We start from the raw sequence: 72,089 nt of genomic DNA, 5'->3' as shown, positions 1-72,089 counted from the left end.
TGAAACAGGGCCCCGGGCACTGCAGGGAGCCCCTCCTTCCCAATGCCCAGCTCATCCTCTTCCTGTCCTGCCTTGTCTGCCCGCAGCTGTGCCCTCTAACAGATTCCAGGTTCTCGGAGAGCTGCCGCCCAAACTGATTTTTAATCCTAAATAAACCCCCTTTGTCTTCAGTCACTAGAGCTGGAGGGGCTCCCAGCTGCAGGGTTCCCCTTCGGAAAGGTGCCCACCGGCACCTGGAGGTCGGGCAGGAACATCCTTGGGGTGCAAGTCCTTGACAAGGGGGGGATACATCTAATACCATTTATGACAAAGCAAAGAAATGCATGGGGGGTGGGGGGAGGGACTTCTGAGTAGAGCTCACTTGCAAGCTGGCTGCCATAAACTCAGGGGTCCTTTCTTCCTCCTCCTCCTCCTCTTCCTCCTCCTCCTTTTCAAGGACCCCCTTGTCCCGGGGACAGTGCGGGCTCAGGGACCCCGGGCGGTTCGAGGAGGATTTTTACCTCTCTTGGGCTGCTGCAGGTCCAATGGCCGAAGGGTCAGCAGCTCCCACGCGCAGAGCGCCTTCCTCCCGGACACGTGGTCAGATCTGTGAGACCACAGGATAGGGAGGGGGTCTCTGAGGGCACAAGGCTTTTCTTAGGCCTGGGGTCCTTCAACTCCCTTGAGGCCCGCCTGTCAACTGGCGAATGACTAAACAAATTGTAGTTTAGAATTATGCTGGAATACTACTGTAGTATAAGAAACACAGAGCTTGTATGTTTTTTATAAATATTTATAAATCTGCTCCATCTGTTCTCCAGATCAGTGGGCTTTTAGAGAGGTATGTAGATTGAAATTGGGACAGTGGGTGAAGTGGGAACTTGAAGAGTGGGGAAAGAAGATAAGTTAGCAGAAATAGGGCAAAAAGAGAGGTTGAGGATGAAAATAATGAGTAAAAATAAGATGGATAGAAATTAACAAATAGTCATAACTGTCAGTGTGATTGGGATGTTGATAACTATTCTGTGGTACAAAAAAGCTAGAAACTGCAGGAACCCCCATCATTTGGGGTATATAGTTACTATGCTATATGAAATGATGAGCTCAATGATCTTCAAAAGGCATGGAAAGACTTGCATGAAGTAGTGAAAAGCAAAGTAAGCAGAACCAAGAGAATATTTTATACAGTAACAGCAATATTGTTTTGAGAAAGACTAAGCAACTAAATAATTTCATAAATATGCAAATTAAAAGCAAGACATATAAAAGGTACTATCAGCATATGAAGAACAGATGAATAGAATGTATAGAATAATTTTACACACACATATTTAATAGTCATCTTTGGGAGGAGGAGAGATAAAAGAAAAAAAAGAAAAAAATTTACATGACAATTTTGATTTGTATCTGGAGGAAATAGTAAGTTGTATATAATAGATTTATTGTGCTTTTATGGAAATGCCTGTTTTGTTTTGTGAATTAAAAAAATTAAAAAAAAATCTTTGTCAAATGTTGGTCAAATGAAAGAAAACAGCTTAGAATTTAAAATGTGACAAAAATAAATTAAACTTAAAAAGAAATATTGTCTAAGAAACTTTGAAATTAACAATTTCAAAGTACCTGGGGGGACATTTCTATGTATGGATATGGAGGGCATCTAGTTATAGAGCATAATTAGAAAATAATTTGTATTATTAATATATTAATCATTACAGTTACATTCAATTATTCATTTAGAAGAAATACAACTTTAATTATAATTAACAACATTGTTGAGAAAATTAGTTGACTTTAGAAATCTGTTCAATATAATGATAAGAAATATAATGGCAAAGAACTGAGGATAAGGTATTCTACTCACCTGCTTCCCTAGAGATGATGAACTCAAAATGCAGTAAGAGACATACATTTTTAGATGTGCCAATTAAGAATAAATTTTGATGATCTATACAAACACGTATGTAATGAGGGCATTATTTTTCCAGCATTTTAAAAATTGCTTGTTGGTTTCTGATGTAGTAGGAGTGACAAATAAAGGAAAAATATATGTAAAAGTATGGGAAGGGGAACCAAACTGAGAAAATTAGGAATGTAAATATAAAATATATCCATTTATTTTTAAGAAAAAAAATGTTGATAAATTATCTAGTTCATTTATACTGAACAAGTGACATATAATACATTCTTAACAAGTTATTATCCACACTGATATAGTTAGCTTTTTAATTGAGAAAACCTACTTTCTGCCAAAGGAAAAAGTTTGAAAGAGTAGAAAATGTTTGTTATTTAGCCACCAGATGGCAGCCTTAGCTATCATTCTCAGCCCATTCAACTGGAACTATGTGGATTTGGGAATCCCAGACCCCGCTCTGGGAGTTATGCAGTCTATGCTCCCAAACAGAAATGCTAAAAATAGGGGAGGGAAGGGTCAAGTTCTCCAGTGGTTTACAGAAATTGAGTAATATTCTGTCTCAACTTCACCTCTCTAGGTGACTGAATGGTCTCATTAGTCAAAGTGTTGTAATTGAAATATATTTAACAAGTCCAAATTAACTCTCAAATTCATATCTACTGGCCATTGATTCTCCTCCCTGAATTTATTGTATTTCCTTGAACCAGGGATATCCTAAAATCAGCTTGTACCATCTTTCAAGAAATGATTGCTCAATGTTTGATATGAGCATTTATACATCAGAAATTAGAACATGCTACAAATCAGAGTGTAATTGATTGTCTAGACTTAAAAGTGACATGGAGACATATTTACAATCCAGATTAAACATTTTTCCTTTTTTCTTCTTTTCAATTTATTATTTATCTATATTAAACATTCTTTTCTTTTAAAAATTTGAGTTCTTAATTCTCTCCATTCAACATCTTCCTCCATGAAGAAATTAAGTGAGATCAAGTAACAGTCATATAAAAATGCTCTAAAACATTGAAATGATACATGTAAATCACATATGTGAAATCAATTATACATGTGAAATCATGCAAATACATTTGCCTTTTAAACATTTTACAAAAAAATAAAGACAACAATACTCCTATTTTTTTTTTCATTTTTATAATCTGTTTTGTTACTTCTTTATCTCTCATAGTTTCACTGTGAATAAAACAGGAAACTGAAGACTTATTCTGAATAATAACCTTGGGTAGTATAAACTCAGCATTAAGGATCTGTTTAATTATTAAGACTTTGGGAGAAGAGCAAAGCTTTACTCTTCCAGTAGAAAATATCTGAGGTGTAATCCCTTTTGACTCTTGTTGAACTGCCTAGAGGAAAAAAAAAAATCTCACCAATTGTTTAATGGCCTAGAGATATCCCAGAAGTTTCCAAAATGGGCTATCCCTATGTGATTGACTGAGAAAAGCCTGAAACAGAATAAATCCCCTTAGTCACTTAACTCAGTAATTTAGAAACCTTTAACCACTCTTGCTTAATTGATTATTAACCTTTAAAATAAAACAAACCCCTTTTTTAAAATAACATTTTGAAACATTTATTCCTTAACCAAAACCCTAGTACCACAAAAAGCCTAGTTGTATTTCAAAGACAAATAAGGAATAAAGATTGAGTTGGACAATAATTTTAAAAGGATTAACAGGAGATGGATGGGTGAATGGGATTTCTGTAAATCTTAACTATATAACTATGCTCCTTCTGTAAAATTGGCTTTTCCTGCTCGACTTTCTGGTGGACTGCCCTGCTTCTCCCGAGAATCAAAATGAAGAAATGTTTCTGTTTGTACTTAGAGTGACCTCTGAGTAGTCATTTTTAAGTTAGGATTTTTGCATCCCACACAACTGGCTTCCCCTTACCTAATTCTAATTTTCAGGTTATTTTCGTCTTTGAAAATTCTATATCTTCTTTTCTAGTTAGTTAACTTTTCCCTATAATCTTGTTTTTCTTGGATGGTTTTTATTTTATTTATTTTATTTTTTTACTCAGTGTTTCTCATTTGATTTTTGAATTATTTTTGAGTTATTTTATAAATTCTCTCTGGGTTGGGAGGCATTTCATATTACTCTTTGAGATAGGTAAAGCTCTTTTTACTTCAATGTCCTCTGAAGATGAATCCAAGTCTTCCTTAATCCCATAGTAAATTTCTATGGTGGGGTTCTTTCTTCTTTGTTGGTTCATTTTTTTTTTAAATAAGAGGTATTTGTATAAGCACCTCTAATCTTGGAGTGGGAAGGATGGTGCCTGGAGCTTCACTTGAGCTCCCCAAGAGCTTCACCCTCCAGCAGGTGCCCATAGCCAGTGTACCTGCTCCACTGCTTATATGGTTCTGGATACTGGTTCCTTCTCACTCAGGTCGTTCCCAATCAGCAGAGTTTTCCTCAGTCTTCCCAGATTCAGATCCCTATTGTCCACAAACAGTCCAGGAGGTCAAAGTCTCTGTGATTCCTGCTGAAGCTTGAGGTACCCCCGGGCTCCCCACCTGGTGTTTGCATTAATCTCCATTCTGGAGTCTTTCTTCAGATCTTCTCAGTTTGTGCCAGGAAGACCCCTATTCTGCCCCAAGTCTTCTTGATTTTTCACTAGTCTCTGTTTGCCCTGAGGTGCAAATTGGTTCTATTTGAGGAGAAATCAGGAGAGCTTGGAATTTACCAACCTTTTGCAATCTTCTTAGAATTCTTCCCCCAAACATTTTTATATTGCTTCACTACCTTTTGGCAAACTATATTTTCTCTGATGGAGGAGCTAAGTGGTGCAGTGGCTAGAGTTCCAGAGTTGTAGTCTCATCTTCCTGAGTTAAAATCTGATCTCAGCTACTAGGTGTATGACCTGGGAAAATAATTTAATCCTTTTGTGTTACACCCCTATGGACTACTCTAACCTGGTAGCTCCCTTTAGAGCTACTCTTAATGACTATCTGTTGATGGCAAGGCTAGGCCACACTTACCTGTCTTTGGGCACCAACCCAGATCCTACAGAGCCAGACCACCAGGAGGTAGGGGGTAAAGTGAAAGAGAACTTTATTCTTAGATAGCACATATTTATAAACACCCCTCCCCACCAGGATCTGGCCTAAGAAGTAGGAGGGAGGTGTGCTAGGTTTTGAGAGCACTAAGGAGGGAGGCGTGGTACCTGGAATCAGACACCGACTCATGGGGCTATGCCCCACCTCCACATAGGCCTCACCTGCGCCTCGATACCTCTTATGCCTCAGGTCCTCCCACATGCCTGGAACTACATTCCTTGCTTCTAGAGGCTTTTTTTAACCCTTACATCTCCCCCTCTTTTATTATTAAGACTGAATGTTCTCATGTTAACAAATGAGAAGCTCTTCCATAAGCACACCTCTAAAGAATTTTTTTTTAAGAATACATATAAAACATCCTAGCAAAGTAGGCAAAAGCAAAAGAAGCAATAATACAAAAGCTACATAGAGCCCACGGGATACAATAGAAGGGGATGGGAAAGGAAGTATGTTAGATCTAATCACTAAGCCGGTCCGGCAAGGGTAATCATCTCTCTGTTATGGTGCTGTTTCAGGTGTTTCTTGGGTCATCTCCTCTTCTTCTTCAGCCCCTGTTTTAATAGGGGTGATTCTCCTTGTTCTTTTTTTTCTGGAATCCAGCGGCCTTCCCCATCAGGATCTGCAAGATATAAATATCCCACCCCTCTCCCAAGTACTAAGGATGGATCTTACCAACATCCTTCCTCAACCTTCCAAAGGACATTTTGAATGTTCTCTAGCGCTTTAAGTACAGTTTTCATGGAGCTCAGTTTTCTGTCCTGTCTATGAGATTGTGTCAAATGTATCATTCCAGGACAGAGGCTGATATCCCTATCCAGGCACAAAAAATTGTAAGTTTATAAGATTTTATCCACATTTGTCATGTGGGCCATTGGGGATTCTGTCTACTTCCTCTCCTTTTCTGTTTAACAAGGGTAGCCTTCAGAGTATGATGGGCCTGTTCCACCAGAGCCTGACGCCGTGGATTATAGGGAATTCCCATAACATGTCTTATGGAAAATCTGGTGAGGAAGGTGGACATCTGCTTAGAGGTATAAGCTGGTCCATTGTTGATCTTTATGGTATTAGGAACTCTGTGAGAGGAGAAGCAAATATACAAATGTTTAATGACTAAAGGAATATTCTCACGGGAGGCCACAGTGGCCCAAAGGAATCTAGAAAAGATGTCAATACAGATGTGGATGGCCACATGGCTCCCATGTGTCATATCCATTTGCCACAAATCATTGGGGAATAAATTCCTGGGATTAACTCCTTTACTAGGTGGAGGAGGGAGAAACTGAACACATTGCTTCCCTATCTGTTGGGCTTGTTCCCAGGTGAGGCCATAAAGGCTATGTAGCGAAGTAGCGGGTAAGTGGAGAAATTCATGGGCACATTCAGAGGTTGTGGTGACCGTGCGAAGGGAGCATTGTAAAGCATGGTCCACCACCTCATTGCCAGTAAATATGTCTCCTGCAACAGCATTGGTGAGAGTATGCATGCAGGATGAAAATTGGATGTTTCCTAGTCTGTAAAATCAGCTGCAATTCAGCAAGGAGGTCAGCAATTAAAGGATTCTGAGGCTATAAGACAGCATCCTCAATTCCTCTGAGCACTTGGACAGTATATAAGCTATCTGATAGGATGTTAATGGGCTCTGGGTATCTCTTAAATACATCCTTTTAAAATGTCATATAAAGGCTGCATCAAAGAAATAGGAATAGGGGCATGAACCCTTAACCATTGAATTTGTCTAATTAGTTTCTGAAATAGATTCAGAGTATTCATCTTGTCTAAGTGTAAGTTAGGTATCTGATTAGTAACTGCAGAAGTCCCCATGAGGAGTCCCAGGTAAATGATGGGATAGTTATGTAGGATCTTTTCTGGGGCTACCACCAGTCCATGTTGAGCAAGAACACTTATGGTGTCTTTAAGCAGGGCAGAGAGATCTTTCCCGCTGCTTATTGATAACAGTATATCATACATATAAGGCAGTATCATGGCATGAAGCCATGCCTTCCTAATTGGTTCTAGCACTTGCACTATGTACACCTGACACAAGGTGGGACTACAACACATCCCTTGGGAGAGAACTTTTCATTGGTAGCACAAATCAGGTCCTTCATTGTTTATAGAGGGAATGGTAAAAACAAATCTTTTATTAACCTCTGGGGCCAGAGGGATGGAGAAGAAACAATCTTATGTGTCTATTACTGTAACTGGACAGCTAGTGAGTACAGAGAGGGGAAGCAAGTAGAGTGTGTGTGTCTCTCTGTGTTTGTTTGTATTTGTGTTTGTTCATTCCACAACTTGGGACTTCACCAGCCAGCTAAGGGGAATCTCTGAAAACCTCTAACAGGTAAGAGGCTCCACGATACAGATGATGCTGGGGATGGACATAGCCAAATACATGTAGGAAGAGGAATGAGGGAGTTTGTATTTTTGGGGGATGTAACATGCCCTCCTGGCAGTTACAATTACTAGTCTGTCCTAGGCCCAATAGAGTACCTAATAATGCCCTGACTTGATGTCCTGACTTGTTTGTTCCCTAGTGAACACCTGGTCAGAAGACCCACATGTTCACTACCAAAATCCTTACCTCTCTGGGCTATCCATCCACTTGGCTCAGGGAGCCAAGTTAAAGAGAGCAACTGCTCTCTGCAGTGGGCTTATAAAGGGCCTGTGAGGTCTCACACACACAGCCAATCATCGAGAGAGTCACCCATTACGAAGCTATCTCAATGTGGCCAAGATCCCACCCACAGGGCAGTCCTATATCCACAGAGATTACTTCTGAGCCACTGGAATCTCCTGTTGCACTGTGGCGCCGCCCATTTAAAGAGCCCTTACAGTTCCCTTCTCTTGTTTTGCGGGAACCGCACATCTCACCAAGCTAAACTTTTAGCACCAGCTATAGTTCACTTGATCCATGAGATGACAGAGTGTTATGCCCAAGGAGGTACAAAGAAGCAGATCAGTAAACAGAAATATGACAATGAGAACCAGGCTCAACAGTGGCCCAAGTGTTCAACCCATTCATCAAAGTCAAACTGGAGATAATAAGCCAAAGAGGTTGGATGCCAATGAGGTAGGATGTCAACAATGAGGTGGGAAATCAACAAGGTAAAACATCACAATTCTAGTTAACAATTAAATATCAGTGAGGTAAGTTGTCACAATTCTAGTTACATTTATCACAATTCTAGACCAATTCTAGTTTCTCACAATTCTCTATTGCACTTTTCACAATTCTAGAGCAATTCTAACTTATCACAATTCTCTATTGCACTTTTCACAATCCTAGAGCAATTCTAGTTTCACAGGTGCACATAAGCAAAGTCATGTCCAGTAACATTGTCTCAATAACAATGGCAGGTGGGTGTGTTGGTTTTTCTCCCACTAATTTAAAAGCATAGTCCTTCAATAGAAAGCATAGGGCAAAGCCTCTCCCCAGGCCACCATATGGCAAGTAGTCACGGGAGGAGCAAGCAGGCCCACCGTCCATTCACAGTCTTTATATTGTACATCACCCAAAACAGTCCATTTCAGCTGCAACACTGGAACTGTGTCTGATGTCTCTGGTGGCACGGTCAGGAGGGACATTGCTGCCATCAGCATCTGGAGGGCTACTGACATCTGGCTGGGCCCTCTGGGCTGTTGTCTGGTCCTTCTCTTGGATCCCCAGGTTACAAATGTCTCTGGTGGGGATCAATTCTGCTGCTGGATCTGCACCTAGGAAAGAATGTACCCGGGGCCCAACTTGGTCCTTTCCAAATGCCATCCAGGCCTTTCCACATCACAGTGGAAACAAAGTTGTTGTCAAAAAGATTAACAAAAGTCAGACAAAAGTTAGTCAGTCTGTCACTTAGCTGCACTTTCTGTGTATGCCCGAAGTGCATTGCTAAGGTAAAATGCAAAGAATTTTAAAATGTAAAACCAAAATAACTTAAAAATATAAAATCAAAATAGTAATGTAAAATCAAAATACTTTAAAGATGTAAAATCAAAAGTATTTAAAAATGTAAAATCAAAATTTAAAAATTGCAAGCAATCACATATATGTATTGCTATATCTTGTGCATATCCCAAAATTCCCTTCTCTTGTTTAGAAGAGAAGATCTTGGGGATATAGTCTGTGTAGTAATGACTTTACTAATAGGATTATAAGAAATGCCCATGGAATGGGCAAAGTCAAATTCAATGCAAAATCACCTAAAGGCAAAATATTTGTAAGCCAATCCATAAACTGTCTTAAATGCATGTGAAATTTCTACAATGGAGAAATAGTTGATCACATGTCTAGCTGCTTCTCCAGATTGGAATGAAGCCATAATGTCCATTGGTCTTAAAACATTAAATTTCAAACCATAAGGGTTTTTTCCTATAGGGAGTATAGGAGAGTGAAAGAAAGATAAGCTGTGTAGCCTTCTGCCATGCTCTTAGCTTCCTCTTTAGTTATCACAATTTGCAAATGTAAGACTCTAACAGCCTTATTGTAAATGATTTGAAGGTCCACTCTGAAAATGGACATGTAGGGTATATTTATCTGAGCGCTTTCTCACTCGCTCTCAAAGTTTTTAAAAGAGCTGATCCCTTTTCAGTGGCCTACCACTCATACAATTAATGGAAAAAAGAACACTCGGCTATATCCCTGAATTCTTTTGCCTAAAAATCAAAGTTTGAGTTTCTGATACCAAATTGTACTTCAGGAGTGTGAATCAATAAATCTGATATTACTTTTCCTCCTGGGTCAAAGATCACACACTGTCTATTTATTCTAATGATTAAAACAACAATTTTCCAACCCATTCTAAACATAAACACTGTTTTATAAGTACTTGTAGGGGGTTGGGAAATCAAGCCCACCTGTGGAAGTAGAAAATCCATGAGGTAAGAAAAGAGGAGTTTCAACTCTCCAAAGACTATCCTAGCAGTTTTACAAGTATAAAACTCCTCTCTCTCTAACTGCAAGAGCTTATGCTTATAAGGTTTCTTAGAAATTAACTGAACTGTATTTAAAAAATTTTTCTGATTATAGTCAATACCCCACAATTCCTTTTTGCCTTGGGCCATAAAGCCTACTCCTGTCTTTTGAAATGAAGACACAGGAGTTTTAAATGGATTAATGGGCAGTGCTAATGATATTATCGCCCTTCTTTTTCCTCCTCCCCCTTCTCCCTTGGCCCTCTAAGGTGAGGCTGAGGGAAGAGGAATTGGAAAATTCCCCAAAGGCTGATTTAAAATCCAACCTGAGGAAATTAGAGAAATAATGAGTTACTTTGCCCAACTTTATGCCAATAAATTTGATAACTTAAGTGAAATGGATGACTTCCTCCAAAAATATAGGCTTCCTAGATTAACAGAGGAGGAAATAAATTGCTTAAATAGTCCCATTTCAGAAAAAGAAATAGAACAAGCTATTAATCAACTCCCCAGGAAAAAATCCTCAGGACCAGATGGATTTACATGTGAATTCTACCAAACATTTAAAGAAAAATTAGCCCCAATGCTATATAAACTATTTGAAAAAATAGGGAATGAAGGAGTCCTACCAAACTCCTTTTATGACACAGACATGGTACTGATACCTAAACCAGGTTGATCGAAAACTGAGAAAGAAAATTATAGACCAATTTCCTTAATGAATATTGATGCTAAAATCTTAAATAAGATATTAGCAAATAGACTTCAGAAAATCATCCCCAGGATAATACATTATGATCAAGTAGGATTCATACCAGGAATGCAGGGCTGGTTTAATATTAGGAAAACTATTAGTATAATTGACCATATTAATAATCAAATTAATAAAAACCATATGATCATCTCAATAGATGCAGAAAAAGCATTTGACAAAATCCAACATCCATTCCTACTAAAAACTCTTGAGAGTATAGGAATAAATGGATTATTCCTTAGAATAATCAGGAGCATATATTTAAGACCGTCAGTAAGCATAATATGCAATAGAAATAAACTGCAACCTTTCCCAGTGAGATCAGGAGTCAAACAAGGTTGCCCACTATCACCATTACTATTCAATATAGTACTAGAAATGCTAGCCTCAGCAATAAGAGCCGAGAAAGATATTCAAGGAATTAGAGTAGGAAATGAGGAAATCAAACTATCACTCTTTGCAGATGACATGATGGTATACTTAGAGAACCCCAAAAACTCTGCTAAAAAGCTATTAGAAATAATTCAGAATTTTAGCAAAGTGGCAGGATAAAAAATAAATCCACATAAATCCTCAGCATTCTTATATATCACCAACAAAATGCAACAGCAAGAGATACAAAGAGAAATTCCATTCCAAACAAATGTTGAGAGTATAAAGTATTTGGGAATCCATCTACCAAAGAATAGTCAGGAATTATATGAGAAAAATTACAAAACACTTGCCACAAAAATAAAGTCAGATTTAAATAATTGGAAAGACATTTAGTGCTCTTGGATAGGCCAAGCGAATATAGTAAAGATGACAATACTCCCCAAACTAATCTATTTATTTAGTGCTATACCAATCAGACTCCCAAGAAACTATTTTAATGACCTAGAAAAAATAACAACAAAATTCATATGGAAGAATAAAAGGTCGAGAATTGCAAGGGAACTAATGAAAAAAAAGTCAGAGGAAGGTGGTCTAAGTGTACCTGATCTAAAGCTATATTATATAGCAGCAGTCACCAAAACCATTTGGTACTGGCTAAGAAATAGAACGGTAGATCAGTGGAACAGATTAGATACAAAGGACAAAAAAGGGTACATCTATAGCAATCTAATCTTTGACAAACCCAAAGATACCAACATTAGGGACAAAAATTCATTATTCGGAAAAAAACTGTTGGGAAAACTGGAAATTAGTATGGCAGAAATTAGATATGGATCCACACTTAACACCATATACCAAGATAAGATCAAAATTGGTCCATGATTTAGGCATAAAGAATGAGATCATAAATAGATTAGAGGAACAGAGGATAGTCTACCTCTCAGACCTGTGGAGGAGGAAGGAATTTATGACCAGAGGAGAACTAGAGATCATTATTGATCACAAAATAGAAGATTTCGATTACATCAAACTAAAAAGTTTCTGTACAAATAATACTAATGCAAACAAGATTAGAAGGGAAGTAACAAATTGGGAAAATATTTTTTTAAAGTTAAAGGTTCTGATAAAGGTCTAATTTCTAAAATATATAGAGAACTGACCCTGATTTATAGGAAACCAAACCATTCTCCAATTGATAAATGGTCAAGGGATATGAACAGACAATTCTCAGATGATGAAATTGAAACTATTTCCACTCATATGAAAGAGTGTTCCAAATCACTACTGATCAGAAAAATGCAAATTAAGACAACTCTGAGATACCACTACACACCTGTCAGATTGGCTAAGATGACAGGAACAAATAATGATGAATGTTGGAGGGGATGTGGAAAAACTGGGACACTGATACATTGTTAGTGGAGTTGTGAAAGAATCCAGCCATTCTGGAGAGCAATTTGGAACTATGCCCAAAAAGTTATCAAACTGTGCATACCCTTTGACCCAGCATTGCTGTTATTGGGATTATATTCCAAAGAAATACTAAAGAGCGGAAAGGGACCTGTATGTGCCAAAATGTTTGTGGCAGTTCTTTTTGTTGTAGCTAGAAACTGGAAGTTGAATGGATGTCCATCAATTGGAGAATGGTTGGGTAAATTGTGGTATATGAAGGTTATGGAATATTATTGCTCTGTAAGAAATGACCAGCAGGAGGAATACAGAGAGGCTTGGAGAGACTTAAATCAACTGTTGCTGAGTGAAATGAGCAGAACCAGAAGATCACTATACACTTCAACAACAATACTGTATGAGGATGTATTCTGATGGAAGTGGAAATCTTCAACATAATAAAGATCCAACTCACTTCCAGTTGATCAATGATGGACAGAAATAACTACACCCAGAGAAGGAACATTGGGAAGTGAATGTAAATTGTTAGCACTACTGTCTATCTACCCAGGTTACTTATACCTTCGGAAGCTAATAATTAATGTGCAACAAGAAAATGGTATTTACACACATATATTATATCTAGGTTATATTGTGACACATGTAAAATGTATGGGATTACCTGTCATCAGGGGGAGGGAGTGGAGGGAGAGAGGGGATAATTTGGAAAAATGAATTAAAAAAAAAATCCAACCTGAGCTTTGCACATAAAAAGAACTAAACCTCTTCTCAATGGAAGAGTAATCAATAAATTCCTTAAAACAATAATGCACAAGGTAAACCAACAAAACGCTAAGAAGAATTTCTCCAACTGAAGTCCGTGTGGTTCGTTTATTTCCCTCCTTAGCTTCAGCCACTGGTTTGTGTAGTAACTTAGCTTTTTCTTCTTTCTCTGTCTCAACCTGTAGTTTAACCTGCAATTCTAGCAACTCTTTTTTAATTGTTTGTTCTATTTTCAACTCAACTTCTAGTTGTAGCATTTTATACTCTATACTGTCATGCAAACACATTAGCTCTAGGTTTTTCCCTCTCCGAGCTATATTTAATGGGTGTGGGGATAGCTTTCTGGGAGCTTGATTATAAGCTTCCTTCTGTTCTTCAGTGGTGATCTCTGTTAAAAGATCTTCCATCTGGTTCTTTAACCTATTTATATAAGCATTATGTTCAGCTGTATCCTTGATCCTGATTCCAGAGTTACCTGGGTCCATATTGCCTGCCTTCCCTCCTAAATGGTGTTTCTACCAGATCTTTCAGAATCTTAATTCTGAATATTAAATATTTTCAAATCCTGATAATTCCTAATGCCCCACATTGGGCGCCATTTGTAACATGCCCTCCTGGCAGTTACAATTACTAGTCTGTCCTAGGCCCAACAGAGTACCTTTGACCACTGACCTTTGCAGTGTCAACTCTACCCGGCTCGCCTCCTCTGAGGCCTTCAAAGGTCTCTGGCCATGATCTCTTGAATCTATAGCTTAATAACCAGTAGCACACTCAAGAACAGCCATGTGTAATCTTAAAAGCCTTTATTATACCTACTCACATAATGCCCTGACTTGATGCCCTGACTTGTTGGTTCCCTAGTGAACACCTGGTCAGAAGACCCACATGTTCACTACCAAAATCCTTACCTCTCTGGGCTATCCATCCGCTTGGCTCAGGGAGCCAGGTTAAAGAGAGCAACTGCTCTCTGCAGTGGGCTTATAAAGGGCCTGTGAGGTCACACACACAGCCAATCATCGAGAGAGTCACCCATTACGAAGCTATCTCAATGTGGCCAAGATCCCACCCACTGGGCAGTCCTAATATCCACAGAGATTACTTCTGAACCACTTGAATCTCCTGTTGCACTGTGGCGCCACCCATTTAAAGGGCCCTTACAGGGGAAGGAGTGTAATTTTGTGGGAAGTCATTGTTGTAGAGCTTAATAAGAGAGACTTTTTTTGTGTCAGCAATTGGAAATGGACAAGATGCTTGTTTCTATGTCTTCAGTGTCCTGAATACAACTGAGATCATAAGAGAGAACACTTCTGTAGACTTTTGAGAGATAACTCAAACCTTCTGAGACTCACCTACAAAGAAAATGGGTTTTCATTGTGATCCCGAAGAGGCTCCTCTGTTCTTAAGTAGAAGAAAGATGTGGACCTGGGAGTTAGGAGGATCTGACTTTCAAATTCAGTCTCAGACAGAGCCAAGTGTCTCCTGTTTGCCACAGTTTCCTCACAGTGTTGGTGTAAGGATCCAGTGAGATGGTCTATTGGGAAAGGCTGTCGAGTACAGTGCAAAGGACAAAATAGAGGAGTTTCCCCTCTCTCTCCCTGATGTGACCCTGAGACTGCCTCCAGGTCTTCATTGCTTAGAACATTCAAACAATGCTATTGTTTGATTCATTGGGGATCCAGCTGAACCATCAGATAGCTGTGGATCCCCTTAGAGGAGATTGGGCAGAGCAGTATCAAAGTTCTTAAACTTTTTTCTGACAAGGTACCTTCTGAGAGCTACTGGAGCCTATTGCCCCTTTCTCCAAACTATGTATTTAGTAAAAAAACAAATTCTTTGTAATCTCAAAATGTATATCCATTCTATTTTTTTTTATTGGAGTGGGTGGACAAGGTTGTTCATTGTGCTGGTAGATATGCAATGTAGGTATGGAAAATCCCTTTCTCCCTGTAGTTGGGTGGACAATCTTTCATTACTTCTTAGAAAGCTGGTAGGCTTTAAGGCACTGAAAGGGTTAAGAAAGGTTTGTCCAAGTCTGTATTTCTGGCCCTTCTGACCCACATTGTTGTCAGTCCTTTGCCTTAGGTCTTGTGGACTCGAGAATAGAAATAGGAGAAAACTCTTCAGGGAAAGAAGAGGCAGGGTTAGGAGCCAGTGCACTGTAAGGCTGACAGGTCCATAGCATGTTGTGAAATTCAAGACTCTTGTAATTATTCTCAGAAATTTTGTGCTTTGAGTAGTCTGACAGATGGTACTTACCACAGCAAACAAGTGAATTTGGCAGATTCTTCTTTATACAGACAGACACTTTATGTAAAAAGTTTCATCTTCTTTTTCTTCTCTTGTGATACAAAGAAGAGTGTCAGTTGTTGCCTTTGGATTCCTTTTAATAATGAAGAGAGAGGAGAAAAGGGATAGAGAAAGAAACAGGAAAGAGCACCTGTGGGAATGGATCATTTTTATTAATTGTGTTGAGGCTGGTTCTAGTATAAAAACATTGAGCACAATGAAAGGCAATGGCTGGGCTGTGTCCGATGAGTAATTAGTGCCTTTTTGCACTGCTTGTGGCTCCTTTAGCTGGGAAGATGGGGTAGTTCTTAGAACCAAAGATTAATATTTATTTGTTGACATTCTTTTCCCTCAGGAAAACTTCATATTCAGCATGGCACAAAGGAATCGAGTACTTCCCCATGGTGAGAATCAATCAAGAACCATGTAGTGATATTTGTTCTTAAATCAATCATTCTATTAAATGAGGAAGGTATCCACAAAATTCATTTAAAGAGGGAGGAATAAAAGTACATCAACTGGAATATGCCAGATAAAGAGAGAGTATACAAGAATAAGGTCAGAGGGCATAATCTTCATGGAACAATGAGGCTATCAGAAGAGCTTAGGAGACAGGTGGACAGGGTGCCCAGGTTGTTAGCTATGGCAGCAAAGAAAAGAATACCTCAGAGGGGGAAATGTTGAGCAAAGAATCAGAAGATGCCTCAGTCAATATATGATATGTGGGCTGAGCAAAAGGAAGAGTGGTGGATGGCTGAACCTGCAACCCTGGCGACAGAAAAGGGAATTTCAGAAGAGGGCAGAGGGTGTGGGACAAAGAACAGATTCTGTTTTGCATATTTTGAGATTCCCAAGCAATTGGACATCCGGGTCAAAATGTCCAACAGAAGTTATGTGGGAGTTGGGGAAGAGAGTTCAAGAGAGACACTGTAGCAGGATCAGTATATGTGGAAGTGTTTTAGGCTTTTTCTGCTTCATTCTCAATCTTCTGTCTGTTAGAAGGAATATACATAAATTTTCGGTATATGGATATGTATATATCTCACTAGATAATAAGGGGTGTGAGGTGAATAGAAATGGATAATATCTTTTTTTTTTTTTTTTTTTTTTTTTAAATGTTGAGAAGGAGTGAGATGGATATGTACCAGGAAAAGGGAAAGGGAAAAGTAGAATGGGGAAAATTATCTGCCATGAGAAATACAGGCATGAAAAGTTGTTTCCAGTGGAGCAAAAGAGGGAGACAAAAGGTTGCTTGAGTAAATCTTACTCTCATCAGTTCTGGTTTAAATAGGAGACACCATAAATACTGAATTGGGATATTGCCCTTTATCTTAGACTGCAGGAAACTGGGGTTGGAATGGAAAATGCAATTAGCAATAGTAAATGTAAAAGTGATTTTAAAGCAAGTTTCTCTGATAGAATAACATTGCTCTCTGGGAAATGGTGAGCAGAATCTTCTCTGGGGAAAAAAATGGGAAAATCCTCCATGAACGGAGTCATATATGCCATATATGAAATGAAAGCAGTGTTCTGAGAGGACCAGCTAAAACGGATTTTGTTATTCTCAGTGACACAATCATCCACAACTACTCTGAAGAAGTTCAGATATTGAAAGGCTGATTTCAATTCACAGAGAAGGAATGATTGTGTTTGAATACAAATGGAATCATTCTGTATTTCTCTCCTTATCTTTTTATTTTTTACTTATTTTTTCTGAAGGCATTTTATTTTTCAGGAGGGTGAGAGATGTCTGGATTTTTTCCCCACAATTTTTATGGAAATGTTTTGCCTAATTTTCAATGGAGTTACTTCATTATAGGGAAAGAAGTACAAAGCAAAAATCTAATAAATAAATGTAGAAGAAAAAGTTTTGAATGTAAGCTGGGAAAAATATTAAATAAATTAAAATTTTTTAAATCATTTTTTTTTCTTTGTGGGTTATAAGAAAAATTTTGCATTCCAATTAGTAAAACTCAACTGAATGAGAATGTGAGAAACCATAGTGCAGAATTTAAGATGGTGAGATAGGGGGAAGAATGAGTGGGGGCCACAGTTAGTAAACATTGATTAATCATCTACTGTGGGCCCAGCAATGGGAGGGGATACAAAGAATGGGCCAATGCTGTCTATGGCCTGAAGGAGCTCCCTGTCTAAGGGGCTGACTCCATGCAGACAACCCTGCACAAATAAGTGGTTTATTAGAAAAATGAGAAGTAATGATATTTTCTCTTGGTCTTCCTCCAAGTGAGTACCGAGGGAGAATGTAGGCAAAAGCATGTTGTCAAGGGTTCATTTGTCCTCCAAAGGCCAGGTATCACTCTTGGTAGATCATAAACCCTGGGCTGCTGTATCTTTCCCACCCAGCATGTGTTTCCTGATTCCTTCCCCTTTGGTCATATGGTCATGTCTTCATTCACAGACTTGGTCTATGAGGAGGAAAAGAGCCTGTTCCAAAAAAGAGCATTACTCATGGTCCAAGGACAAGCCCTCCGTATTGCTCCCTTGCTAAGGGGGAATAATGAAAAAGTGCACGAGCTGAAGGGACAGCAGGAAAAACATCCCACATGATACATCTTGCAGGATAAGAACTTTGAGGCCCTATCCTCTCTGAGCAAGCCATTTGCACCTCCCCGTGTGACCCTGAGAATCCCTTTAGTCCTGGGGAAACCATCCATTGCTCCTCTGCATGAGACACATCCAAAATCCACCCAGGCCTGGCCTTACCCAGCAGCTGATGCTCCTATGAGGAGATCAAAAATTCACGCTGTGCTGGGCAAAGAGCACATGACATCTCCTGCTATTGGCATGGAACCTTTCTGCCAGTGGCCCCAGGATGGACCTGAAAAACCCTCAACATTCTGCTCTGTGAAAGGCAGTGGACCCCTGAAGAGGCCTGCCAACGTGCATCCTAGACTGGCCACAGCATTGCAGATAACATCCTGTCCTGTGAAAGACAGAAGTCCTCCAAAGAGAACAGCCACCAGGAATTCTGGATTGACCCCCCAGGCCAACTGTTTGACCAAGCTGGCCCATAAGAACTCCTCCAAACAGGCCCCAGGACAAGGTTCTGGGAAAGGTTGATTTTTCTTTTTGTCCAAATTATTCCATTCCAGAGGAGTATAATGTCTGTCCAGGCTAACTCCCTACAGGGTCTCTGGGTAAGTCAGAGTCAGGATGAGTCAAAATCCTTGGACTTTAGGGGGAAATATGAAGGAGGATGGGCTGGGCTCCCCTTAGGAGGGGGACTGGGGAGTAGTGGAGCCTTGGGGCTCAGGGAGAGGTGGAGCCATACTGGGGGCTTCTGACCTCTGACACACTCCTCCCACTCAGGGAGTCTCTCGGAGCTGCCCCTGCACACAGAATAGTATCGGAGGGATACAAGATAAGGTCCTTCTGCACCCTCGGGAACCTCTTCTGGAGCCAGAATGGGTGCCCTGTGAAGAGCCAAGGGAAGTCCTGGAAGGGAATGTCAGGTGGCAGGTAAGGGAGAGAAGGCGGGGCAGGCCATGGAAGAAGCGCTCCCTTCCTTCCCCAGGGATCTTACCAAGAATGTCTGACTCCCACACAGGGTCTCCCATTTGTGCCAATGGCCTTGGCTGGGAAGCAGGCCACAGAAGCATTCTGTCTAAGAGGGAAGAGCACTGGTGTGCTCCAGTGCTAAGGAGCCCCAGATGTGCCTGGGGTGCTTTGGAGGAGGAAGCTCCCAGGCTTGTCCCCAGGGGCTCCCTCTGCTTACCCTGGGCCCCAGGAGCTCTGGAGAAGGGTGGGCAGCGCAGAGGGCCAGGACTATTTCATGTCAAACCCTGAGGGATGACGTGCCCCGCTTGGTGCCAGACTCACTGGCCCATGTCTTAGGAACCCTGACAAGGCCTCTCCACCAGTGAGCCCCAGGAGGTCACCCAGGGGCCTAACCTCATCCTTAGAATAAAGAGCACCGCATCCAACAACCAGAGCCCAGTGCTAGCACCAGCTATCCCAGCTGGTGTGAAAGCTTGATTCCCATGGTGTGAACCCATTCTCATTACTGGTACTACTGCAGATTCACTTAGGAGCTCCCACACCCCAGAATGGTATTATGATTCTCTGACTCTGCCATGAGGAAGGCTGGCTCCCCGCTGTCCCCCTTCCTTTCCCCTCTCCCCAAGCTTCCCAGCCCAAGTCCCAGCTTCCTCGATGTGGTCCCATGACCCTTAGTGGCTTTCCTGTAATCCTCAGTGGCTTTCCTGTAATCCTCAGTGGCTCTCTGTGATCTTCAGTTGCTCTCCCCATCCTCAGTGGCATCCTGTGACTCTCGGTGGTGCTCCCATGATCCTCAGTGGAGACTCCTGTGACCCTTGATGTTGCTCCTGTGACCCTTGGTGGCTCTTTGTGATTTTTAGTTGACACTCCATGACCCTTGCTGGTGCTCCATGATCCTCAGTAAAAACGGCATCACCAGAATACAGCAGTGGCCCTCGAGGTGCTTTGTTTCGGGCAGCTCAGGGCCAGGAAGAGCAGAGGCCAGTTTCTCAGGCCATCCAGCCCCCTCTCCATTCTGGGGTGAGGGTCTGTCCAAAACATCCTCTGCAAGGCAGGAAATGGCCAGCTTGCATCTACCCTGTTATTCCCTTCATCATTTTGGGGTCCAGTCCCTAGAGAGCTGAGAGATTGCCATGGGGCACTCTCCAGTAGAGTGGGCTTCCTTGTTTCTCCTAAATAATCTCTCCCCCCACAAAACAGTCCCATTCCACCATTCTGGATGGCCTCCTCCCAACACGCTGCTTGTTGAGAGGCCACCTGAAACAGGGCCCTGGGCACTGCGGGGAGCCCCTCCTTCCCAATGCCCAGCTCATCCTCTTCCTGTCCTTCCCTGTCTGCCGGCAGCTGGGCCCTCTAGCAGAATCCAGGTTCTCAGAAAGCTGCCGCCCAAACTGATTTTTTTTTTTAAATTTTTATAAGTATAAAACAATTTTTTGATACTATATATGCATGAGTAATTTTTTTTTATAACATTATCCCTTGTATTCATTTTCCCAAATTTTCCCCTCCCTCCCTCCACTCCCTCCCCAGGTGACAGGCAATGCCATATATTTTACATGTGTTACAGTATAACCTAGATACAATATATATGTGTAAATCCACTTTTCTTGTTGCATGGTAAGAATTGGATTCCAAAGGTATAAGTAACCTGGATAGAAAGTAGTGCTAACAGTTTACATTCAATTCCCAGTATTCCTTCTCTGGGTGTAGTTGTTTCTTTCCATCATTGATCAACTGGAAGTGAGTTGGATCTTCTTTATGTTAAAGATATCTACTTCCATCAGAATACATCTTCATACAGCATTATTGTTGAAGTTTATAGTGATCTTCTGGTTTTGAGCATTTCACTCAGCATCAGTTCATGCAAGTCTCTCCAAATCTCTCTGTCTTCATCCTGCTGGTCATTTCTTACAGAACAATAATATTCCATAACATTCATATACCATAATTTACCCAACCATTCTCCAATTGATGGACATCCATTCATTTTCCAATTTCTAGCCACTATGAAAAGAGCTGCCACAAACATTTTGGCACATACAGGTCCCTTTCCCCTCTTTAGTATTTCTTTGCGATATAAGCCCAGTAGTAGCACTGCTGGATCAAAGGATATGCACAGTTTGATAACTTTTTGGGCATAATTCCAGATTGCTCTCCAGAATGGCCGGATTCTTTCACAACTCCACCAACAATGCATCAGTGTCCCAGTTTTCCCACATCCCCTCCAGCATTCATCATTGTTTGTTCCTGTCATCTTAGCCAATCTGACAGGTGTGTAATGATATCTCAGAGTTGTCTTAATTTGCATTTCTCTGATCAGTAGTGATTTGGAACACTCTTTCATATGAATGGATATAGTTTCAATTTCATCATCTGAGAATTGTCTGTTCATATCCTTTGACTATTTATGAATTGGAGAATGGTTTGATTTCTTATAAATTAGGGTCAGTTCTCTATATAATTTGGAAATGAGGCCTTTATCAGAACCTTTAACTGTAAAAATATTTTCCCAATTTGTTACTTCCCTTCTAATCTTGTTTGCATTAGTTTTGTTTGTACAGAAATTGTTTAGTTTGATGTAATCAAAATCTTCTATTTTGTGATCAATAATGATCTCTAGTTCTCCTCTGGTCATAAATTCCTTCCTCCTCCACAGGTCTGAAAGGTAGACTATCCTCTGTTCCTCTAATCTATTTATGACCTCATTCTTTATGCCTAAATTATGGACCCATTTTGATCTTATCTTGGTATAGGGTGTTAAGTGTGGATCCATATCTAATTTCTGCCATACTAATTTCCAGTTTTCCCAACAGTTTTTTTCAAATAATGAATTTTTATCGCAAACGTTGGTATCTTTGAGTTTGTCAAACACTAGATTGTTATAGATGTACCCTTTTTTGTCCTTTGTACCTAATCTGTTCCACTGATTGACTGGTCTATTTTTTAGCCAACACTAAATGGTTTTGGTGACTATATAATATAGCTTTATATCAGGTACACCTAGGCCACCTTCATCTGACTTTTTTTTTCATTAATTCCCTTGAAATTGTCAACCTTTTATTCTTCCATATGAATTTTGTTGTTATTTTTTCTAGGTCATTAAAATAGTTTCTTGGGAGTCTGATTAGTATAGCACTGAATAAATAGATTAGTTTGGGGAGTATTGTCATCTTTATTATATTCGTTCGGCCTATCCAAGAGCACTTAATATACAATAACATGCAATAGCAAGTTGTGTATGTGGTCCCACATGTGCAGTATATACTTAGCACATGTCCAGTGTTTTTACATAAGGGTATAAGGGTTTTAAAAGGGGAAAGTCCTTGAAATAAATGGACTCCATTTTCCCACCATCCTCAGGAGTCCCGCCTCATCACTTCTCCACCAGGAAGGGATATTTTAATCACCCTGGTATGGGGGCTCTAGAAAGCAGGACATAACAAAGGAACCCACCATTTCTCAAGGAAAATGATTGCACTTCAGCTAACTTACAGATTACAAAATTTGTCCTCATATCACCTTGTCCCTTATAGCTTCTATCCATTGTTTTTGATTCTGCCTTCTTAGGCCAAACAGAACAAGTCGAATCCATTTTCCTTTTAACAGTGTTTCAAATATTAAGCAGTTATCTTGATACACATGTCAACAGCCTGGTCTTTTCCAGGTCAAATATTTGCAGTTCCTTCAGGCTTCTCCATCCTGAGGGCTTTCTTCTGGAAATTCTCAAGCTTCTCGGTAACCTCCTCCATGGTGGCACTAAGAACTGAACATAATTGTATAGACACAGTCTGATCAAGTCACAGGAAAGAAAAATCTCCTTATTCTGGAAAGCTATTCCAATTTTAATACAGAAGTGTAATATTCTCTCTAAAATGTAATGTTCTCTGTTGAGGTTTTCTTGATGTCTCTGGGAGCAGCCTTCCTTCAGTTCAGTACTCACCACACGAGTAGCCAGGAGTTAAAGTCCAAATCCTCTATTATCTCTTTCAAAGTCTTGTCTCCTTTCCTGTGGCCCAGTTAGTTTTGTTATAGTCCAGATCCTTTATGATCTCCCTCCTGGTGCTGGGCAGCTTTCTGGATAGCTTTCTGGAGCCTTGGTTTCAGTGGAGAAGTGAAGAAGGAGAGCCTGCCACCAAAGTGGTGTGAGATGGGATGAATCTGTCTGAGCCCAAGGGCTTGTGCTCCAACCTCCAACCTCCAGCCACCAGAAAGGTTTGGAAGATGGAATGAATCTGTCTCAGCCTCCAAGAGCTGCTAGTGCGTCTGTCCTATCTAGCCCTGAGAGCTTCTCCTTATATGCCCCACACTGAGTATAAACCAATCATTATATCACTGGGAAACCATTATTTGTTGTAGGATTAAATCAATGCTAAACTAGATTTAACCACTGTCTCCTCAATTCCACTTAGTATCTTGTTTCAGTTCAGAGTTTTGGCCCATTACACAGAAGCAGATAACTTTAGATTTTTTGATTATAACTTTATAGTGCTGACTCATTGAATATAGTTCACTCAATCTCTAATATCTTTTTTTCAGATAAAATGTTTTCTAAAACAAACCCAAGCATCATGTAATTTTTAAAAAATGTTTTAAGGATGCCTTTTGACAAAAAATTTCTCAGCATTACCTATATTGAACCCTGACTTTAACTCCCAAAACATCACATCCAAATAGACATAATATTCCATGTTGTATCCCACCACTCCTCTGCTTGAAGAAAGGAGCTTTATTTCAATATATCTTTCCTAGGATTTTTACTGGCTCTCCCATTCTCCAAGACCAGTATCTTTTTAGTGATCTTTTCATTCAAGGCAAACATTAAAGTTGACTAAAGAGAATCCAAAGATGAGTGGGAGCTTGGCTACTTGGTGGTTGTCCTTCCCTCTTGAAGAGCAACAAAATGACATTACTATGTTAGAGTGGAGTTCCAATGTGTGGGACTGTGGCTGATCAGACCAATATGAGCTCAGATCGCTCTGCCATAGGACAGACACAAATAGCCCCTATATACATTTGGAATGGACACTCAAATTTTGGACAACTTGCAGAGTTGCTTTTGGGTTAATTCAATTCTGCTTTTTTCATAAAGCACTTTCTCTGATGAGGGCACACCATGCTGGGTGGTCCTGAGACAGGGTTTCTCATGTCATATAATCAGTTCTAGTAACTTGAGAATGTCCTTGTATTGCTTTTTCTGACCATTGTGAGCTCTTATCCTATGTGAGTTCTCCATAAGATAACTTTTTTAGTAAGTGGACATTGGGCAGTTGAACAATGTGGACAGCCCAATGGGGATACACAATGTGCAACAGAGTTGGAATGATGGGAAGGTTAATTCAAGAAAGGACCCAGTTTCTGGTTATCTTCTTCTGCCAGGTCTTCAGTTTCCTGGCATGGAACTGAAATCCTATCCATGTTTCAAAGGCCTACAACAACAAGGTCAGCACAACCTTAGGTTCAGTGTGTGGTCAGTCTAATACCTCTCCTCTCCCATACTTCCCTTCAGCGTCGCCCAAACATTGAGCTAGCTTTGGCAATGTGTGTGTCAAACTCATTATTAATGTGGACATCCCTGGAAAGTAGACTGCCAAACTAAGTGAAATTGTCCACAGCATCCACAACTCACCATTTACTGTAACTGATGGATCTACTTATGGTGCTTGGTGATGGAGAACCTGTTTTCTTGGTGTTAATTGTCAGGCCAAAATCAGTATAATTGATCCGTACTTTGTTGCATCTCAGCTCCAAAAACTGCATTTCGCACAATCGCCTGCAAACAAAAAGTCATGTACTAATATGTTAGGATTCTTACAAGATACTAAGACAATGCAATTGATAGAGACTATAATTATATAATTTAGCATGGTTCAGTATGATTGATCTGATCCTACAAGGAGATGTTATGGGCGAGAACTAGAGACAAGGTACCAAGTGGAATTGAGGAGACTGTGGTTAAATCTAGTTTAGCATTGATTTAATCCTACAACAAATAATGGTTTCCTAGTGATATAATGATGGGTTTGTACTCAGTGTGGGGCATATAAACCAAAAGTTTTCAGCACCAGAAGGACAAGCCTACTAAAGGACAAGCCCACTCTTGGAGGCAGAGACATTCATTCCATTTTTCACCTTTGTGCTGGCTGGAAGCTGAGGTACAAACCTTTGGATGCGGAGACAGTTGGAGGGAGCTAGAGGCAGAAGCTGGCAGAGGCAAAGGACTAGAGGCAAGATCCAGAAGGCCTCCAGAAAACTAGCCAAGCCCCAAGTAAAGGAGATAAGATTTTTTTTTTTAAATTTTTTTTTATTATATATATATTTTATAATATTATCCCTTGTATTCATTTTTCCAAATTACCCCCCCTCCCTTATTCCCTCCCCCCGACGACAGGCAATACCATACATTTTACATGTGTTACAATATAGTCTAAGTACAATACATGTGTGTGAATATCATTTTCTTGTTGCACAATAAACATTAGAATCCGAAGGTACATGCAACCTGGGCAGACAGATATTAGTGCTAACAATTTACATTCCCCTCCCAGTGTTTCTTCTCTGGGTGTATCTACCTCTGTCCATCATTGATCAACTGGAAGTGAGTTGGATCTTCTTTATGTTGAAGATTTCCACTTCCATCAGAATACAAGGGAGATAAGATTTTGATGGAAGCAAAGGATTTGGACTTTAATCCCTGGCTGAACTTGGGGGGATTATACTACACTGAAACTAAGGCTTCTCCCAGAAGCCCACCAGGAAACCTGCTCCCAGAGAAAATTATATTTTAGAGAAGAATATGACACCAATACTCCCTCCACTTTAGTTTTGTCTGGTAGCCTTTTCAAGGTGAAGAATTTACCATCAGTGTGGAAGCTGATTTTGATGTTTGTCATCATCCAGGGTATTTGACAACATGGCTAGAATCTTTTTTTTTTTTTTTTTTTTTTTTTTTTAAATTTTATTTTATAATTATAACATTTTTTGACAGTACATATGCATGGGTAATTTTTTACAACATTATCCCTTGCACTTACTTCTATTCAGATTTTTTCCCTTCCTCCCCCAAACCCCTCCCCCAGATGGCAAGCAGTCTTATATATGTTAAATATATTACAGTATAATTTAGATACAATATATGTGTGTAGAACCGAATTTTTTGTTGCACAGGAAGGATTGGATTCAGAAGGTAAAAATAACAGTTTACATTCATTTCCCATTGTTCCTTTTCTGGATGTAGCTGGTTCTTTCCATCATTAATCAATTGGAATTGGATTAGCTCTTCTCTATGTTGAAGAAATCCACTTCCATCAGCATACATCCTCGTACAGTATCATTGTTGAAGTGTATAATGATCTTCTGGTTCTGCTCGTTTCACTCAGCATCAGTTGATGTAAGTCTCTCCAAGCCTCTCTATATTTCTCCTGTTGGTCATTTCTTATAGAACAATAATATTCCATAACATTCATATACCATAGTTTACCCAACCACTCTCCAATTGATGGACATCCATTCATCTTCCAGCTTCTAGCCACTATGAAAAGGGCTGCCACAAACATTTTGGCACATACAGGACCCTTTCCCTTCTCTAGTAGTTCCTTGGGGTATAAGCCCAATAGTAGTATGGCTGGGTCAAAGGGTATGCACATTTTGATAACTTTTTGGGCATAATTCCAGATTGCTCTCCAGAATGGTTGGATTCTTTCACAACTGCACCAACAATGCATCAGTGTCCCAGTTTTCCCACAGCCCCTCCAACATTCATCGTTATTTGTTCCTGTCATCTTAGCCAATCTGACAGGTGTGTAATGATACCTCAGAGTTGTCTTAATTTGCATTTCTCTGATCAATAGTGATTTGGAACACTCTTTCATATGAGTGGAAATAGTTTTAATTTCATCATCTGAAAATTGTCTGTTCATATCCTTTGACAACATGGCTAGAATCTTACTAAAAGGCATGGGAGCATGGATATGGTCTTTCACTCGATTGGTGACTGGGAAAGTTTAGGAGCTATGTCCATTATCCAGAACCCGGGCAAGCATGCCATCATAAAATCTATGTATTATACTAATTATCTCTTGGCAAGCAAATATTTTTTTATTGGTAAAAAGTTTTATTTAATTTTATTCATAAAATTATTTTTTTATTTTTTTATTAATAGTTTTTATTTATTAGATATATGCATGGGTAATTTTACAACATTGACAATTGCCAAACCTTTTGTTCTAATTTTTCCCCTCCTTCCATCCCCCCAGATGGCAGGTTGACCAATCTATGTTCAACATGTTAAAGTACAAATTAAATACAATATATGTATACATGTCCAAACAGTTGTTTTGCTGTACAAAAAGAATCAGACTTTGAAATAGTGTACAATTAGCTTGTGAAGGAAATCCAAAATGCAGGCAGACAAAAATAGAGGGATTGGAAATTCTTTGTATTGGTTCATAGTCATCTCCCAAAGTTCTTTTGCTGGGTGTAGCTGGTTCAGTTCATTACTGCTCTATTGCAACTGATTTAGTTCATCTCATTGTTGAAAATGGCCACATCCATCAGAATTGATCATCATAGAGTATTGTTGTTGAAGTACACAATGATCTCCTGGTCCTACTCATTTCACTCAGCATCAGTTCATGTAAGTCTCTCCAAGCCTCTCTGAAATCATCCTGCTGGTCATTTCTTACAGAGCAATAGTATTCCATAACATTTATATATCATAATTTACCCAACCATTCTCCAATTGATGGGCATCCATTCATTTTCCAGTTTCTAGCCAATACAAAAAGAGCTGCCCACAAACACTTTTGCACATACAGGTCCCTTTCCCCTCTTTAAGATCTCTTTGGGATATAAGCCCAGTAGTAACACTGCTGGGTCAAAGGGTATGCACAGTTTGATAACTTTTTGAGCATAGTTCCAAATCGTTCTCCATAATGGCTGGATATATTCACAATTCCACCAACAATGTAGCAGTGTCCCTGTTTTCCCACATGTTAGGTTCCAACATTGTGCATTATCTTTCCCTTTCATTCCAGCCAATCTGACAGGTGTGTAGTGGTATCTCAGAGTTGTTTTAATTTGCATTTCTCTGATTAATAATGACTTGGAGCATCTTTTTATATAACTACAAATAGTTTCAATTTCTTCATCTGAGAATTGTCTGTTCATATCCTTTGACCATTTATCAATTGGAGAATGGCTTGATTTCTTATAGATTAGAGTCAATTCTCTATATATTTTGGAAATGAGGCCTTTATCAGAACCTTTGAGTGTAAAAATGTTTTCCCAGTTTATTGTTTCCCTTCTAATCTTATCTGCATTAGTTTTGTGTTTGTACAAAAACTTTTCAATTTGATATAATCAAAGCTTTCTACTTGGTGATCAATAATGATCTCTGGTTCTTCTTTGGACATAAATTCATTCCTTTTCCACAGGTCTGAGAGGTAAACTCTCCTATGTTCCTCTAATTTATTTATACTCTCATTCTTTATGCCTAGGTCATGAACCCATTTTGACCTGACCTTGGTGTATGGTGTTAAGTTTCTGGTTTCTGCCATACTAATATCCAATTTCCCTAGCAATTTTTGTCAGACATTGAGTTCTTATCCCAAAGGCTGGGGTCCTTGGGTTTGTCAAACACTAGGTTATTAGAGTTATTGATTATTTTGTCCTTTGGACCTAATCTATTCCACTGATCAACTAGTCTATTTCTTAGCCAATACCAAATGGTTTTGGTAACTGCTGCTTTATAATATAATTTTAGATCTGGTACAGCTAGGCCACCTTCATTTGATTTTTTTTTCATTAATTTGGCAAGCAAATTTTGACATAATTTTCCATAAGCCTTCACAATTGATAGAATCAAAGGCCTTGGTCAGAGCTATAAATGTTATATTTAAACTTCTGTTCTGCTTCTGGTATTTCTGCTGGAGTTGTCAGACATCAAATACCACATTAACCGGCTCTCAGTTACATGAGCTTTCTGCAGATGTGGGATACAATATTAAGAAGGACTCTGGCAAGAATCCTGCCAGTGATGATTAAAAGAGAGACTTCCCCTGTGATTGCCACAGGACAATCTATTCCCTTTATCTTTATAGACATGGACAGTGGAGGCATCCTTGAACTCCTGGGGCATAACCTCCTCTTGCTATATGATCTAAAAAAATTCCGTCAGGGCAACTGGGTTGTAATGACCACATTAGTACCCTGGATACTTTAGAATCAGCCGGAGTCAGGATAAGCAAAAGTCTTTATTCTTGATCTTTTGGGGTTGCCATCAGGGGAATAGATATAGGAATTTCCACACCTCCTTTCTCTCCCTCCACGGCCAAAGAATGATCCTACTCCACCCTCCCATGACTCCTTTCATTCACTGTATACACCCACAGATAGAGCCAGCACTAGGTGGTGGGCCAGGCCATTCTCCAAACATTTGCTAATAGAGTATTGTCCAATCAGTAATTAGCCTCAAGTGCTTGGACTCAGTGCAACTCAGTTTTCAGCCCTTTACACTAGGTGGTGCAGTAGATAGAGAACCAGCCCTGAATTCAGGAGGACCTGAGTTGAAATGTGATCTCAGATACTTAACACTTCCTAGCTGTGTGATCTGGGCAATTACTCCCAATTGCCTCAGGGAAAAAAAAAAAAAGTCAGCTTTTATATGATCATTGGACAGCCCACTTTGTGAATCTCCCCTGGTATCGAATCAGAACTAGGTAAAAGTAGCTGAATGGCATTCAACATTTCTTCCTCAGCTAGGGAAGGTTTGATTTCAACCTAAGGTAAACGGACACTGGCTTCAGCATGGATTGATGATGGTCTGTTGAGAACACCATGGAAGGGTTCAGCCCATCTAGTATCATGTCCTTATCACTAAGCACTGTGACTCCCTCAGCACTGAGTAGTTTAGACCTTTGAGCAGATAGCCTAAACCAGCTTGAGGGTCTCAAACACTTCAAGGAATTTGAGAACATTTTAAGTACTTGAGATAACACTAAATAGGAAGAAAATCCTCTTTAGGGGTTCAACGGGGACACATACTGGGTCTGGGAGCATTCAGGGAGTGATCTCTAAATCTAGTACAGACACAAGTTCAGAGGCCCTCAAGTCTAATCATTGTAAGATGATCTCTAGTTCTACCTGACCCATTTTCATATCACGATCTCCCTCACAGTACAAGAAAGTTTCTTTCCTTGATGCTCCTATTTTCTTGACACTTTTAATAGTCATTGGTAATTGCTATTGAAGAATACTGATTAATCAGCAGTAATTGCTTTCATGAATTGCACCTAGGGAAATGCAGACATATATTTTTCAAGAGACATGATTATTACTGCTCTAGGGGCAGATTAGATCAGAGAACCATGTCTTATAAAGACAGCCCTGGATGTGTTCCCCATATATGCACACACACATAACCAAACCAAAGTCTGCACTCATTGCGGGAGTCATCCTCAGGCCTAAAAACAGAGACAGAAGTGAGGTGAGTTTCTATGTTTCATCCTCAGCCAAAAATATTCTGTGCTCAGGGAAAGAGCATGTCCAGTCAGGAAGTGGAGAGGAAATACAGAAATGAGTGCAAGCTGTTTGTATGCTGCAGGGAGGAAAGCCTCTGAAGAAGGGAATGGGATTTTTTTCTTCAGAATCTGAGAAATGCTCATTCTGATGGGTGCTTCTCTTTCACTTCTAAATCCAGTTTAGTTCTCTTTCCTTGGAAAGGGACTTCAGAGGACTGTGACTTTTCTCTCTTCCCAGTCTACATCCATCTTCTGCCATTTCTTATACTGTTGGTCCTCCTCTATACCGCTTTATTGGTTAGATGAACATATAAATTTTGAAGTTTCCCCCTCCTTCTCAAAGAGGTCCATGACATCAGGGAGGTGACTCCAAGGCATGCAAGTGAGTTGGATTTAAGTCAGGGAGGGCTGGGTAAAATCACCTGCTTCACTTTCCCCTCCACAACTATCTGGGTCCACTGACCAGATATAGATCAGGACAATTGAATGGTTTTGGATGCAATGGGAGTCCTTGACCTTTTGAAAGCCTGATCTTCAACTTTCAGTGATTAAGACCAGGCAGGAAACAACTGAGGCAAAGAATCTCCTCTTTCACCTAGTCAAAAAACTAAATCGAATAAATAAATGAATAAATCTGAGGGAAAGAGCTTCAGGATCCAGATTCAGAAGCTTGGTCCACTTTCTCTCTTTATTTAGCCTATCATGTGCTTGGCCCAAACACTTTACAAACTATCTGCCCTGAGTTCTAACACTCCATCTGTTATGTGGGTCCCTACTGTCACCATTTATGCCAAAGAAAACTTAGCCCAACTCTTTAGGAGGCATCTACAGCCAGATCTAAACTTGGGTTTTCACATCATATGAGACATTAAGAGAAAAATGGAAAAGCATATTAAATAAAGTGTGTGAACTCTACCACAGCCTCTTTCCTGTGTAATTACAGACCACTCCTGATCTTATACACTGGGATCTGAATCAGTGCTCATTGGAGGGCTGTGGGAATGATTGGAAAGGAAAGGTAATTAATTTCTCATAGTAGGACTCAGCATACAGGACTGGACTTGCAATTAGGAGGACCAGAGTTTGAATCCCATCTCAGGTACTTACTAGTTCACTCTGTCTTAGTTTCATGATATGTAAAATAAAACAGTCACAAAGTTCCCTTGTAGTTCTAAGTCAATGACCCTATGATCCTGTAATTATACAATTGCCTACAATAAGTAGCAAGTGCTTTTCATGTGAGTGATTTTGTTATAAGATAGATAGGAGTCCAGAGGAGAAAAAATAATTTGTGCATAAAATGTAGGAACCCATCATAATGAGATTGGTTGGAGGATGTTTTATATAACCAGCCAAGACAATGAGCAATAGTGAAGAGGGAAATTATTATGGTTCTTTGGGTGTACATCTCAAATTGTGTGTTCAATTAATTAATGAGGGCACCACAGAGCCCTGAAGACTCTAATCAGCCAGTGGGGAGTGATAGTGGAGTCAGAATACCACAAGATGGAGTCTAAGTCTCAAAATCCCAGATGATGTGTTATCCCCCCAAAATGGCTCACCAGCTTTTATTTTTATAGGAAAATTTCAGTCTCTGATGTATATTACTGATGTTTCAGATTTGAATTTCTCAAGGATTAGCTAAAGGTGGTGGCCTGTGTGTGGTCAGAATATTCATCTATATTCTCACCCCTCAGAATGCAGAAATTGTTTGCCTTTACTCCTAGGAACTAGAAAGTTACAAGAGACTCATCCATCTACCAATTCTTTGGGTTTTTGCATCTGATTATTGAGCTCTTTATTTTCCAATTCAGTTTTTCTCTTCTTTATAACTTACTTTTCCACTGTAATGAAAAGAAAATGTATGTCTCCTCGGCCTTCATTTTCTTACCCTCATAATTTTTGATAACTTTTCTCAGCTTCCTTCTGACAATGCCATTTGTGCCAAAGTGAGTCCTTAGAAATAAGTTGTGATAATCCACTTTGATATGTCCTGGTTATAACTTGGCCATGTGCCTCAGGAAAATAATAAACAGCTATTCTCTTGTTATCAGGTTGAGAAATAACTTTCTCTGTACTCCTGGGAATGGATTCATGAGCTAAAATTATGCTTCCTTTTGTCTCTCACTCTTACAGCATGATTTATCACATGATAATTTTTCTGGAGGAGAAAGACTGAACAGCAGAGTAAAAGGGAATCCATGTCTGAGGGAAACGTGCATTTATTAAGTACCCCATTGTCTGCTGGGAATTGTTCCAAGTGCTTTACTGCTATTATCTCACTTTATTCTCACAACAGTCCTGAAAGGTAAGTGCTATTATTATCCCCATTTTATAATTGAGGAAAGTGAGGGTAGCAGTGAATTTCCTAGGTTCACATAGCTAGAAAGTTTTTGAAGTCAGATTTTAATTCAGTCTTCCTGTGTCCTAGTACACTATTTACTACATTATTTAGCTGCCTCTAAGATAATAGTCCCACTCAAGAATACTTCCATGGAACCATGCCCAAAGGTCTGTAAAACTACATACCCTTTGATCCACTATTATCATTGTTGGGTCTGCATTTCCAAAAGACATCATGGAAAGGATCTAAATGTATAAAAGTATTTATAACAGCTCCTTTAGTGGTAGCAAAGAATTGGATATTGGGGATGTCCATCAATTGAGGAGTAGCTGAACAAGCTGTGGTATATGATGGTAATGGAATATTATTGTCCTATAAGAAATGATGAGCAGGATGATTTCAGAAAAAGCTAGACTTATCTGGCTTGATAGAAAGTGAGTAGAACTAAAGAAACATTGTATACAATAAGAGTAACATTATACCAGGAAGAATTGTGGATGACTTAGCTATTCTCAGCATCACAATGATCCAAGACAATCCCAAAGGACAATGGATGAAAAATGCTACCCATCTATAGAAAAACAAACAAACAAACTGATATAAGCTGAATAGCATTCTATTTTCCACTTTTTTTCCTTTCTTTTTTCAGTATTTCTTCCTTCCTTCCTTCCTTTATCTTCCTTTCTTTTTATCTGCATCTTCAAGCAAAAAAAAAAAAAAAAAAAAAAAAAGGAAATATTTTACATGATTGTATTCATATAACTTGTATTAGATCGCTAACCATTCTCAACACGGGTTGGGGGTAGGGGAGAAAAGAAGTGATGGAGAAAGAATTTGAAACATAAACCTCTTTAAAATGGTTTTTTAAATTGTTTTACATGTCTTTGGGGTTAAAATAAATTTTTTTTAATATTTTTTTATTTTTTATTCATTTTTCCAAATTATCCCCTCCCTCCCTCCACTCCCTCCCCCCATGACAGGTAATCCCATACATTTTACATGTGTTACAATATAACCTAGATACAATATTGTAAGGGGCCTTTAAATGGGCTGCACCACAGCGCATCATTGAGGCCCAGAAGTAATTTCTGTGGATATTAGGACTGCCCTTGGGTGGGATCCTGTCCATATTGAGATAGCTTCGTAATGGGTGACTCTCTCGCTGTTTGGCTGTGTGTGTGACCTCACAGGCCCTTTATAAGCCCACTGCAGGCAGCAGTAGCTCTCTCTTTAACCTGGCGTTCTTCACCCTGGCTCCCTAGCCTGGGTGGCCAAGCCAAGATGGATAGCCAAAAGAGGTAAGGATTTTGGTAGTGAACACGTGGGTCTTCTGACCAGGTGTTCACTCGGGAACCAACAAGTCAGGGCATCAGTTAAGGCATTATGTGAGTAGGTATAATAAAGGCTTTTAAGATTACACGTGGCTGTTCTTGAATGCGCTACCAGTTATTAAGCTATAGATTCAAGAGATTGTGGCCAGAGACCTTAGAAGTCCTCAGAGGAGGCGAGCCGGGTAGAGTTCACACTGCAAAGGACAGTGGTCAAAGGTACTCTGGTGGGTCTAGGACAGACTAGTAATTGTAACTGCCAGGAGGGCACGCTACACAATATATGTGTGTAAATACCATTTTCTTGTTTGCACATTAATTATTAGCTTCCAAAGGTATAAGTAACCTGGGTAGATAGACAGTAGTGCTAACAATTTACATTCACTTCCCAGTGTTCCTTCTCTGGGTGTAGTTATTTCTGTCCATCATTGATCAACTGGAAGTGAGTTGGATGTTCTTTAAGTTGAAGATTTCCACTTCCATCAGCATACATCCTCATACAGTATTGTTGTTGAAGTGTATAGTGATCTTCTGGTTCTGCTCATTTCACTCAGCATCAGTTCATGTAATTCTCTCCAAGCCTCTCTGTATTCCTCCTGCTGGTCATTTCTTACAGAGCAATAATATTCCATAACCTTCATATACCATAATTTACCCAACCATTCTCCAATTGATGGATATCCATTCAACTTCCAGTTTCTAGCTACAACAAAAAGAGCTGCCACAAACATTTTGGCACATACAGGTCCCTTTCTGCTCTTTAGTAATAAAATATTTTTTTAAAAACAACGTTTCCATGAGAACAGAGACATATATCTGGAATATATTGGAGTATATGTTATAAGTTTCCATCTGACATGATTCAGCACAGAATAATATAAATAAACATTATAAGAGCACATAACCACATTCTGTATAGATCATAATGTGGTAAAAAAAATATATAAAATAACACATACAAAAACCACAAAATTCAATAGGCTGAATATTAACAACTCGAATAACTGGGTTAAAGAAGAATGCATAGAAACAATAACTATGTATATGAGATTGATAACAATCATAGGTCTTACCTGAACTTCCTAGATGCAGCTAAATCATTCCTCAGAGGACAAGAGTCATTCCTGAAAACATGCATTAAGAAAATAGAAATAATGAAATAGATAATAGGAAAAGGGAAAATATGTGATTGGTGAACTTAAATATATTTATAAAATTAGCAAGACCACAAATAAATACACCCAAAATAAACACCAAAAGGGCGTCTTGAAAATTAAAGAAAGTATCTAAGAAAGATCAAACAAGAAGACTACTAAACAAATTGTTTCTGGCATTCTAGACTTTGCTATCAGCCTCAACAGCTTTATCACTTTTGAATATCCTTCCTCCCCTATAATCCCCATCTTCCCAGGACTTCCATTTTCTTTTTAAAATTTTGAAGGTATTCCCTTATATCCTGTGTATTTTGTTAGATTATTGTCTGTGATTTGTTCTGATTTTTCTTTTTTCTTTTGATTTTCTTATGATTTTAGCTTATTAATTTGCTATTGTATTGATTTGATTTTCTGCTCTTTTTAAATTATTTTATAATTATAATTTTTGACAGTGCATATGCATGAGTAATTTTTTTTTACAACATTATTTCTTGTATTCATTTTTGCAAATTTTCCCCTCCCTCCCTTTACTCCCTCCCCTAGATGACAGGCAATCCCATACATAGTAAATGTGTTACAGTATAACCTAGATACAATATATGTGTGTAAATCCAATTTCCTCAATGCACAGTAAGAATTGGATTCCAAAGGTATAAGTAACGTGGGTAGAAAGACAGTAGTGCAAACAGTTTACACTCATTTCACAGTGTTCCTTCTCTGGGTGTAGCTGTTTCTTTCCATCATTGATCAACTGGAAGTGAGTTGGATCTTCTTTATGTTAAAGATATACACTTCAATCAGAATATATCTTCATACAGTATTATTGTTGAAGTGTATAGTGATCTCCTGATTCTGCTCATTTCACTCAGCATCAGTTCATGTAAATCTCTCCAGGCTTTTCTGAAATCATCCTGCTGGTCATTTCTTACAGAGCAATAGTATTCCATAGCATTCATATGCCATAATTTACCAACCATTCTCCAATGGATGGACATCCATTCATTTTCGAGTTTCTAGCCACTATGAAAAGAGCTGCCACAAACATTTTGGCACAGACAGGTCCCTTTCCGCTCTTTAGTATTTCTTTGGGATCTAAGCCCATTAGTAGCACTGCTGGATCAAAGGGTATGCACAGTTTGATAACTTTTGGGGCATAATTCCAGATTGCACTCCAGAATGGCTGGATTCTTTCACAACTTCCACCAACAATGCATCAGTTTTCCCACATCCCCTCCAACATTCATCATTATCTTTTCCTGTCATCTTAGCCAATCTGACAGGTATATAGTGGTATCTCAGAGTTGTCTTAATTTGCATTTCTATGATCAGTAGTGATTTGGAACACTCTTTTATATGAGTGGATATAGTTTCAATTTCATCATCTGAAAATTGTCTGTTCATATCCTTTGACTATTTATCAATTGGAAAATGGTTTGATTTCTTATAAATTTCTGCTCTTTTTTAAAATCAGATTAGCTAAGTGTTCCCCAATGTCACTAGTCTTTTTTTTTTAATGTTAGTCTTGTTTATCAAATTATGGGGTGGGGGTTCCAATTTGTTTTCCTTCTAAACTTTTATATCTCCTCTTCTCCGCTTAATTTGGATTTGTTGGTCTTCTAATTTTAATGGATCTTCATTGGCCTCTCTTTTTCTGTTTGGTTAATGTATGATCATAAGGATATTATTTTTTTCCTTGATAACTGAATTAACTGCATTCCAAAATTTTGATAAGTTGTTTAATCCTAGAACAACCAGCCTTTTCAATGATGGCCATCCCTTCAATTTCCAGTTCTTTGCCACTACAAAAAGAGTATTCTGTTTTTATAAAATGGGACCTTTTCTTTTTTAATCTCTTTGGGGTTGGTTATTGTTGTCCTTAGTTCTCCAAGGTCAAAATGATATGACTGTTAGAGTGGAGTTACAATATGCAGTTACAATACTATGACTGATTATACCAATACCAGCTCAGAATGGTATATCACAGGTCAGATGGGAATAATCCCTATGATCATTTGGGGTGAATTTCCTAACTTTGCACATCTCACAGTTTGGTTTTTTAAAAAGCTAATCCAATTCTGCTTTCAGTGTATGTATATTGCATATATCAATGATGAGCAGAATCAACTTTGCAGAAGTTTTTGTACAATTTTAGCATTTTGACACCAGGGTGGGATCCCCACCTATAATGGTAAATAGGCTAGAGTTGGATAGGCAGACATTTTTAAGGCACCTTTTCTAGCCCCTCCCTTACAGCTTATCAATCAGAAGTCAAGGACAAATAAATATAACAAGGAAACCTTTGAAAACAGCTTTCTTGCCTCATTTATGTCCTGTGTTCTCCAGAAGCATCTACTTCTTGTAATTACGCTTTACAAAGGCATGAATGGGAGACCATTTAGAGTTCCCACTGCCATATTCTATATATTTTTCACCCTCCTTCCAAAAATGCAGAGAACAGAGCATAATTATCACTGTCCCCACACAAGTCTGGAGTTTATTAATCTCAATGTAGCCCAAGATTGCATTAGCTTTCTTGTCTGACACACACTAATGATTCATATTGAATTGCCAGTACATTAAAAAACTCAGATCTTTTTCAAAAAACTCTCATGTAGCTATAGCAGTCACATCTTTTCTCTTATCAAGTTAGGAGACAGGATTTGCACTGTCCAGAAAAAAAGAACTGAAGCAAAGACCTTGCCTCCTGGTAGACACAAATAAAAAAAGGAAAAAATGTGATAGGAACATCTTGACTTCTTATCTTATTTTTCATCTTGCTAACGCACCTGAGGAAATAAATACTCTTTACTATACCCTTAAAAGCTAGTCCTCCATGTATACATATATTGTATTTGATTTATACTCTAACATATTTAACATGTGTTGGTCAACCTGCCATCTGGGGGGAGGGGGGAAGGAGGGGAAAAATTGTAACTAAAGGTTTGGCAATTGTCAGTGTTGTAAAATTACCCATACATATATCTGGTAAATAAAAACTATTAAAATAAAAAATTAAATTAAATTAAATTAAAAAAAAAAAAAGCTAGTCCTCTCCCTCTTAATCATCATTTTTAAAAGTATGTCCTTTCCTCCAAAGAGAACCTGCACTTGCACTGGAAATTTCACTTTATTTGATTCAGCCTAGTATCCAGGCCTGTCCAGCTCTTTCTAAATTCATTGGGTTGAATCTCATAAAATGAAATATAAAGTCTTAGACCTGGAATCAAACATGATATCACATGAATTTAGGAGGGAAGCATGAAACAATTGTGTCCAGAAAGAAAGGAGTGTGTCTAGAAAAAACATGGGGGTATTATGGACTGTAAGTTCAAAATAAATTGGCAGGGTCTTAAGTCAAGAAAAACCAGTTCTGAGAAAAACATCAGGTAGGGAGTTTGAGCCAGAATAGCTACCAATTTACAAGGTAAATTTCCTTAAGTGAGATCAGGAAGAGAAGAAAACTCAGCCAGAAACAAAACAGTAACCACTTCTCTTGATTTGTTGTACAAATCAGACCATGAAAGCTGATCCTACTCCTTTTAGCTAAACAATAAATAATATTTCAGTCCAATAATGTGTAAATGACACAAGGCATCCTTAAGTCATGTAAGCAGAGTCCCTGCAGAGAAATCACTGACTTTGTCTATGGCATGGAAGGAGTCATGTCTTGGGCTCTTCTCAGGTGGGAATAAGATGGCATAAAGTCCTTGTGTTTCTCTCCAAGTACCTCAGGCTCAAAGTGAAATTCTTCTGCTCACCACATCAAGAACATGATTCCTATGGATATTTTCCTGAGCATTGCCTTCTTGGTCCAGACAGGAATCGGGCTTCAGGGAAACCTCTTTCTACTTTATCTCTTCAGCTTTTTGTTTTTCACTGGTCAGAGGCTGAGGCCCATCGATCTGATTATTACCCAGCTGATTTTGGCCAACTCCTTGGTACTTCTCTCCAAGGGCTTCCTTCAGGGATTGGTAACTTTGGGTATGAAGAATTTTTTGGATGATATTAGCTGTAAAATTATATTCTACCTTCATAGAGTAGGTCGGGGGCTTTCCCTCAGCATAACTTGTCTCCTGAGTGGTTTTCAGGCCATCCTTATCAGTCCCCAGAACTCCAAGTTCATAAAGTTTAAAATCAGAATCTTAAAATACATAATCCCTTCTATACTCTTTTGCTGGATTTTCCCCATGCTGCAAAATATTATTATACTTGAGAAACTTGAAGGGCCAAGAAGCACAAGAAACAGTACCTCAGAGATAAAAGAATATGGGTTATGTTCTGTTACTGTGACTCCTATTAGTATCCCGCTCTATGCAGTTGTGTTCTCCCTGCCTGACGCTGCGTTTATGGCCTTCATCAGCTTTACCAGTGGCTACAAGGTTTACCTCTTGTACACGCACCACAAGAGAGTCCAGCAGCTTCATTCTGACAGATTTCTCCCTAGAGTTTTCCCAGAGACCAGAGCCACCCAGATGATCCTCCTGCTGGTGAGCACCTTTGTCACTTTTTACTTGCTCAATTCTATCTTGGCAGCATGTATGCATCCAAGGACACTTAGACCCTGGCTGCTGCATAGCTCTGCCTTCTTAGCTTCCTGTTTCCCAATGGTAAGCCCTTTTGTGCTGATCATCAGTGACTCAAAAATCCTGAAGTACTACAGAGCTGTCCATGGAATAAAAAGTCCTCATAATGAATCTGACTACATTAATATCCAGTCCCTAATCTCTTCCCAGGCTTTGGTCAAGGAGAAAAACTCACTAAAGGATCTTAATCCAGAAGTGTCAAAACAGATCCAGAATCCTCATATAGCTAATTGAACTAGCTCCAATTTCACAGAAAGAAGACAAAATATTATCCCTTAAACACACTAGAAATAGAGTCAGGGCTTGAATTCAAGTGGAAGGCACCTGTCACTAGTCTCCTGGGAAAACCAGATTATTACATTGGTAAAGCCTCCACCTGCATTTTGGATTTCCTTCATAGGTTAATGTTACACTATTTCAAAGTCCAATTCATTTGTACAGCAAAGTAACTGTATGGACATGTATACATAGATATTTTATTTAACTTATACTTTAACATATTTAACATATATTGGTCTATCTGCCATGTGGAGGAAGGGGTGAGGGGAAGGAGTGGAAAAGTTGGAACAAAAAGTTTTGCAATTGTCAATGCTGACAAATTACCCATGCATATAGCTTGTAAATAAAAAAGCTATAATAAAAAAAATTTTTTTAAATTGGTAAAGCCCTAAAACCTATGTAATCTAATGCATAGCAAAACAGAAACGCCATTTACAACACCCATAACTAGTAGCCTTCCCTCATTGAGCACCTTCATTTAAGGATATTCCTGTTTCTCCAGAGGCAGCCCTTACCACTGATTTTTAAGTTTCTCCTTACCTTTGACACCAGAATAATTCTCAAATTATTCATGCATATGATTTGAAAATAAAAAGCTTTAAACATTAAAAAAAGAAATCAGAGAATACAACTGCCTTTCTGTCTCCTTGTATCATTATCGTCCTCTCACATGACACATGGCTTTGTGCAACTTTGAAGGGTCCATCAAGCTAAACTGTTCATTCATTTATCTTCATTCATCCCTTAGGAGACACCTAGATTCCATCTAATCCCTCTTTCATATGACACCAATTGAAGAAAACTATATCTCCCCAAGCCTTATATTCTGGATAATGTAGTGTTCTCATATCTAAAAATATAATTGTTTTCTGGGAGCAGATCTCTTGGGGAGCTTCTGGAGGCAGCCTTAGTTTCAGTTCAGTTCAATAATCCCAAATGCAGCCAGGAGATAAAGTCAGATCTTTTCTTTTCTCTTTCCAAGTCTTATCTCCTTCCTTGGTCCCAATTAGCTTTCTTAGAGGCCCGTCTCTCTCCTTGGTTTCCCGAGAGCTCTTGTCGCTAGTCCTTTGTCTCTGCCAGCTTCAACCTCTTGTCCTCCCAATGTTTCCAGCCAGCACAAGGCTGGAAGTTGGAATGAATCTTGACTCAATTTCCCGAAGTCCCCCTGAAGTCCTCCCGGGAAGTCCTCCCTGGCCCTGAGAGCTTCTTGATTATATGCTGCACACCAATCATTACATCACTAGGAAACCATTATTTGTTGTAGGATTAAATCAATGCTAAACTAGATTTAACCATTGTCTCCTCAATTTCACTCAGTACCTTGTTTCAAGTTCTGGCCCATAACATCTCCTTATAGGGTCAGATCCATCATACTGAACCATGCTAAATTAGATAATTCTATCCATTCCAATGACTCAGCACTTTGTAAGAATTCTAACAGGGTAATTCTTGGCTCAAGTGCAATTACACGTGTCTCTTCCTTATTGTTAGAGATTAATTATTCAGTACCCTGCACTTGTGTAAGAGGCAAAGATGGTGAGAACAGGAGAGGAGAAATTGAGGTTACTTTGGCTTCTAGCTTTGAAGAGAAGGAAATGGAAAGGAACAAGAAATTATTAAACATCCTCTGTATGCCTGGTATCATACTAAGCACTTTAGAAATATCTCATTTTAACCTCACAATAATCCTGTGATGTAACTGCTATTATTCTTCCATTTTACAATTAAGAAAACTAGGCAGGAGTCAAATAGCTTGCCCAAGATTACATATAGTAAATAACTAAGGTCAGATTTGAACTCGGGTCCTTCTGGATCTAGGCTTCCTAACAAAGGGAATAATCATGTATGAAGCACCTACTATATGCCAGATATTGCAGTAAACACTTTACATATACTTTGCCTGCCATTCTTACTTCTCTTCAAGTCCCTAAAGAGAGAAAACGGCTCCTGGAATGCTGAGAACCACACTTAAGGGTGGAACCCAGAAAGCCAGTAAAAGGTTAAAGTTTAAAGGCTGAGGGCAAATAGTGCTAAGTGCTAAGTCGGTATTTGACAATTTTCTAGGTCCGGCCTTTCCTGGTAGTTTGACTTGTGAATTCCTGGGGAAGAGCTTGTGTGCTTGGGAGGAGCAAGTTCATTGGTTGAAGTGGTTCTTCCCAGAAGCCCTTGCATTATCCCATGCCCATTCTCTGGGAGGATAAAGAGGGCAGCACTCCAGAGATAGAAAGTCTCTGCTTTAGACCAGGCTTGACATGGCCGTCTGCAGGAAGGAAAGTCACTTCTCTGGACAACAGTTAACGGCAACTGTCTGGAGACAACGGTTCTCTACAGGAAGAAGAATCTGTCCGAGAGATTTGAGTTGACACAGCAGATCTCCCCCCAGAGAGAGATCAGCAGCTTCTGGAGACGACAGCACGTTACAATTGGCGCCCAAAGTGGGGCATGATGGCAGCCAAGGTTACATCCAGAGATTTTAAGACATGATCAATCAGCCAAAAGGCAATCAGATGGAAGAAAGGGATTGAAATTAGGAAAAATAGAGTTGTGTGCAGTAGAGACTACTGAGATACTCCCTGGAGAAGTGAAATCTGTTCCTGTTGAGCCTATAGATCCTTTGCCTCCCGGCACAGTAGGCTTGATCATTTCACCTTCTGAGAGTGCCTACAAAACAGTGTCCGTCCATACACTGATGTGGGAAACTGGAGAACGTGTAGCTAATATCCCAGTCACTAACACAGGTAGACAACGTGTGATTTATCAACCAGGAGAAGTAGTAGCATCAGGCTTATTATTACATACCCCTAATAAGCAACCTGGTGATAATCGCCTAGATTCTGACTCCAATGAACAAAATCCAGGAATATATTGGACAGCAGCTGTGACAGCTAACCGACCTATGCTTACTATTTATATAAATGGAATACCATTTGAAGGATTGGTAGACATGGGTGCAGATCGTACAGTTATTAGAGGTGCCAATTGGCCCAGTCACTGGCCAAAAATTAAGGCAGACACCTACATGTCTGGGGTAGGAGGATCAATAGCAGCAGAAGTTAGTGCTAGGCCTTTGAGGTGGATATTTGAAGGAGAAACAGGAGTTTTTACTCCTTTTGTGGTTGAAGAAATCCCCATCAATCTGTGGGGAAGAGACATTTTACAGCAGATAGGATTACAAATAAGCACTTCGGCTTTTTAGGCAGGGCTGCTGTTAAAGGCCTACCTGCACTTTCACCGGTTCCTATTCAGTGGAAGACTGATTCACCAGTGTGGGTAGAACAGTGGCCCTTAAGAAGTGATAAAATTCAGGCCTTATTAGACATAGTGCAAGAACAACTTGACCAAGGACACTTACGGCCTTCTCTCAGTCCTTGGAATTCCCCAATATTTGTGGTGAAAAAGAAATCTGGGAAATGGAGGATGTTAATTGATCTAAGAAGAGTAAATGAACAGATGGAAACTATGGGAACTCTTCAGCCTGGACTTCCATCTCCTACTCAGTTGCCAAGAGAATGGCCTCTATGGGTTATAGACATTAAGGATTGTTTCTATTCTATCCCTCTAGATAAGGAGGATATGAAAAGATTTGCTTTTTCAGTACCTAGTGTTAATTTGGCTGAGCCTTATAAAAGATATGAATGGGCAGTTTTGCCACAGGGAATGAAAAACAGCTCTACTATATGCCAAATGTATGTTGCTGCTACACTTGCTCCAGTAAGAAAAGCCTTTCCAAAAGTAATATTGTTACATTATATGGATGATATTTTGGGATGTGCACCTGAGGAACAAATGTTAGAAGCATGTCTACAAAAGACCATGGAAACACTAAAGTACTACAAACTACATATAGCTACAGAAAAAATTCAAAGACATGCTCCTTCTCAATATTTAGGATATGAAGTATGTCTTAAGACACTCACAGTACAAAAGGTTTCTTTAAGAACAGAGAAGTTGAACACCTCAAATGATTTCCAGAAATAAATAAGAGATACCCAATGGATGCATCCAGTGTTAGGCTTAACTCCCAATCAACTGCAACCTCTATATCACATTTTAAGGGGAGACAGTGCTTTAAATTCACCATGCCAGCTTACAAAAGAAGCACAAGAGGCTTTGAGAGAAGTTGAACTGGCTTTATCCAATGTGGTTGAAAGAGTCACTCATAAACCCTTGGAAATATCAGTTTTTGCTACAAAAGAGGCACCCACAGCAGTCCTTCATCAAGGAGAAGTGTGATTGAGTGGGTGAATCTCCCAGCACAACCAGAACAAAGCCTTACTCCTTACCCAGTGCTTGTGGCTGGGATTTTATTAAAGGTTATTAAGAGAGTAATACAATTATCAGGAATAAGTCCTGAAAAAATATACACATTCTATACTAACACACAAATTAATGTATGCTGTGAGACCATCCCAGAATGGCAAATTTTATTGGCCACAGCTCCAAATTTTGCACATGGATCTCCATTAAAGATAACCCAGCTACTACATAATTGGCAATGGATTTTTGAAGAAAAGGTTGCTAAGGTTCCTCTTAAAGGACCAACAATCTTTACAGATGCCTCCAAAGAAAATATTTGTGCTGTATACTCTCATGATTTAACCATAAAGAGAGTAGTCAGGACTCCTTTTCAGTCCACTTAACAGAATGAATTATTTGCTATCATGCTAGCTCTTACTTATTACCCAGGAGATGTAAATATAATTACTGATTCAGCCTATTCAGTAAGTGTAGTACAAAGAATTGCCACAGCCTAAATAAAATTTGCAGCCCCTAATATTTATCATCTCTTTAAGGAACTTCAAGAGCAAGTGAGAAAACATCCAGGCAAGATTTATATCTTGCATGTCCACTCACATAGTGGACTTCCAGGTCCTACTTTTTTATGGAAATTCAAAGGCAGATAGCCTTCTAACCATGTTAGGCAGTAGTCCTTTATTTCAGGAAGCACAAGAATCTCATTCTAAATGTCATCAGGCTGCTCGAGCTTTATGTTTACAATTTGGAATCACAAGAGAGGAAGCTAGGAGCATAGTAAAAAGCTGTACAGCTTGTCTTCCTTTCCACGCTCCTACACTCCCTCCAGGGAAGAATCCTCATGGTTTGAGACCCAATGAAATCTGGCAAATGGATGTGACCCACTATAAATCTTTTGGTCATCTGTCTTTCATCCATGTGGTAGTAGATACCTTTTCAGGATTCACTTTTGCAGTGCCAACAGCAAAAGAGACAGCCCAAGTGGTCACTGAATTCCTTATCCAAGCATTTGCAATTATGGGTGTGCCACAAGAAATAAAAACAGATAATGTACCTGCATATAGCTCTAAACATTTTGAGCACTTTTGTGCGCAGTATAAGATTTTACACACTACTGGAATAACTTTTAATCCGCAAGGTCAGGCAATAGTAGAGAGAAGAAAAAGAGACATTAAGACACTCCTCCAAAAACAAAAGAAAGGGGGAGCCACAAGTAACCCTAGAGAACTTCTAAATTTAGTTCTCTATACCATTAATTTTCTAATTTTTGACAAAGATGCACTGGCTCTGGCAGACAGGTTTTATAACCCACCAGAATGGCAGTGTCCAGTGCGAGCAGCTCCACTGTCCTTAGATAATCGCCAGGTAATGTGGAGAGACCCAGAAAGTGGTTAATGGAAGGGACCAGATAGGTTAACTGCTCAGAAGAGCAAGGTTTGCTTGTATTTCTTCAGATGGAGAAGGAATCAGATGGGTGCCAACGAGCCATATTTGCCTTGTCCATCAGAGAGAGACAGAAAAAGAGAAAGACCTCAAAATAAAGGAGAAAATCTAAGAAACATCTGACACTGAAAGAGCATGGCTAATAAGAGGACTGTTAAAGAACTTTAAAAACCAGCAGGAATCATTGGATTTCCTAACACAAGATGAGACTAATGGACAATGGACTTATGGACATTTATAAATTCTCAATTTATGATTATTTGATCATGTTATTTGTTACATACTTCTAGCATGTGTTATGTTACTATGTTATTATATGCTTATGTAATTTATGTAATTATGTGTAATGCCTCCCATATTGATGGATTTATGTTTCAAGGTCACAACCACCCTATGTTCTAAATCAAAAGAAAGAAGGAGATGTTAGGTTCTTACTAAGTGCTAATGAGATAATGAGATATTGGGTTTTTACTAAGTGCTAAGTCAGTACTTGACAATTTTCTAGTTCCAGTCTTTCTTGGTAGTTTGACTTGTGAATTCCTGGGGAAGAGCTTGTGTGCTTGGGAGGAGCAAGTTCATTGGTTGAAGTGGTTCTTCCCAGAAGCCCTTGCATTATTTCCACACCCATTCTCTGGGAGGATAAAGAGGGCAGCACTCCAGAGATAGAGAGTCTCTGCTTTAGACCAGGCTTGACAGGCTCTCTGCAGGAAGGGAAGTCACTTCTCTGGACAACAGTTAACAGCAACTGTCTGGAGACAATGGTTCTCTACAGGAAGAAGAATCTGTCCGAGAGATTTGAGTTGACACAGCAGATCTCCCCCCAGAGAGAGATCAGCAGCTTCTGAAGACAACAGCATGTTACAATTGTGCTGATGAGGAAACTGAGATCTACCTCCCTGTCAGAATTCACACTCAGGTCTTGGGACTCCAACTTCAGTGCTCTTCCACTCTCTGCCCTGTATGTTTTATGAAGATGGCGACTGAGGAGGAGAAAGAGAAGAGCTAACACTTACATAGAACCTACTATGTGCCGGGCACTGCTAAGCACATGGAGGTAGGTGCTGTTACTGTTCCAACTTTACAGATGAGGAAACTGAGGCAAGCAGAGGTTGAGTGATTTGTTTGGGTCACAAGCTATCTAAGAGTCTGAGGCCACATTTGAATCCCAAGGTCTTTCTGAGTCCAGACCTGGCCCTCTCTCCCCTGGGCCACATAGCTGCCCCTCTGGGGATCACACAATGTGATATGTCAAAGTGATGGAACAGGAGCCCCCACTCTCTCCCCTGTGCCATCTAGCTGCTCCTTTGGGGATCACACACTGTGCTATATCTTTTTTGTTTGTTTGTTTTTGTTTTTTGTTTGTTTGCTTTTTGTTTCTGCTGAGGCAATTGGGGTTAAGCGACTTGCCCAGAGTCACACAGCTAGGAAGTGTTAAGTGTCTGAGATCAGATTTGAACTAGGGTCCTCCTGACTTCAGGGTTGGTGCTCTATCCACTGCGCCACCTAGCTGCCTCCTACACTGTGATATATCAAAGTGATGGAACACGAGCCCCCACTCTCTCCCCAGCTGCCCCTCTGGGGATCACACACTAATATATCAAAGTGATGGAACACACTTTATCTCCACCTCTAGGAGTGGAGAGAAATTCAGAAAGACACATTAAAACCCACAAAGTAAAACTCAGCAGAACTAAGAGTGTTGTGTTGACTGCCATTGGGAGACTCATTTTCATATTTTAAAAGTATTAAAAATAACCAGCAGCTATGTGAGGCTCTTCAGAAGGCATCACTGATGGGTAAACACAAATAGCCATTTGCATGTGTGCATTTTCCCACAGGTAAAAGATCTCTCCTTTCACTGGAGTCCAGCCCCAGGAAATGCTAGGTTGGGAAGCTTGATGGCCAGCCTCTCGGTCCACCTCCACAGAACCCAACCTCTCCCCCACTGAGCAGACTGCCTTTGGGAAGCCTGGTATGAAAAGCTTCCTTACCTGGGGCCAATTCTCTGGGGAAGGGCCTCATGAAAATTCTGAGGCCGGTCTATGGACAATAGAGGTGGTCTCTGGCCAAGTTGATGCTTCAAGTTACTGTGGTTTTAGAAGGGCCAGCATCTCACTGAAGGCTAGAACCTGCTAGAACCCTGGCTCAGAACCACCACACTTTGGAAAAGTTCCAGAGAGGGAGCATAGAAATGGAGGAACTGGAAGAAACTTGGTATTCCTCTATCCAACCTCCTGCCTTGGGTACTGGGTCACAGGGGAGAGCTTTAAGTTGTCGATGTCAGTTCTGAGATGAATGACTTGTGTTAAAGAGGTATCCCAGCTGGTGGGATCTATCAAGAACGCTCCCACAGGAACAGCTCTTCCTCCTGGAAGCGGTCACTGAGCACTCAGGTTCCTGTTATGGAACCACCACCATCGATAAAATAAATTTCCTCCTGTCTGAGAAATGAACGAGTCCTTCAGGAGAAGGTCAGGAAAATGCAACTCACCTGAACCCCGGTGGGCAGGAACCTAGAAATCATTCCTTCCTCCTGATCCTCGGTGCTCTTAATAAAAAGCAGAGCCTTGGAAAAGCAGAGCTGCGGCAGAAGAAAGGGGCAGGAGGGAGGATGAGCATGTCACACTTCTAAAACTCACCAGTGGAAATTTCCCACAAGTCACCTGGTGTGGGAATCCAAAGACAGTCAATAACTGCAGGTTAAACAGTTTAGGTAGAGACTTGCAAGCTTCCCTCCCATCAGGGAGAAGAGCTGGGAATATCAATAATCCAACAATAGACAAGTAATCGGTAAACATTTTCTTTGTGTTAGGTGAGGTATAGGGCTTAGATTCAGGAAGTTTCAAGTTCTCAGGCCTCAGACACTTACTAACCTGTGTGACTCTGAACAAATCATTTCATTCCATTTGCCTCAGTTCCTCATCTGTAAAATGAGTATACACTGAAGAAGGAAATGGCAAACCACTCCAGTATCTTTACCAAGAAAAGTTCACATAGAAAATCTACAGACACAACTGAAAGTCTGAACGACCACAAAGTGTCCTAGCCACTGGAGACACAAGTACCAGCCAGCCTTCCAACAGTCTTTTAAGGTTTGCAAAGTACATTACACAAAATTATCTCATTTCATTCTCATGCTTTTATCCTCCCAGAGAATGGGCATGGGAGAACGCAAGGGCTTGTGAGAAGATTAATTCTACCAATGAACTTGCTCCTTTTAAACATGTAAGGGGTAAAACTCCCCATAAAGGCTGGAACTAGAGAATTGTTAAGTACTAATTTAGCACTTAGCAAGAACCTATCATCTCATTATCTCATTAGCACTTAGTAAGAACCTAACATCTTTTTTAAAATTTTATAGCTTTTTATTTACAAGATATATGCATGGGTAATTTTTCAGCACTGACAATTGCAAAGTCTTTTGTTCCAATTTTTCCCTTCCTTCCCCCTCCCCACTCCCCCAGATGGCAGGTAAACCAATACATGTTAAATATGTTAAAGTATAAGTTAAATACAATATATGTGTACATGTCCATACAGTTATTTTGCTGCACAAGAAGAATAGGACTTTGACATAATGTACATTTAACCTGTGAAGGAAATAAAAAATGCAGGCGGAAAAAAATAGAGGGATTGGGAATTCTATGTAGTGGTTCACATTCATTTCCCAGAGTTCTTTTGTTGGGTGTTGCTGGTTCTATTCCTTCTTGAACAAATGGAAATGATTTGGCTTATCCTATTGTTGAAGAGAGTCACGTCCATCAGATTTTATCACTGTATAACCTTGTTGCTGCCTTATACAATGATCTCCTGGTCCTGCTCAGTTCACTTTGTATCAGTTCATATAAATCTCTCCAGGCCTTTCTGAAATCATCCTGTTGGTCATTTCTTACAGAATAATAATATTCCATAATATTCATATGCCACAATTTATTCAGCCATTCTCCAATTGATGGGTATCCACTCACTTTCCAGTTTCTTGTCACTACAAAAAGGGCTGCCACAAACATTCTTGCACATACAAGTCCCTTTCCCTTCTTTAAGATCTCCTTGGGATATAAGCCCAGTAGTAACACTGCTGGGTCAAAGGGTATGCACAGTTTAACAACTTTCTGAGCATAGTTCCAAATTGCTCTCCAGAATGGCTAGATGTATTCACAATTCTACCAACAATGTATCAGTGTCCCAGTTTTTCCACATCCCCTCCAACATTGTGCATTATCTTTCCCTGTCATTCTAACCAATCTGACAGGTGTGTAGTGGTATCTCAGAATTGTCTTAATTTGTATTTCTCTGATTAATAATGACTTGGAGAATCTTTTCGTTTGGCTAGAAATAGTTTCAATTTCTTCATCTGAGAATTGTCTGTTCGTATCCTTTGACCATTTATCAATTGGAGAATGTAAAGGGCTAGAACTGAGCAAATGCACTTGGATAATGGAGCACGTGAGACTAATTGCCAATTGGACAATTATCTATTAACATGTTTGAAGGTTGACCCTCCCCAACTAAAAAGAAGGGGAAGAGATGTGTGTGGGTGGAGTAGGAGGAGGAAATTGAGGCATTCTCCTGGTGGTGGAGAGAGAGGAAGGTCATGTGGAGATTGCTAAATCTAATCTCCTGATGGCAACCACAAAAGACCAAGAGTAAAGATTTTTGGTGACCCTGACTCTGGCTGATTTCTGGGAAGACAGAGTTCCAGCAGGAGAAGGCTTGATTTCTTATAAATAAGAGTCAATTTTCTATATATTTTAGAAATGAGGTTTTTATCGGCACCTTTAACTGTAAAAATGTTTTCCCAGTTTATTATTTCTCTTTTAATCTTATCTGCATTAGTTTTGTTTGTACAAAAACTTTTCAATTTGATATAATCAAAGCTTTCTACTTTATGATCAATAATGATCTCTAGTTCTTCTTTGGACATAAATTCATTCCTCTTCCACAAGTCTGAGAGGTAAACTATCCTATGTTCTTCTAATTTGTATATAATCTCATTCTTTAGGCTTAGGTCATGAACCCATTTTGATCTGATTTTGGGGTACAGTGTTAAGTGTGGGTCAATGCCTAGTTTCTGCCATATTAATTTCCAATTATCCTAGCAATTTTTGTCAAACATTGAGTTCTTATCCCAAAAGCTGGGGTCCTTAGGTTTGTCAAACACTAGATTATTAAAGTTATTGATTATTTTGTCCTTTGGCTCTAACCTATTCCATTGATCAACTAGTCTATTTCTTAGCCAATACCAAATGGTTTTGGTAACTGCTGCTTTATGATATAATTTTAAATCTGGTACAGCTAGGCCACATTCATTTGATTTTTTTTTCATTAATTCCCTTGAAATTCTTGATCTTTTGTTTTTCCATATGAACTTTGTTGTTATTTTTTCTAAGTCATTAAAATAGTTTTTTGGGAGTCTGATTGGTATAGTGCTAAATAAATAGATTAGGCAGTATGTTATCTTCATTATATTTGCTCACCCTATTCAAGAGCATTTAATATTTTTTCAATTGGTTAGATCAGACTTAATTTGTGTGGAAAGTGTTTTGTAATTTTGCTCATATAATTTCTGATTTTCCCTTGGAAGATAGATTCTTAAATATTTTATACTATTGGTAGTTACTTTAAATGGAATTTCTTTTTGTAACTCTAATTGTTGGATTTTGTTGGTGACATATAAGAATGCTGATGATTTATGTGGGTTTATTTTGTATCCTGTAACTTTGCTAAAGTTGTGGATTATTTCTAATACCTTCTTAGTAGAATCTCTGGAGTTCTCTAAGTATACCATCATATCATCAGCAAAGAGTAATAATTTGGCTTCCTCTTTACCTACTCTAATTCCTTTAATCTCTTTCTTCACTCTTATTGCCAAAGCTAGCATTTCTAATACAATATTGAATAGTAATGGTGATAGTGGGCAACCTTGTTTCACTCCTAATCTTATTGGGAATGGTTGTAATTTATCCCCATTACACATGATGCTTACTTATAACGTGCTGTTGTTTCCAGAAGCTGCCTGATCACTCTTTGGGAAGAGATCTGCTGTGTCAACTCAAATCTCTCGGACAGATTCTTCTTCCTGTAGAGAGCCGACTTCCCTTCCTGCAGAGAGCCACCTCAAGTCTCATCTAGAAAAAACTCCCTCTCCTCCAAAGAGCCACTCTAACTCTGACCTAGAACAGAGACTCCCTATCTCTGGAGTGCCGCCCTCTTTTATCCTCCCAGAGAATGGGCGAGGGATAATGCAAGGGCTTCTGGGAAAAATTACTTCAACTAATGAACTTGCTCCTCCTAAGCATGCAAGCTCTTCCCCAGGAATTCACAAGTCAAATTCCCAGGAAAGGCCAGAACTAGAAAATTGTTAAGTACCGACTTAGCACTTAGTAAAAACCTAATATCTCATTATCTCATTAGCACTTAGTAAGAACCTAACAAGGGATAACTCTCTTTCTCGGCCAGAGGTCATCTGCAATCCGGAATCTGCCATCCACGTCAGATTTTGGTGTCTTGTTACTCATTTCAAGGTGTGAGTTGAGGGGTAGCTATTGTTATTTTTAAGGCCTAAGGTTCTAGAAAGGCAAACCTTTGTGGGATGTTTGCAGTGAAGATGTTTTGGGGGGAATTTTCATGGTTAAGATACTACTTTAGCACTTAGTAAGAACCTAATATCTCATTATCTCATTAGCACTTAGTAAGAACCTAACACTTTCTCATCCAGTTCTTGTTGGCTCTTATATACTCTATTATGATTACATCATCAGAAGTGTCAATCTTGTAGAATAGGTGCCAATCTTGTCGAATTATATTAAGTACTAAGTACATGTAAGGAACTAGAAAATTATTAATCACCATGCTAAACTAGATAACCATTGTCTAATCAATTCCATTGAGTTAACACCTTGTTTGAATAAATCATTTGCCCTCTACACTTTTTCATCTTAGATTTCCCTCCTCTGGATTTTTGTGGCACTGCATTCTCTTAGTTGTACCTTTCAGCAGCATTTACTTCCCCTAATTGAGGATGTACTATCAAAATTATGCACTGGTCCTTCTTTACTCTCTCTAGCCTCTCATTTTATCACTCAGAAACTCCCAGGGATTTAATTATCTTTCTGCAAATGTCTTTCAGATCGATAGATTTAGTTTTAATGTCAAACTAGATGTCTTAAACATATATAAATTCAACATGCCACAATCTGACTTTAAGAGCTTTACCTACAAACCTAAAATCAAAGAAGGATGAGGATTCTGGAGCCAGAGACAAATGTGAGGTTTTTAGAATGAGCATTTGTACCTCAGAAGCCAGCAAAAACTACAACCTGGAGCTTGTTTTAAGGGTTTAATAATGGTCTAGAATTAAGAAAATGGTGAAGAAAATGTAGAGATTAAATGGAAATCAGATACAGTTGATTGCTAAACACTGACAAGCATACTCCCAGGTAGAAAACAGAGAAGACTTCAGAAGTAAATTTGGTCTGAGATGTATGACTAGCTTGTATTTTCATATAATCAATGGAGAATAATCCAAAATTTAGAAAAAAGGGAGTGGCCTACAAAGTCCTGCTGGTGCATTCAGAACATTATTTTGGTAGGAGGGCAGTCCTGGAGAAGGGAAAGACAGATCCTAGGCAAGAAATAATGAGGATGAGGAGAGAAAATATGAATGGAAAGAAGAGAACAGATTAAGAGATATTGTGGGTTCAGTTTGCCTGAATTCTGCTCCTCTTCCCTGGGGTCTGATATATTTATTAGCTTTGATGCTATTTTATTTCCATATCACTTCCTGCACTTTTTCTTTTTTTTTTTTTTTTTTTTTTTTTTTTTTTTTTTTTTTTGTGCGAATATCATTTTCTTGTTGCACAATAAACATTAGAATCCGAAGGTACATGCAACCTGGGCAGACAGATATTAGTGCTAACAATTTTCATTCCCCTCCCAGTGTTTCTTCTCTGGGTGCAGCTACCTCTGTCCATCATTGATCAACTGGAAGTGAGTTGGATCTTCTTTATGTTGAAGATTTCCACTTCCATCAGAATACATCCTCATACAGTATTGTTGTTGAAGTGTACAGTGATCCTCTGGTTCCGCTCATTTCACTCAGCATCAGTTGACCCAAGTCTCTCCAGGCCTCTCTACACTCCTCCTGCTGGTCATTTCTTACCGAGCAACAATATTCCACAACCTTCATACACCACAATTTACCCAACCATTCTCCAACCGATGGACATCCATTCATCCTCCAGTTTCTAGCTACAACAAAAAGAGCTGCCACAAACATTCTGGCACATATATGTCTCTTTCCGCTCTTTAGTATTTCTTTGGGATATAATCCCAGTAGTAGCGCTGCTGGGTCAAAGGGTATGCACAGTTTGATAACTTTTTGGGCATAATTCCAGATTGCTCTCCAGAATGGCTGGATTCTTTCACAACTCCACCAGCAATGTATTAGTGTCCCAGTTTCCCCACATCCCCTCCAACATTTGTCATTATTTGTTCCTGTCATCTTAGCCAATCTGACAGGTGTGTAGTGGTATCTCAGAGTGGTCTTAATTTGCATTTCTCTGATCAGTAGTGATTTGGAACACTCTTTCATGTGAGTGGATATAGTTTCATCCTGCACTTTTTCTAAGCTTTGCTTCTTCCTTTCCTTCCTTCAGTTCCTCCTTGTGTGTTGTCTTCTCCCATTAGAATGTGAACTCCTTGAGGGCAAGGACTATCTTGATTAAATGAGATTGCATTCCTAGAACTTGGCAGAGTGTTTGATACCTAGCAAGTGGGAATGTTTCAACATTCATTCCCAGGTAAGAGAAAGTTTACATAGAGAAAGTTAGACAGAGATGATGTAATATATTTGAGGAAAGAAGAAAAAATCTATAATATCATTTATAAGAATTGTGAGCACTCAGAGAAAAGGTCCCCAAATCCCATCAAATATGCAGATACAGATTCAGAGGCCCTCACTTCTCAAGTCTAATCATTGTAAGTTGATCTCTAGTCCTACCTGCCCCAACTTCTTGTTATCTCCTCCCTCAGACTACAGGAAAATGTCTTGCCTAGCTATTCCTGCTGCTAGCTTGGCACTTTTAACATTTGTTAGTAATTGCTGTTAAGGAATTATAATTAATCAATGTAATTGCTTTTGTGATTTGCAGCTTGGGGACATGCAGACATGTTTTTCAGGGGATATAATTATTGTTGCTCTGGGGGCAGATCAGATCAGAGAATCATGATTATAAGTAGGGTCCTTGCTGTGCCCCCCCTCCCCATAGATGTACATATGCATAACCAAATCAGAGTCTACACAGATTGCTGGAGTCATCCTCAAACCCAGAAACCAGACAGATGCAAGGTGAGTTTTCTAACTTCAGTCTCAGCTACAAGGACTCTGTCCTCACCAGGAGTATGTCCAGGTAGGCAGTAGGTGGAGAGGGACACAGAAGTGAGTGCAAATTGTTTGTAAGTTGCAGAGAGGAAAACCTCTGAAACAGGGATTGCAATTTTTCTCTTAAAAATCTGATCTACTGGATAGTTTTGGGTTTTTTTGCACCTCCCAGTCGAATTTAGTTCTCTCCCTCTCCCTGTTCAAAGGTTTCTCATAACACAGACTTTTCTCTCTCCCCAGTATAACTCTATTTTGTGCCATTTCTTATATTGTTGAATCTCCTTTATGTCATCTTATTGGATAGATAAATTCATATATCATATGAGACACTAAAAGAGAAATAGAAAGGTATATTAAATAAATGAAGTGTCTAAACACCACCACAATCTTTTTCCTGTATATCTAGAGATTACTGCTGGTTTTATAAACTATGATCTGAATCAGTGCTCTTTGGAAGGTTGTGGGAAAGATTGGATAGGAAAGATAATTAATTTCTCATAATAGAGAATAGAGTACTGGACTTGTCAGTGGATCAGAGTTTAAATCCCACCTCAGATACTTATTAGTTCACTCTGCCCCAGTTTCCTGATTTGTAAAATAAGGCAGCCACTAAGATCCCTTTTAGCTTTAAGTCAATGACCTTATAATCCTTATAATTATTATATAATTGCCTACATTTAGTAGCAATTACTATCCAACTAAATAATTTTGTTACAAGCTAAATAGCAGACTAGGGGTGGGGGTGGAAACAGTTTCTGTATATGTCCCAGATAGCTTTCTGGAGGACCTCCAGATGGGCTTTGGTCTCAGCAGGATAGTCATAACTAGGATAGTCAGGAATAAAGTGTAAAGTCTTTATTCTCACATTCTGTCTGCTTCATAATCTGTCCCAGTCTGACTCCTTCATAGTCTATTCCAGTGGTCCTCAAACTTTTTAAATAGGGGGCCAGTTAACTGTCCCTCAGACTGTTGGAGGGCTGGACTATGGTAAAAACAAAAGCTCACACTCTGTCTCTGCCCCTCAGCCCATTTGCCATAACCCAGTGGGCCGTATAAACGTCCCCAGCAGGCTGCATCTGGCCCATGAGCCGTAGTTTGAGAACCCCTGCTCTATTTACTCTGACTGACCTTGTCCCCAATTCTTTCAGCCCTTAAATACCCTATTACAATTACATCATTACATCATACTGAGTATGTATGAACTAGAGAACCATTACATTGCTATACTAAGTACTAAGTATATTTAAACTAGAGAACTATCATCGCATCAATCACAGAGTTAACACCTTGTTTCAAATATACTTCTCCAGAGTTCCAGCCCTCTACATGTATAGAATTTATTAACCTATCATAATAAGATTTATTGGAGGATATTTTGTATAAACAGCCTAGGTATTGGAAATAGTGAAAATGGGGATTATACATCTCAAATTCGGTGTCCATAAGTAATGAGGGTACCACAGAAGCCTATAGACTCTAATCAGCTAGTGGGAAGGGGTGGGGTGAGAATAGAGGCTAAAAAGCACAAGATATACTCTAAGTCTAACAAAATTCCAGATGACATGGCCATCCACAAAAATGGCTTGCCAGATTTTAATTTTTTTTTATATAGAAATGTTTCCATCCCTGATATATGTCAGTGATGTTTCAGTTTTTAAGTTCTCAAGGACTGGCTAAATGGGGTACATATGTGTGATCAGAACGTTCATCTTTATTATCTCCCTTCAGGATGCAGAAATTTTTTGCCTATAGTCCTAATAATCAGAACATTATAAGACACTGCTCAGTTTGGGATAGTTCTCTCAAATCATTACTTTTTTATATCTGCTTATTGAGTTGTTCACTTTCCAATTTACTTTTTCTCGTCTGTATAACTTGCTTTCGTTAGGCAACAGCAATGAAAAGAAAACCTATGTCTTCATGGTCTTCACTTTATTACCTCATATTTTTTGGTAACCTTTCTCAGGGCTTCCTGACAATGCCATTTATACCAAAGTGAGTCATTAGAAATAAGTAGTGATCATCCAGTTTGATAAGTCTTGGTTATAACTTGGCTATATGCCTCAGGAAGATATTAAATACCTTTTCTATTATTGAAAGGCTGATAAATAATTGTCTTTATACCCCCTGAGAAAGGATGCATGATCTAAAACTGTTCTTCCATTTTGCCTTTGACACTCGCAGCATGATTTGTCACTTTATGACTTCTCTTGAAGAGAGAGACTTGGATAGCAGAATAAAAGAGAGTCCAGGTGGGAAGGAAACAAGCATTTGTTTATTAAGCACCCACTATGTGTTGAAAATGTGCCAAGTGATTTCCTGATATTATCTCACTTTATTCTCACAACAGTTCTGAAAGGTAGGTACTATTATATCTCTGTTTTACATTGAGGAAATTTAGGCAAGCAGTGATTTTCCAAGGATCACACAGGTAGTAAATGTTTGAAATCAGATTTGAGTTGACGACTTCCTGACTTCTGCTTTAGTACACTATCTATTATATCACCTAACTGCCTCTAAGTGAAAAGGATAATAGTTCCACTCAAGAACATTTCCATGGAACCATGCCCAAAGAGTTATAAACTGTGTGTACCCTTTGATCCAGTAATACCACTGCTAGGTCTGTATCCCAAAAAGGCCTAAAAAGGAAAAGGATCTAAATGTACAAAAATATTTATAACAGCTTTTTTTGTGTGTGGTGATAAAGAATTGGAAATTGATGAGATGCTTATCAATCGGAAAATGGTTGAATAGTTGTGTTATATTGTAGTTATTGAATATTATTGTGGTATAAGAAATGATAAGCAGTATAATTTCATGGAAACCTAGAAAGACTTACTGACCTGATAGAAAATAACCAGAACTAGGAAAATATTTTATATAGTAACAGTAATATTATATAATGTAAATCTGTGAATCACACAACTATTCTCACCATTACATTCATCCAAGGCAATCCAAAAGAACAAATGATGAAACATGCAATCCACCTCCAGAAAAAGAACTGATGTAGTCTGAATAGAGACTGAAGCATACTAGTTTTTCACTTTCTTACTTCTTTCCTTCCTTCTTGTCTTTTTCGCTTGAGTCTTCTTGAAAAAAAATTTTTTTACTAATATGGAAATGTACATAATTGCATACATGTAATTTGCATCAAATTGCTAACCATCTCAGTGGGGGGTGGGAAAGAAAAGAATGGAAGGAGAGAAAGAATTTGAAGCTTAAAACTTTTTAATGTTAAAAATTTGTATTTACATATAGTTGGGGTAAAAACTAAAATTTTTTTTAAAGAACATTTCCATGAGAAAAGAAACATAGATCTGTAGTATATGACATGAGTATTTAAAGTTTTCACAAGGCATGCTACAGCACAGAATAATCAAAATAAATATTAGAAGAACATATAACCTCATCTTTTACAGATCATACTGTGATCAAATGGAAAAATAACACATCTGAAAAAACTTAAACCTAAATAGAAACAACCTGAATGATAACTGAGTGTTCACCAGCACTAATAGTTAAGCACTTTGTGGTGCTGAAGGAGACTCTTATACTTGCTGGGCTGTGGCCGAGATAGCTGTTGAGGGTCAAGAATACTTCCACAGGATGTCCAAGGACTGGAAAGAAGAGGAGTATCAGGTGTAAGAATGGGTAGTTTTTTATAAGCCCATGTTTTATCCTTTGATCTACTAGTGTAATTTTGCTGCCTGTAGTGTTAGAGGTGGGGGGAGAGTGCTGAATGGGCTCAGGGTCAATGAACATCATTTTCTAGGTTCTGTTTGTTTTTTTAATCTTCTTTTGGATTCTGTATGTCTTGGACCTTAACAATAGATGAAGTTGCTTTATCTCTGATGCACAGTTTCTATTTTGGAAAGCTTCAATGAAGATTAGGGAAAAAGTCTTGTTGCTCATATGACCTGGTACAAGAAGCATCCTGTCCAACTATCTTTTACCCACTTCTGGTTTTACTCTGATTCTCCAGACTTTGCTATCATAATTCATAGACAGAACTTTCCCATAATTTGTCAGCTCCCTTGTACATGTTTCCCTCTTTGAGATCAAGGGTTAACTTTCTTTTTGCTTGTATTTACAGCCCCAGCATTTAACACAGTTCCTGGTATATAATAAGTGCTTAATGAATGCTTTTTGACTTAATTTAATAAATGAAGCTCAAACTCATCTATATGAAAAGACAAATAAAACCAATAAGCCTTCTGCTAATGTGATCAAAAAAGAAAATGGACAAAAATAAAATTATCACATAAAAAATGAACAAGGTGAAACCAATATAGAGAAGAAGATATAATGATCAGCATCTGACTACAGAAATATCAAACAGATAATTGGTAAATAGAGGTTTATCTGTGAAAATAAAAAAAATAAATTAAGAGAAATTAAAATATCGATCCTAAATAATTCACCCATAGACTCTGAGACTGAACTATGAAATATCAGATTGAGATATGAAGGAGGAAATTCTCAAAGAAGAAAAGCCTTTGTCTAACATGATTTATAGGCAAGTGAAAATGTGTGCTATAAATTTATTCTCAAAATTTGATAAAGCAAATATTCTACAAAATATCCTTCACAAAAAATTGGGTTTCTAATATAAAACTCAGGGAAGAATAGAACAAAGAAATAGAACTATGGAACAATATAACTAAAGCATGTTAATACAAAAAAATGTATAAACAAAATCCTAGCAAAAACATAGCAATTATAATACTCAAAATTTATTTCCTGTGGTCAAGTTGGATTTATACTGAAGTAACAAAAATGCTTCAATTGCAGAAAATAAATGAATATGATTAATATTATTCAAAAGAAAATACCCCATATATGTCAAAAAAGAAAGAAAATGCCTTTAGCACTCATCAGTGCTTTAAAAAAAAAAAAACCTTCAAAGCATAGGTTTATTAAAAGAGCATTTTTATAATAATAAAAATAATATGTCTAAAACCCAAATCTAGCATTATTTTCTAGCAAAAACAAATAGAATTTTTAAAAGTATGTTCTTTTTGTTTACTCTTATTTAATATGATTCTAGAAGTGCTAATAGTAAAAGGAGGAAAGATAGCACCAGTAAAGACAGAAAGAAGAAAAATTCTCCATATTTGTTGATGACATGAAAACTTACTTGGATAATTCCAGATATTAGCAAAGAAACTAATTAACACAATAACTATAATGTAGGAAGTGGATCCAAAATGAGTTCTTAATATCTTTCTGGAATAAGACACTAACAATCTCTCTGTGGTGTGTTCTCAAGACAACTGCTCTTCTGTCTCTGCTTCTGGTTCTCCAGACTTCCCCATCATGTTCCATCATGGAAGACATGCCCTCAAAACTCTAGCCTGGTCCCACCACTTCTAGAATTTCCAGTATTCAGGAGGTATACTGATAGGATGCACAGTGTCCAGAGAAGGTTGCCACCATGTGACCAACTCATGCCTATTTCCTCTTCCCTTAGTATGTGCTCATCAGTTCTACGACTACTTGTTTGTGTGTGTGTGTGTATGTGTGTGTGTGTGTTTGTGTGTGTATGTGTGTGTTCTGTCTCTCTTATTATAAACTGTGAAAGAGTATACTCAGTGAATCCAATAGGGCATGCATGTGGGGAAAGTCAGGAATATTTTTTTGGCAATTAATTTTTTATGCCTTTGGATACAACATTCTTTTAAAAAGCTCATCATCTTCCATGAGATGGTTGATAAAAATAAGCCATATTTTTGTGATCCATTCTATCCATTCTCTATCCCTGTGCCTTGACTGTTGGGTAGCTTTTGATGGGGGAAACTTATGTAAGAAGGGATGTCATGTTCTCTTCTCTAAAGATATAATGTTCTCTGTGAACAGGTTTCTTGGGTAGCATCTGGAGGCAGCCTTAGTTTCAGTTCAGTTTCAATAATCCCAAATGCAGCCAGGAATTAAAATCCAAATCCTTTATTGTTCCTTTTAATTCTTGTCTCTTTTCCTAGGGCCTGGTTAGCTTTAATAAAAGCCTATCTCTCTCCTTGGTTCCAAGAGTTCTTGCCACTAGTCCTTTGTCTCTGCCAGCTTCAGCCTCTTCCCCAATGTCTCCAGCCAGCACAAAAGTGGAAGTTGGAATGAATCTTGACTCCTCTTCCCAGAGAGTGGGCTTGGGGGCTTCTGTGGGCTTGTGGGTCTGGCCCTGAGAGCTTCTTGCTTATGTTTCTGCCCGACTTGTGAATTTCCTCTTTATATAAGTTCTCTAAAGGTGTGAAGTCTAATAAGTACTTAAGTACATAATCACTTAGCACCTTATTTCAAGTTCTGACCTATAACAAAGGAATTCCACAGGTACTACATATTTTTCATCTTAAATTTTATTTTTTTGAGTCAGCTCAGTGTTCTAGTCTGTTGAGCTCTTTTAAAAAGCATAGGTTTGAAGCTAATAAAATAAAATGAAATATAAATGCTTAGACCTGGGATCTAAAACTGTTATGTTAATATAGGAGAGAGGCATGAAACAAGGGTATCTAGAAAGAAAGGAGTATGTCTAGAAAAGGTTTGTGAGGTATTATAGACTGTAAGTTGAAAATGAACTGGCAGGGTAATAAGTCAGCCAAAAGCAGCTGAGAAAAAAAAATGAGAAGGGAGTTTGAGCCAGAACAGCTAATAAGCAACAAAGCAAGTTTCCATAAGTGAACTCAGGGAGAATAGAAAGCTAAGCCTAGAAAAAACATTCACCATTTTATTCTGTATTTATATTTGTACCACAAAGACAGATCATGAGCCTACTAATTTTAGCTAAAAAATAAATGATTCCTGAATCCAATAATGTGGAAATGACAGAAGATATCCTTAAGTTGTACAAACAGAATCACTGCAGAAAAATCACTGACTTTGTGGCATGAAAGGAGTCATGTTATGATTTCTCTGAAGGAGGGAATAAGATTCCATAAAATCATTGTGTTTCTCTCCAGGATCCTTCGGCTCAGACTGAAGATCTTCTGCTCACCACACAAAAACCATGATTCCTATGGACATACTTCTGAGTATTGCTTTCTTCTCCCAGACAGGAATTGGGGTTCAGGGAAACTTCTTCCTACTTTATCTTTTCAGCTTTCTTTTCTTCACTGGTCATAATCTGAGGCTCATAGATCTGATTCTCAGCCAGCTGGCTTTGGCCAACTCCCTGGTGCTTCTCTCGAAGGGATTATTTCAGGGATTGGCAGCTTTGGGTCTGAAAAATTTACTGGATGACATTGGTTGTAAAATTGTCTTTTACCTGCACAGAGTAGGTCGAAGTCTTTCCCTCTGCATAACCTGTCTTCTGAGTGGTTTTCAGGCCATCATCATCAGTCCCCAGAACCCCAAGTTCATAAGGCTTAAAACCAGGGGCCCAAAATACATTATCCCCTCTATTCTCCTCAGCTGGATTTTCTCCATGCTGCAAAATATGCTTGTTCTTCAGGCTCTTGAAGGACCAAGGAGCACCAGAAATACCTCAAAAACAAAAGGGTATTTGTATTGCTCTGTTAATTCTGCTATAGATTTTAGTGCTTCACTCCATGCAGTTGTGTTCTCCCTGCCTGATATTGTGTGTATGACATTCATCAGCTTTACCAGTGGCTACAAGGTTTATCTCCTGTACAAGCACCACAAGAGAGTCCAGCAGCTTCACTCTAACAGATTTCTCCCTAGAGCCTCCCCAGAGACCAGAGCCACCCAGATGATTCTCCTGCTAGTAATCATCTTTGTCACTTTTTACTTGCTCAATTCTATGTTGACTGCATGTATGCATTCAATGACCCCTGGACCCTGGGTGCTGCATAGCTCTGCTTTCTTAGCTTCCTGTTTTCCAATGGTTAGCCCCTTTGTGCTGATCAGCAGTGACTCGAAAATCCTGAGATACTACAGGGCTGTCCATGGAAGAAAAAACCTTCAACAGGGGAAGTAACTCAAGGGACTTAATACCTTTGCAGGCTTTGGTGAAATAGAAACATTCATTAAAAGACCTTAAGCCAGAATTGTCAAAGCAGATTCAGAATAATAATGTAGCTATTTGGACTAGCTCCAATTTCATATCTTTCATTTTTTAAAATGCTCTTAGTCATTTCTTATTACATAATCACATACCATTATATTTATAGTCTAAATTGATATTCTTATATTGTTTCCTGGTCTATCCTGCCACAAAAAGGGCAGCTATGACTATTTTGGTACAATATCCATGACCCAAAGGGAAACCTTTATTACATGAGGGTATCATTTCTGAGGTCAAGTGAATCTGAATTCATTTGGGTGACAACTTGATCACAAGGAAGGGAAATTCAGGATAGTTTTTCCCATACACTAACTTGTTACATCCACAAACCAGACTGAAACTCCAATGAATGTATCTTAACATAAGGTTTAGATGTGGCTCATGTGTACAGTCTCCACAGAAGGAATCAGTATGTTCAATTTCAGAAAAACACTCAGACATTCAAAGTAAATATCAGAGCTGGGTCAGTTATTTTTTTCTCTACAAGGAAAAAAAGGATACTCACAATACAAAAAAATCCATAAGCAAATTAACAAATAATTTAAAATATGAACAACATATCACAATCACTGTAATCAACTCTTCTCTCCAAAAAAAGTAATTTTTTTGACAAAGACAGCTCACAGAAAAAGAAAGGAATAAATACTGGAAGAAGAGTTATCTCAATGCACAAATATTCACAACAAAGGAACTTGAGTAAAAACAACCTCCTAAGAAAGAGGAAGAAGGAGGTATTTCAATAACTTAAGAATTCCCAAAGCACCCACAGGGTATTTAAGTATGCCAGAATGGTTCAGAAGAGGAATCAATGAATAAAGTGAAAACAGAAAATTCTAAGAACAAAATTTAGAAGTTTCTAGGAAGAAATGAGCATTTCTAACCAGAAAATACCAAATTCAGACTAAAAAAACAGAGTCTTTAATGATCGAGTCTCTAAAAAAGAACTAGAGAATTAGGCTAGAAAGAAAGGAGAGGGAAGCAGAAAAATAACAGAACAAAATGTTTGTTGAAGATTGGCAGAACACTTGATAACTAAAGACAAAGATGGTCTTTCCTGAGTCTACATGTTTCTAGATCTCTCCATAGTGTTTGACACTTTTGGCCACCTTCTACTCTTGGGATACATTCAGTGGATACTCATTTTTCTGGTGCTGCATTCTCTTAGTTCTGCCTCTCAGTTCTTTCCCCCCACCCCCCAACTGTGGATCTACCATTATCAAAGGTATGTGCTGGGCCTTATTTACTCTTTACACCCTCTAATTTGATCATCTCTGATACTTCCAGGAAATTAATTATCTCACTGTGAATGATCTATATGTTCAGTCTGATATAAACTAAGATATTTTGGAGGGAAGGGTTGGAAAGGTCCTGATGTGAACCATGTACCCTTTAATCTAGGGGGGAAGGGTGATTCGGGATCTCAAACTGTCTAGGACTTTGGGAGGAGCCACACCCATTCATGATAAGTAATCTCATTCAATTCAAGATCTTGGCCAGGGGCATAATCACCACCCTCTATTAAATTGGAAATTAATCCCTTGAACTATTCCCTGCTCAGGGGGCTGGGCAAATCTCCATAAAACCTGAGAAGACTAATAAAAGGTGACTCTAAAGCTTGAATCTTTGCTATTTGCCCTTCTGGACTTAGCCCATTAATGAAGACATTTTCTTCTCAGTGTAAATTCATCTTTACAAGAGTCCTAACAGGATCCTGCCCACTAAGAAAGCTGACTTCTTAGTGCAAATAGATCCCCTTTTGCCACAAACTTCGGGGTTGTGCATTCTTCTGCAAGGGATCTGCACATCAACCAGAGGGGATCTCTTGCCCCCAATTTTCATACCTCATCATTTGGTGATCAAAAAAGAAAATGGACAAAAATCAAATTATCACATAAAAAATGAACAAGGTGAAACCAATATAGAGAACAGCAGGGCAGAGACCATACCTCTCACCAGATCATACCACCTAGGAAGAACCAAAAACTTTCAGACCTCCAGAACTAAATGTGAATACAGCAGCTCAAGAAAGCCAAAAGCTTGAAACAATGCCTCTTTCCATGCTCTTGTACCACCCAGGTAGACAAAACCCAACTTTAATATAAAGTTTCAAGGCAAGAAATAGACTGGAGAAGTGAGCAAAGAACAAAAATGCCCAGTAAATGGGGACTTGAGAGCTAATTAAGACTGGTTAAATCCACTTTATTTAGACACTTAGACTAATGAAATAGCACTATCAGCTGGAAAGGTGAAGTTGAGACAGAAGTTTACCTAATCTCTGAAAACCACTGAAGAGCTTGACTGCTCCTTTTCTTCCCTTTTCTTCTTCCCTGTAATGTTCAGACTAGATTTTTGGAAGTCCTCCAGAAGGACCTTGGTCTCAGCAAGATAGACACCATGAGAATGGACAGGAATAGAGTCCAAAGTCTATTGTCTCCTACACAGTCTGCTTCTGTCATAGTCTGATTCAGTGTCCCTCAGCACTCTGCCTTGGGTCTGTGTTCCTGTCCCCAGTTCTTATATACCCTATTACAATTACATCATTACAACACACTGAATTTGTGTGAACTAGAGAACTATTACATCACCATGCTAAATAATAAGTATATGTAAACTAGATAACTATTATCTCATCAATTATTTTGAGTTAACACCTTGTTTCAAGTATACTTCTTTCAGGTATACTTCTCCAGAGTTCTGGCTTTCTACACCTCCTCCCCCCACAAATCCTCAGCATTTTTGCTTGGAGGACTGGACTGCCTACCTGGCAGTGTGGGTTTGGGCTTCTCAAGTCCAGGTATTTCCAATTTAATGGGCTGACAGTAATAGCTAGTACCATGTGAAAGCTAAATAACAAATATCTTCTACCCATTCAATTTATACCCAAAGGAATTTTTTCCTTTGGCAGCTATCAGTATGTAGATGATAACTTGTTAAGAATGAATTATATGGAATTCTTTTTCAGTATAGTTGGACTAGATATTTTCTAGAATCCACCATTTTTTCCTCTTAAAAATAAATCAATACATCTTTTTTTTTTAAAGCTCTAATTTTCCAGTACATGCTCCCTCTCCTCATACTCTATTATTTCATTTTTTCTTTTGTTTATCTGTCATTTCCACTATACCTGAAACCAATGATAATTTTTTAAATTTTTTGCTGAGGTAGTTGGGGTTAAGTGATTTGCCCAGGGTCACATAGCTAGGAAGTATAAAGTGTTTGAGACCAGATTTGAACTCAGGTCCTCCTGACTTCAGGGCTGGTGCTCTATCCACTGCACCACCTAGCTGCCCCCAGTGATAATTTTTTTGGTGCTAGAAAAACAAACTCCTCATTATAAAAATGCATTGATCATCCAAACCTATTCTTATATTGGCATGTCTAAAATTCCATTTCTCTTACTGCATTTTAAATTTATCATCTCCAAGGAAGCAGGTGAGTGAAATGTTTTGTTATCAGTCTTCTAAACTTTTGACTTTTCATTGTATTGAATGAATTTCTAAAGTCAAATTAATTTTCTCAATAAGGTTGTTAATTTTATAAACATATGATTGAACATTATTGCAATGAATAATATATACATATATATGACATAAATTATGTTTCTAGTTCTGCTGACTGTACTCTGTACCAGTACCTCCAAAGGTCCTTTGAAATTATTTTTATAGTTTCTTACAACACAATAATATGTTGAATAAGAAATTAAGATTTCATATTAGAATTACAAGCTCACTCAAATATAACAGGCCTGAGCTTCTAAATTATAGGAACTTGACCTTTCCATGAACTCTGCATGTTCTTGACAATAGATATCAGGAACTAGCCATTCTTGGAAAATGCTTATGCTTAGGGCTGGGTGGCTTCCTCCCTGATCATATACAATTAATAAGGACATATGTCAAGCCTCAGAGATCTGGGATGAGTCAACATGAACATGTCCCCAAAAATATATTGAGCTTTGTCACACAAACTGCACATGTTGCAAGTCCTTGTCAAAAAACCTTGTATAGCTAGTTTTGGCCGGGAGCCTTATTTGTTTGAAAACATATAAAAAGCCGGTGCTTTAAAATCACCTTCGAGCTTTACCTGAGGGAAGGACGCTTCGCCCAGGAAAATCTTTACACAATTCAAGTTGATTGAGGCTGAAACGGGGCTCCCAGTCATTTGAGTTTTTGAGGTTCCCTTGAATTGGTGATGTATTCTCTTTCTCTATCTGCTATAATTGTCATATTGTTAATTGTTCTTATTTCTATTTCTTTTTATGCAAAACTAAACTGTCTATACCTTGTCCTATTTGATTAAAACCTTACTTTCATGAGTCTGAGAGCGTTATTTATAGGAGTGAATCCGAACATATAACTTTTCTTAATACATATGTCCTTTTAAAATTTAATGTGTTTTTCTTACATCTTAAATTCTAAGATATTTTCCTTGCTCTGTTTTCATCTTGCATTAAAGAATATCACAGTTTGGCACTGATTTATAAATACATTTGATACTATAATATAGGTACTTCTATTTACCAGATTTTTACTTCTCTTTACCAGTTGGTTTCTTTGGAGGTGAATAATATCTAACTTCAGAGGTCCTTTGTAAGTTGTCATGAGTATTTATAATACTCATAATAACTTGGCTGTTCACATTTATTCTTCAGACAATATTTCTGGTATTATATGCAATGTTCTCTTGTGTCTGTTCACTTGAAGTTTCATTATTTCATGCATGTCTTTTTCTAAAACCAATCAACTCATTATTGCACTTTTTAGAAAATATTTTTATTTTCTCCAGGTACACGTAAAACAATTTTTTAACATTTGTTTTATACTTTTAAGTTGCAGATTCTCCTCCCTCCTCCTCACAAACCCCCATTGAGAAAACCCATGTGAAATTATGCAAAACATTTCCAAAAAAGTCATGTTGCAAAAGAAAACATAGATTTCCCAACCCCCCCAAAAAAAACTTTTAAAAAAGTAAAAAAAATACCCTTCACTAAGTATTCAGACACAGTCAATTCTTTCTGTGAGCATGGATGGTAATTTTCATCATAAATCCTTCAGAGTAGTCTTGGTTCATAGTATTGCCGAGAATATCAAAATCGTTCACAGTTAATCATTCCACAATTTTGCTATTACTATGTGCATAGTACATTTCACTGCTTGAGCTCATGAGGACTTTCCAGATTTTTCTGATATCACTTTGCTCATCATTTTTATAAAACAATAATATTCTTCCATAATTCCATACCACAATTTATTCAGCCATTCCCCAATTTATGGGAATCACTTTAATTTTCAATTATTTACTCTGAGAAAAGAGCTGCTGTAAATATTTTTGTACATATAAGTTCTCTTTTTAAAATCTTTTTTTTTTTTGGTATTCATGTCTAGCAATGATATTATTAAGTCAAAAGATAAGCATGATTTATAAAACTTTGGACACAGATCATATTGAGGAATGGGTTATTTTTTTTATAAATTTGACTTAGTTCTCTATACATTTGAAAAATGAGGTCTGCATCATAAAAACTTGCTTCAAAATTATTTTCATAATTACTGTTGCTAACTATATTTCCCCCTTGTTTATTCTATTTTCCTCTTCTTTTCACCCTGTCCCTCCTTTAAATGTTTATAGCTTTTCCCACACTGTGCCCTCTCTTCCATTACCTTCCCCCCTTCTTACTCCTTTCCTCTCCTACTTTCCTGAAGGATAAAATAGATTTCTATACCTATACTTAGTGTATATGTTATTTTCTCTTGGAGCCAATTCTGATGAGAGCAAGGTTCACTCAGTCCCTTTCCTCTCTCCTTAATCTCCTCCATTGTAAAAGGTTAAGGGGCTGAAACTCTTGAGTCAATGCACTGAGGTGGGACAATTGAGTACTTGAGACTAATTACTGATTGGATAATACTCTGTAAGATCATGCTTGGAAAATGACCCTTCCCACTATCGTGTACTGGCCCAATAGTTTGGTGTATACAGAGAATCATGGGAGGGAGTAGGAGGTGCAATGACACTAGCCAAGGTCACTTCTGCAAGGGAGATGAGGAGGTAAGGTGGCAGAGATCCTACGCATCTACTTAGTTCACTTCTACTGCTAAAGACCAAGAATAAATACTTTTACTTATCCTGACTCTGGCTGATTCTAAGGTGTCCAGGGTGCTAATGTGGTCACCACGTTTTCTTGCCTCTTTTTAGGGCAGATGAGTTGCTCAATGTCTTTCTATCACCCTAACCTACCTCCTTAGTGACTTTCAGACTATCACCATCAGCCCTAGCAACTCATTCAAAGGCTCTTCAAACCAGAGCCCCAAAGTACATTATTCCCTCCAGTCTCCTTTGTTGGATTTTCCACTTGCTTCTAAATGTCTTTATTCCTATCAGAATGGGTGATCCAAAGCACAGCAAAAACATCACTGAAATACAGCATTATGAATATTGTTCTCATTTATCTCCTTCTGGATTTCATGCTTCTCTTTTTGCTTTCTTTCTGTCATTTCCTGATGTTGTATTAGTGGGATTCATGCTCTTTACCAGTAGCTACATAGTTTTTCTGCTGTACAAGCACCACAAGAAAGTTAGGAAAATACACACTACCCGTATCTCTGCCCAAGTCTCCTCTGAGACAAGAGCCACCAAAACTATTCTATTGCTGGTGAGCATTTTTGTCTCTTCTTATTCCCTCAATTGTATCTCGACAGCCCATATATGTCTGTTATAAAGCCCTCTCCAGGACTGATGCATATTTCTGCCTTCCTGGCTTCATGTTTTCCAGTTAGTAGCCCATATATATTGATTTGCAATGACTCAAAAGTTCCAAAATACTTCTCTGCCCTTTGTGGGAGGAAAAGCTCCCATTTTGACATTATTAGCAGGTTAATACCTTCAGCCACTTTTCAGTTGTGTGATCCTAGAAAAGTCATCTAACTCTGTTTTTCTTAGTTCCTCATGTGTAAAATTTATTGGAAAAGAAAATGACAAATCATTCTGATATCTTTGCCAAGAAAACTGAAGTGGGGTCACAAAGAGTCAGGCATGATGGAAATAAATTAACAATATCAACATTTGTTTCCTGTGGATAACCCTAGGAAATCTCCAACCAGAGGCAGGGAATTCTGAAAACAGATGAAACCTGAATCTGCTCCTTAGTAATTAAAATATTCTCATATGTCTTACAATCAGAGATAGCTTAGGGATGTAGAATCAGGGACCATAGTCTGTTGATTTTTTAGACTAGTGGTCTTCAAACTTTTTAAATAGGAGCCAGTTCACTGTCCCTCAGACTGTTGGAGGACTGGACTATAGTAAAAACAAAAATTCACACTCTGTCTCCGCCCCTCAGCCCATTTGCTGGGTCAGCAGGCTGCATCTGGCCTGCAGGCCGTAGTTTGACAACCCCTGTTTTAGACCTTTGTAAAATGCACAGCTTATAAGAATATCAGAATTCTTCTAATTCTAATCAGATTCATTCTGCCAGATCTATTCTTCACAGTAACCCTCACCCACAGCCCCTATCTTTATACTTCCAGAGCCCCTGTTTCTTAGCCCCTTGAATATGAAGAGCAAGACCCCCTTCCTTCCCTGCTCCAACCTCACAAATCAATTGTTACTCCTTTGAAATTTTGCCCATTGAGAGAGGTGGCAAATGGTCAAGGTAAAACTATGGGTCCATGCTTCCTTCTCCATGTCAGATCTCTCCCCCCCCAAAAAAAAAAAAAAACTTTTATTCAGAGGATCCCATTAATTTATTCAGGGGTTTGATCACACACAGAGAGACCTCAATATCATTATTTCTTCTTGTTGCATAATAAAAAAGAAAAAGCAAATGTGAGGCCTTGGTCAGAAATTCAGGAATGATATGGCAGAAACTACTAGAATAGACAGATACTCCTCAGGAGATCCCAGTGTCTGATCCTGGCTGGGATTAGCAGAAAGATAGCCCTGAATGGGAAAAGAGAGACCATATGCTGACCTGCCTCTCTGACATCATGAAAAGGGGTATTAAGAAACGAGTAAACTATAAAAAACTAAGGAGATTATTATTCAGGAATCCAAGAAAATTTCACCCTCTTTCAGACTAGTTGAAGCACTCAAGAAATACACCAACTTGGATCTTATTTCCTTGAAAAGGGGCTGTGATTTTTAGCATGCATTTTATTGGCTAATCCACCCTAGATATTAAGAGGAAATTATGGGCCTCCAGGCCCCAGGCCCAGCTCTTAGAAATGGCTTTTGATGTATTTAACAATAGGGATGAGTTCTGAAGAGGAAAAGGACTACAGGCCTTGGCCATGGAACAGAGAACAGGCTTAAATTTTAGCTGCCATCATATCCTGTTCCTGCAAAGGCCTTGCCTATGAGAATTACAGTGAGCATTTGTGCTTCTAGTGTCATAAGGAGAGCTATTTGTCTCACAAATGCCCTCAGAAAATGTTGGAGAGGATATGGAAAAACTGGGACACTAATACATTGTTGGTGGAGTTATGAATAGATCCTATCATTCTGGAGAGCAATCTGAAACTATGCCCAAAAGGCTATCCAACCGTGCAAACCCTTTGACCTAGTAGTGATTCTATTAGGCTTACATCTCAAAAAGATCTTATGGGAGGGAAGGGACTCCCATGTGCAAAAATGTTTGTGGGAGTCCTTTTTGTGGTGGCAAGAAACTAGAAGCTGAGTGGATGCCCATCAGTTGGAGAATAGCTGAATAAGTTATGTTATATGAACATTATAGAATATTACTTTTCTGTAAGAAATGCCCAGCAGGATGATTTCAGAGAGTCCTGGAGAGACTTACAGGAATTAATGCTGAGGGAAACA

The sequence above is a fragment of the Sminthopsis crassicaudata genome, chromosome 3 (assembly GCF_048593235.1).
Source record: "Sminthopsis crassicaudata isolate SCR6 chromosome 3, ASM4859323v1, whole genome shotgun sequence".
Classification (NCBI taxonomy): domain Eukaryota; kingdom Metazoa; phylum Chordata; class Mammalia; order Dasyuromorphia; family Dasyuridae; genus Sminthopsis; species Sminthopsis crassicaudata.
The sequence above is the reverse complement of the archived record's forward strand: the minus strand, read 5'-3'. Positions refer to the sequence as shown.